Genomic DNA, 72,089 nt, shown 5'->3' with positions numbered 1-72,089 from the left:
CTACGGTTCTGGAAATCTTGATTTATCACAGTCTCATGTCGCTCAAGTTACAGAACACGGTAGGAAATGTTATGTCATAAGGCTGTATGCAAAATTTCAAGTCTACGGCTAATTTTACTCTCCAAATGTCCTCTGGACAGACGGACAGAAAATAGGTTTTACATCCCTCCGGCAGACAAAAGAGAAATTATGGTAACCTACTGAGTAATAGGCTTCAAACTGACGCTCAACCAAATTGCATGGATGGGCATGCACCATCATCGAACTCATTCTATGCTGTATAGAAATTCGTGTAAAATGTAGTCTACTGACGAAATATTTCTCAAAATACCTTACGGATAGTTTAGCTATATGACTGTGTTACTATGTCACACGTTAAAATACCATACAATTGCAATAAGTTTGCGTACAAATTCATATGGTCTGCGATTTTATCGATACCACGGATACCCACACGACCAATGTACAAATGTTTGCTAACGTTCAGCCAAATCATATGGTGCGACATGTACCGTAATTGACCTCAATGTTGTCTATATCCTATAGAAATGAAGCTTCGTGTAAATTTCTAAGTCTATAGTTTGCTGCGTGTCTCTTTTTTAGTGTTGTTGACGCCCCATGTAGTTGTGCGCCATTTTGTTACGAGTCCCACGTTGCTGTACCATTTTGCTCCGGATGGCGTTGGTCGCCATCTTGCTCAAAATCTGCCCAAAGCTAGCTGCGTCCCCTTGGTACTGCTTGAAACTCTGCCACCTTCCAGATAAACAGTTTGCTGTCCCAATCCTCTCCCAATCACTATTCAAAATGTGCTCCCTCTCATTGGTTATGTAAATCACTTCGTGTTGGCTAACTCATACTATTCCAAGTTAATACCAAATTACTATCAAATTTGAATGTCTGTGGTGTTGTCACCAACAACAAGTCTATATCTATCTCAGGTTTTTAAATAGGTTGAGTAGTGGTTAAAAAATTCAATATCACTCCATTAAAGTTCCTATCACACTTCTTTATAAATGGGATACTCAAATAAAAGTCAAACCAAATGACCTTGACGTTAATTTATTCCATATTACACTGTCCATACATATATAATTCCACTCACCTTGCTTTGATAACTTAAGAATCTAACATAATATCCCATCCTTCATTAAAATTTCAATACACCATAATACAGTTTCCTATTAATTTCATCACTACTGTCCCAAGAGGATCCACATGAACACAACCTCCTTGCTTCAAGTCTAGAAAGAGAAGAAGGAATCTCCGTATAAAACTACACATACCGATTCAAAACAATACTCATCCCCTCTCCCGTTCAAATCAGCGTCTTCATGATTAAATATAATTTGATTCTTTTCTTATAATTGTCGAAATTTATCACGTTCACTATAATTAATCAATTTAAGTCTTTCTATTTTCTTTTTATTATTTTTTCAAAGCTTTTTATTTAAATTTTTAGCAACATGTGCTTTATGACGTCATCAATATACAAGTCATTTATCCCACAATTGGCTTTTCTGCGTAATTCTATCTAGTACTTTTGTAAAACACAAATTTTGGTTATGTTTACTTCATTTTAATTAATTAAATCTTTTCCCGTATAAAGTTTAATATATTTCTTCGTTATTAATTAAATAAATCTCAATTCCGACAACATGTGATTCACTGACGTCACAGTCTGCCGATTCACTGACGTCACAGTCTGCCAATTCCCCGCGAATATTCAAATGTCGTAATTTGACCTGTTACAAGTTCGAGATATTGTGCAGAAGAAAGACAGACAAATACAGTGATAGGCATAGCTAAACCGGCAAATAAAACTAAAGAACAGACTTGACTCCAGGAATCTAGAATCCCTGTCCGCCTGAAGAGGTAAAAAAAGTCGGTGACGAAGAAGCTCGAAACGAACTATGCATCGTTTCAACATTAGAGACAACTAGACTACAAAATCAAATGTAATCTAGATGAAGAGGTAATCTCATTGTCTCATTACGTGCACAAGTCTGTGACAGAGTCAGATTTCAGAAGGTGTAACTAAGCGGAAGATGAACTGGAGCTTAACTGAACATTCGTATTGAATCAACCCTTCTCACACTACGTTATATGTAAATAATAACAATGCAAAGGAATTATTAAATTGCATCATCAATGTAGTAATAAATTTTTTTTTAAATATTAGGATACTTTAAATATTTTTATAACAAACAATTAAATTTATTGGCGTCACAAACTTCACTGTCTTTATTTATTAAAGTGTCTAGCTGCCTTACATGTTTTTAAATAGTTTCTTATCTAGTTTTGAGATTATTTAAATTTGGATCCTACAGAAGTGGAACAGTGGTCTCTTTCATCCACTATACTTGATCCCTGACATAAAGGTCATAATGGGATGGGTTGGGCGACAAAGTAAGGCTAAGAAGGTATTTCTTTAAACAACTGTTATAGCAGAACAGTGACAAATCAAGGATCAGAGTTGGGGAAGTCAATGTAACCCATAATTCATGAAGGGAAGGGGGCAGACGCAGGGTTGATCGATCCCGTCATATTAGAACATTACATATTACAAATACAGGACTTCAGAAAGTGCCAACCAGAACTTCGAGATCTGATTAAACCGTAAGTTCCCTCTACCATTAAATGCCCTCTTCATCATCTACGTACATGACAGAAAAGTCCCTATCAACCAAAATAGCCGGATGGTGGCTGTTGCATTTTAAATCCCTCTCTACACCCAGTGCCTAACACTGTTGCAAGTTTTCGTCTACGAAAGAACAATGATCCGTCTCAACATTAGAGAACAACTGGTAGTCAACTGCGATATAGCAACACCGCATCAAATGTCATCGGACTATTTTGGACTACTCTAGCATATTTACTTTCCATAATCTTATACACGAGGGAATTTCTTTTGTGAATCCCTCTGAATTGTTTCCTAGCTGCAAACAATTCATGTTTTAAACAAAATAAAGGTACAATAATAAGACAAACACGTGAATATATCCCTAGAAGAGACAAAGCTAAACTTCCACAGCGGCAAGCTCTTTTGCAGACTATTGTTCAATAATTCACCAAAAATACATTTTTTTTACTTTAACCTAGTCATGTCTCATACTGATTTCTTCAGAAAGAAGTGAAGTTTTAGAATTATTACAAAATAATATAATTTCTTAAAACCTGAATTATTATGGACTAATTATGTAGAAAACCAAAAAGATTTAGATTTACCGAACTAAAATTTTATCTTTCGCACTTTGTACAAAATAATAAACACATAATCACAGAAGATTAATTATATAAAAAAGTTATAAAAATGGTTATCTACAATGACCAAGGGAAAAGTTTTGAAAATTATAAAAAAAAGTAAAATTAGGCTATAAAATTCCTAAATAGCAAAAACAGTTATTTTGTTGAAACTGGTAAAAACGAACCTAATGCTGAATAAACTTTACATATTACACGTTACTTTGAAGAGAAAGAGTTGTTCAACAGATCTACCATCAGTTTATTATTGTTTGTGATCAAACTTGAAAATGAAATTTGTTTCCAGGAAAAAGTGAATAAAGAAACTAACACAAGATTGTAAAAACAATGCAAAATTTATTACAAACCGAAAAGAAAATATATACATGTACATGTTTTGACAGAAAAACTTTGACAGAACGTACAAAGTTTTAGTTCGCCAATGAAGCCAATACATTGGCTATATGAAAAATAGGCCGTATTCATTGCGGCGGCGAGTGATCGTAAATTTTTGTCAAAAGTTTATAATTGTTTTTAATGTTATAATTGATATAAACCTAAAGTATTATATATCAAAATGTCCGGCATATATTTCCGCGTTTATTAATTTATAGTGTTACGTTATGATAAATTCCGAAATATCTATTATACAAAACCTTTGTTCAAAAGACACAAAACGAGTCTTTTGCCACGTCTAGGGTTAAAATTGATGCTTAAATATAATTATAACACGTCTGTGATATGGATAAACATGTTTATAAAACGAGTAAAAGGATTCTGTCCGAATACTAAATTAGGACTAGGGCATATCCTGATTAAGCTTCCAAGTACTGCTACTCGAACATTGTTCCAGTCGTCGATGGTAGAAATGTATTACTACTCTACACTTGGCACTTTCTCAGACTATATGAAGGAGCCCGGATCAACCAGGGGATGATTGTATCAGATAGCATTACGTTAATGTTGAGTTTGGCTCCAGTTCTCCAGTGGAATCTGACGCTTTCACAGACCTGACTCCTGGAACATGGAGTCATGTTTGTCTCATGAGATCCAAATTATGTCGCTGAGCTTCTTCGTCTTTTTGGATCTCTTTATACGAACGTGGCGCCAGACTCCAGGAGTAAGTCCGTGACAGCGTCAGATTCTTGAACTGGAAAACTAAACTCGACATTCACATTGAATCTACCTTTCCCAACATAACGCGATTAACAATATAAATGCCAAACTCACGAACTACCATACTGACTGACGCTTTCTCTGTTATCCAATAATTGTATAACGGCCTGATCTGCGCGTACAACCGGCACTGGCCATCGCTACAATTGCGTGAGTCAGGAGGCCCGCGTGCCTTGGTCATTCTGTCGTGTCTCCTTTCCCCGCCCACGACGCCTCTTCCTTGCCGATATACGACATGGTCCGTGGATTTTCGGGGAACGGACGCTTTGGCGTGAAGGAATTTCCAATCACAGAAAGGAACACGGCACTGCCGTGTAATCATTCAGTCAAAACCCCCATCCGGCCAACAAAAGTATTGTCAAATGTTAATATCAAGTAGAAACCGGTTTCCAGGTCATTTTTGTAATTTTTAAACGATGTGCATTACAACATACCAACTCTCTGCTATGACGTTGCATATGGATGATTCGCATCGATTGAAAATTAAGTTGCCTGAAATGTTCCTTCCAAGTTTAATTTTTTTACTGCTCAACGACCAATCACGCTATCTATACACGACGATTAATTTCTAAATAAACTGTAATGCCTTCAACTTACCAGATAATGTGTTTTTTTAACAATGCTGAAGTACTTATTGCCCAATTTCAATTCCTGAGATCACCACAATCTGGAATGCTGACCTTTTACCAGCTAAGACCTTTCTTAACAAGTCTCATTTATTGCTGCTCAACGACCAATCACGCTATACATGTAGATCACTTTCTGAATAAACTGCAATGCCTTCAACTTACCAGATAAGGTGTTTTTTTTAACAATGCTGAAGTACTTATTGCCCAACCTCAATAAAAGTAGATAAAATTCCTGAGATCACCACAATCTGGAATGCTGACCTTTTACCAGCTAAGACTTTTCTTATCGTCTCATTTTATTATTGCTCAACCAATAATCTCGTTATAAGCGTACTGTAGATCAATTCCTAAAATCGCTAAAATTTGGAATACCCTCCTTTTACCAGCTACTCGTATATAAGGTATTGTAAGATGTGACTGATCAAATCTCTTTTTTTACAGCCCAAAGACCCATCTACTATAAACGTACGTAAATCACAAAGATCTTTAAATCTGGTATGCCTTTCTTTAAGCGTTTGAGGCGTTTCTTAACAAGTCTCAAGTGCTTATTGCCCAATACAAAACAGTTCCTGTGATAATCTAGAGAGGATTTAAGAACTGGGACGTCTGTCTCAAGACTCACCACAAATAGACGACCTAGAAAGGTCAAGCGCGGCGAACCTTAAAGACGTCTGTGTGATGGCAAGAAGCCAAACATCTGCGCCTTGCCAGCGCTTACAACCCCTACAACCGTCGCACTACCCCGACCCTCGCCATTCAATATTTACCCTACTCTCCAACGGTCTTTCACTCTATTCACGGAATTCGCCTTCATTCGTGTTTCTGTCAGCGAACGCTGGCCGCTTTCCGTTATAACGTCTTACCTTTTACGTTTTGTTCTACCCCACACTTTTAGGTTTACACTCAGCGTCATTTGAAAAAAATTCATAATTAACACCTTAACATTACAATCTGATAATAAAAAAAGAAAAATGTTAATATTAAACTATAATGCACGTGTGAGAGCATTTGGGTTAGCGAGGATCCAATACTTCAGCGACCATAGCTAACCAGCCAGAGCATAGCTGAATTTTAAGTCGGGTGTAGAGGGATAATTAAAAAGACCTATTCATTACATCTATTGAAGCTCAATTTTAAGAGATGTTTACAAATTGTACATAATCCAATAAGCGTTCCGAAAGATAATTTCAAAACTCGATAAAGGTGTAAAGAAACACGACACAAAATTATTGTAACAAAACATTATCCTAATGTAACGCAGGCTAAAATATGTATCTTCATAAGAAATATCGTTATCAAATTTAATAGAATAAAACAGACAATACAGTTCTTCTAGGTCTTGATTTTAAATCAATATGTAGCATATATAGAAGTAATACTTAGAGTGAAGAGCATTCAACACTTAAAAGCACATATGTATTCAAGCACATACCGCACACAAATCCAAATGTGGTGTACTTTGAATTTTAAATTCAAATCACTTATGTTATTTTATACTACTATGGCTCATATTGATGTAGATCAGTGCAGTAAAAACACACCCTTAAGTCTTGATCTGGTGAAAAATCAATCTTGGGTCACTGACTTACCTTGTCTTCACCATGTGTGGTGTAATAGGCTTCATCGGAGTTGTGTGCAAAATTTTCATATAATAAGTCGGTTTACAAATTTATTTATTCTGTGATTTTCACGTTGACATCATGTTACATGTATGACCAATTTGGAAATGTTCACAAATACTCAGCTTAATCCCATGGATTGACATGCACCATCATGGAAGTCTATGTTGCTTAGTTGAGTTCGCTCTCGGATGTCATGTGGACGGACAGTCAGACAGATAGACAGACAAATGAAGTATTTCCATTCCCTCGAATGATAGTCTTAACACTACTCTCTCAGCCAATTACACTACTCACTCACTAAATTAAAAACTAACACTGTTGTGATCGATCTAACTAGCAACTAAATATTCTGTTTGTTAAAATATTGCCTAATCAATTAAATTCTTGAAATATTTCAGCTTTGCTATGGCCCAATATAGAAAAGATTCTGCCAATAGTATGCATTCACCTATACAGATGAGTTAAAATCAGTGGAGCTATATGATGACCTGATGGACCTTAACCAACCAATAACCAATATAACAACAGTGGTCAATACGGTTTCCTTATTACAGGTTACCAACTTTTCGACAATTTGACGCTATCTTCTTTGTTGATTATTTTCTTTCTTGATTATTTCTTAGGTTCATTAAAGCAAGGGTCTTATGAACCTTTGGTCATAGCAGGGCATATACTGCAATATTTACTTTATTGTTGTTGAATTCTACTGAACGTTTTGTTTTAAAACTATACACCACTATAGCTGATTTTTCTATATCCTGAGATTTTTTGTGAGTAATGTGTTCACTTACTTGTGTATTTATCAAATGCTTTCTTTGCTTTAAGTTGTTATTGACGATAAACGATTTAATTAGAAAAAAAATGTCTAACATTTTCTATCATTATGTATTACAAAAAGAGAACACAGCATTTCAAGGATTGAGAACTACCCTCATCTTCAGGTATTCAAAAACGCTAATATATAAAAACACACATAAAAAAACTTAAAAACTAAAAAAGATTATCAATAAAATTCATGGAAGCTGATTTTCCCTCAGTCTGCCACCTACCCTTGTGTGTGTGACAAGTTTTCTTTAGTGTTCTTGGGGCTCTGTTCAGTGACAACAGTTGGATTCACTCTCACTGGTCTGGACTTTATGCTTGATGAACCAGTAAGATATTACTTGAATGTTTAGTAGCCTAAGTGGCAGTTTGTTGTTGCGCTTTTTTGTTTTAAAGTTCTTTATCGATGTTTATACATCAAGGTTTATTTTAATATCTGAAGAAGAGGGTAGATTTCAATCCTTGGAACTTATTAAATGTGTTCTATTAAATGCTGTTTCCCCAATGTAGACTGAGCTGCAATTATATGGAATTTTGTAGACTCCAAGCGCCCACAGTGGCATCGTCTCCTTTATTGGTCTCATACAGCTCTTTGAACTGGCTTAAATACAGTTTGTATATTGTATCTTCTTATTATACTCTCTTGTTTATTGGCCGTTCCCTGGATATAAGAAAGATAGGTAATTATTGAACTTCATTTCGACTTTGATATAAAGATAGAACATTCGAACATTAATCTATCTCTCCCCTACATTCCAGTTAACTTTGTCTGATAAGTAGATATCTCTGTTTAATTGGCTACTTCTAACTACTGGGCTGGATGATAATGAGATTAGGCATTGAGATATTTATTGGTATGTGTTTGTTTCCTATAAACTGAATGTGCTACAGGCTAATCTCATGTGTTCCCATTTAATTTCCAAGCTGTCACTATGTCCAAAGATGGCAAAAGTTTATTTGTTTTTCAACTTTTATCGTAAACTTTCTGTTAAGATGTATGGCATTTATATGATTTAGGAATCCATCCAAGTTGTCTTTACCACACGGCCAAACCACCCTTAGATCATTTACATAACAAACCTGTAACTTCTGATTCTTCTGCGCTCTTCCAGAGCGAATCTCTTAAGATTTCAGTATTAAAGTTTGCTGCATTAGGTGACAAAGGAGATCACTTTGCTGCCTATGGACCTATCAGTTTTAATGAGAAATTACTGGCTATTGGAGGCATATTTCTCCAAATCTGATGTTTCCTGAAATTTATAATTTATAATAGAATGAACCATACATGTTTACAAGTTTATTTTTACAAAAAGATTTAAACCAATTTTTATTTAACATTCAAATGCAATAGAAATCTAATGAAAACTCTGGTTGGTGAAAAAAGTAAGACCAGAATGTTTATTCTGTAAAGATAGAAAATATGCGCTATTTGTTTATGATTACTATCGATACTGTAATTCTATTTTTACTGTCCAAAATTTTTTTTCAATTTACATATAATATTAAAGTGCAACTTAATCCACGCATAAATTTTCCTTACTCACTTAAAAGCTTAAAATAATTGCTTTGTCTGGAGTTTTACCAGTGTTGTGGATTGCCAGTTTGGCTTATTGGTGAATGTAAACTACTCTTAGCAGATGGTAAAGTAACCCAGAACTTAGGTATATTTGTTTACTTACTTCAAAACTGCACTGCATTTACATTTAAGTTAATCCACTTGATTCTAAAAGCTTTCATAATCAAAAATGATTTTTGCATAACATGCTACCCTGACATTGAACTGTGTTGCTTGGAGCAGGGCAAACAACATACCTAGATAAGAGAGCCTATAAATAAATAAAATCTCTAAAAATAGATTAATTAGCACACAAACTTTGATCATATAAAGATGTCCTCAACCCTTATACTGCCAATGGAAACCTATCTTTAAGACATAGTGTCAATATTATTAAACGAAAAAACATAACATAATTGGCATTGAAATTAGGTGTCCTTTTGTTGTTACATTATATTTCTTTACAATAATTTTGTTATATAGTATTTTAAAGATGCAGTCAGACAAACACTGAGGCAACCTTCTGCAAAATTGCAAACTTTTATGTATACAATTTATGAGACCCATGCAATGTTTGATGTTGCACTTATCAAAACATTTATAATAGAGCTATAATATATTAATAGTAGGTTTAAAGATTTCGTAATAAAATATGCATACACTGGCTTTGGCAATCTAGCTTATCGATGAAACCAAAGTTTGACGATGTGCTACACTAAGCCAACATTACAACAAATTAAATTATAGGCAAACCGTTTACAAAAAGATCCTGGGTGATTTGAGTTCACGCAGGGTGGGGGGGTAAATACCCCTCCGACGCTGTGATGCTGCCCTCTCCCAGTATCCCCACCACTGCTTGGCATTCGCTCTATCAGGTCAATCTTATAATTCCGGCTCAGTCGGTCTTGTTCACTGCTGAGATTCGTTCAGTTGAACCGGTCAGTACAGAGTTACTGAGCCTTCCCGCTAGAGCGTGTTATACAGGTCATCGCGTTGACCGAACAAAATGAACGAATAAACAACTGAATGTAAAACCAAGTAAACGAAAGGATCCGTTTATAAAAAAAAGTGTTCGCATAGAGGAAGAAACAGCACATCGTACAGGTGAATGGATAGATAAATAACACAATAAATGTATTGTTTCAGGAATTTAGTAAATGTAAATATATTTATTAAAACTGATTAAAAAAATTTAATTGTAAATATACCAGATACATTACTAAATATTTTAAATATTAATATTTATAATCAATGGACTTGGTTGATTGATATGCCTTTGATTTATCATAAGCAAGGTTATTCCATTACAAATATAAAATAAATTAGGCCTACTAAAAATTAAACAGACACATTGCTTGCTTGAAATAAAAATATTTTTATAAATAACAAGATATTTTATATCCAACTGATTAACTCCCTACCACTTTTCATAATACCCAGACTCCCTACTCCCCCCCTTGAGTTATACGATTACGGTTTTACTCTTAATCGGTTAGCAGTAAACGAAAGGAACGACTGAACAATTTTGGGAACCTAGTGTAACTTAACGCATAAAATCTATAGTTTTAGTTAGTTCCGTATGATGTTAAGCTATTTTTCATGGATAAAGGGTTTTAAAAAGAATTTGAAAAAAATCAAATCTATTCAGTTGGCAGGATAAAGTGAACGAAATGTTCAAGGTGAACGGGTCTTTTTAAACACTCTGAACCAGATCACTCGTTCACTTGGCTGATCCGTTCGAATTGAACGGGTGAAGATCGAACGACACATCTCTATTGGCCACTGCCACTGCGCGGCTAACCTCACAAAAAAATTCAAACTCCCTGGATATGTCTATGACTAATCTTAGTATATAATAATATAATCTGTTTAATTAATATTTTACTCTGAGACTGTGACACTTGTATATGCCTACACACAAAAATATAATATAGTTATAGAGCAAGTAAAGTAGTTGCAGAGTAAGTAAACAATACTGTGCGAACGATACACAATCCACACAGCTGATAAACAGATACAAGGGGCTGGTTCCACTCCCCACCCCAACCCCCTGCCGGAAAGGGGCCCCTCCTGCGCGGTACTGCTCAGAAATTGCTTCTGCGCAGGTTTCTTTGCGAGCGGTTTATCTATAGTCTAGTATCAGATGTAGAAAGCATGTAGCACGACTTTCTTAAATCTACTAATTATTATTATCGGATTACGAGAACCGAACTTAATATTTCTTAACCTCTGAAAATCAGTACAATAAGTGGCATGAGTTGTGGTACTTAGCCGAATGGGAGCGGAATAAGCTTAAGGAGGAGATGAGGAACATAAGTGATCACAAAATTCATTGGCTCGATTCCCAGTTGTTTCTGCAGAATAGGAAATTTTCTATCGCACATTGTCAATGGTCATTACTGTAAAGATGAAAAAAAACCTTAACTATTTAAAATTGGTATAGTAATAATTTATTGGCTGATCCTGGTATCGGGGTTTTAATTCTTATTCGGGGTGTACTCTTTACTAAAAACTACTAATACTTCCTTATTTTAATTTCAAACAAAAGCTTACAAGTTAAAGGTTATTTTTTAGCGATGTTTGGTAAAATAGTTAATGTTTACATTAATCCAAATGACTATACCAAAATTATTTCAAATCATTTAAGAAAAATGTATATGCCTCAGCTAATAAACAAATCTCATGTTTTAGCCTCCATGGCCTAATATTTTTTAATTTGGAAAGCAGGCTAAAACGGTGGATTTAAGAAAATTTTATTCCGAAGCTGAGTCTTAACTCAGTGCTCATGGTTAATACTGCAACGTTGAAGTTACAAAGCACCAACAGACTCCAGAAAATACAACACGATTAGATTAGTTGGCTGAAGAAGAAAAACATTCCTTTGAATAAATCTTTGTTGAAACATTAGCAGCTTTACAACATCTTCTCACACAAGCCCAGATTTAAATGGTATGTTTTGGATAAGATTTTACGAAGAGAAGGACTCGGTGTGTTGCAACTCCCTCATTACCATTCAAATCTGAGCTCAACTGTAATTATTTGGATGGGTGTAAAAATTCAATAGCGAGTCACAATAATAGGCCTACATTCATTAGACAAAAAATAAAAAGTACTTATATTTTAGGGAAAATGTCACTTAACCTATTGGGAAAGAGGATTCTACAATGAAGTACAGACAGTAGTAGAAAGAGCTAAAATTGAGTATAGAACCCAGGAGTCACCACTCGAATTAAGTTTGGAAACAGTGATGATAAACCTTAATGATAGCATGGATGATTCCTCAGCAAATGAATTTCATGACAACTCAGCAGAATGCCATAGATCGAAGAACAGGACTGACAACAGGGGAATACATCAGGTAAATATAATGTATAACAGTAATATTTACATTTGTGCAAATGTAAACATCTGCAACACACTTTGTTACTCAGTGTTAAATGTTTTGTTGCTGAATCGGGGCAATGCAACATTTTTTTTGTATAATAACCTAATTTTTCTTAAATTATACAAGGATAATAATTTTTAAACCGATTGATCAAGCCTCCATGTGTATCGTTTACAGTAAATATGATTACAAGAAAAGAAACCTGTTTCTTAAACCTCAAAGTAGAGTCTTAAGGGTTTGAAAAAAGTTAGAACACAACAACTCTACAAACTTTATTTGCAAATTATTATTTTTAAGGCTAGCATATGAGGTGCCCCTAAATGATTGATTTCTTTACTCAATAGTTAGCTTATTGAATCTTTAGGATATAATGAATAATTAGAGTATGAATATTTATTACTTATACTAGACTTAAATTAGTTTTAAGTTATAAACTGATTATCACACCACAGAATTTGCTCATATCCTGTTCCCAACCGCACAGCATTTGACCAGAGGCATGTCTTGAGACTACCAACTCCTAGATTGCTTTGATTTAGTGTTACTTTTCAAAATTTATCTTGGTCTAGGAATTTCTTTATATTAATTTACAGACTCCAGTCATCAATTACTTTATATCAACATATAGGTTTGGTTTATATTTTAAATCAGATGTCTGTTAAAATACGTTATCAGTTTGACAACATACTCCCAAATTCTTATTTATCTCACTATCGATAACATGAAACATTACATAAATCGACAATTCAATAAATAGCCTACATAAAAATTGTAAACAAAGCTTACCTAGTGTCAGTACAGTTTTATTGATCAAATGTTGGCCGCGAAGGGTAAGAACACACTACCCCGGCAGGAAACTTCTCAACCCAAAACGTAAACACGAAATATACAATAAAATAAAGTATTAAGTTTTATTAGAACACTTCACTGCTAGTCACTAAAAACACTTGCTTTAATATTCAAACATAAATTGTTAATACAATATTAGTCCTCAAACTCAAATTTGTAACGGAACAAAAATTATGAACGAACACGGACAGCTGCTTTAATACTCCAGCATGCAGCAAACAGCAGCACTAACTGCCTAAACGCCAAACGGCGCGGCGGCGGCTGGATACAAGTATTTCATTGGTGGATTAAAAACATATGGTGGGGTTAGTCAGTTACCCATGATACAATAGCCAACAAATAACGCACTATAAAAAGTATAAATTGCTTCTCAGACTAAAGATATTATAACAAACATTCAAATGTATATTATTACAATAAGCTAGTGAGAATTTTAATTTGATCAATGTGTAATAACACTAATAATTCAAAAATATAACACAGTGTGTTATATTTTACCATTCTTATTTCGTTTGAAGTCTGTAGCCATTTTATTTGTTGGATCTAATTCATGAGGAAACAGAAGAGGGTATACCATTGGGTTTCAATGAAGACACGTAACTGATAAAAGTAGGGTCCACCTCAACGTTGGTAAACTACTAACATGTACGTGACGGATATTTTGGTGGCTTCCCCTCAGTGGAATTCAAAACTGCAGTGCTAAGCTTATTGATCAGTTTCTTATCGAAATAACTGGTCACTTCTTGTGTATTTAGTGTAATACATCAGAAAGATACCGTTTAATTGTACAGAATATCCTTAACTTGACACAATACGGTCCACTTAATGTAATCTCTTTTTGTGTACCAGAGCCAAACACCATTCGATTTGCTCTATATTTTTTATGAAATTGTAACCATACAAAATTAGTTATTTTTAGTTCGTAATTTATTTGTGGTTCAAGAATATAAGTTATTAGTTCATTATGACAACGTGGATTAAAATGTCTATTTGCGATTACCTCTGCAAATGATGCGCCTCAGTGCATGCAAGAGTTGTTAAAAAAGATCTAAATATTCAAAAGACAACACAGCCTTTTGAAATCGGATAATCATTGTTTAAACTATCGTGTAGATTTGTTGAGAATTTTAATTATTGAATACACTTCGTTATAGTCACTATTCTCTCTTAACTACTCTCCCACGTCTTGTGATTCTGTCCTGCCTGATCAGTAAAATTAAAATTACAAAAAGAATAATTTTGGAATGTCATTTACATCATGTCCCAAAAATTAAACTGCTTTCTTTTAATAATCAATGTTCAATATAAATTATTAATATGATTTGATTAAGTTCTTTCAACTATCTCAATGGCTCATCATGAATAACTCACTAATAGTTATCCATCAACTTATAATTTAGACACCAAAAGCTGCAAGGACTTTTTCTACTATTTATTTAATAAAACAATTATTTGCCGTTGTTGGTTTAGCTTCTCTTCAACAGTAGAACAAATCATGCAACGTTAGTTACATGGAATATCGTACTGTACATTACATTAACGTCTCACAAATACGTTCTGGAGCACTAGGCACAGATTGGTCCTTTTATTGAAAGGTGTGTGGTAGCATTGTGATAAGCGCCTATAATTTAAATTGACAAAAACACTCACTATTCAATTTATTCTGTAACAGAACCACTTAATTTAAGTTTTGTTCCGTTTTATAAGAATATGTTCAATAGAGAATCTGAGTTCATTAGGTTAGCTGACCAGTTCAAACTTTGATTGCACTGTATAATACTGTATCCATTATTGTACAATCAAAGGTTCCTGTTTATAACTAAACATAGCCATTTTCACCTTTCACTTAATAATGAGTTATGAACTAATATTTTGGGATAACTCACCTAATGTTCACTGTATTTTAGTTTACATATTAAATCTTTTGAACTTTAACCAAATTATACGATAAGGTTCATTGTAGGTTCTTTTAAATATGTCACATTTGGTTTGGTTTTAACTGACTTCAAAAAGGAGGGGGTTGTGCAAATCAACCTATTTATACACCTTTTTTTTTAAATATTTTTTGGCCATAGATATTTCTGGAACTACCAAACTAATTACCTATATGATAAATCTCTTTTTAATAAAAGAGGGCTGTTCCACTGTGCCATTCTAATTTTAAAGAATTGGACTTGTATATGGACAAGGAAAAAATTTTGGAGGTTTTACATTTAAAACAGTATAGAAAAGTTAATTCCAGAGTCTCAGTGTTCCTTATAAATACAACTTACCTTGTAAATACTAGGAAACATAACTTTTCGGGATGACATATCTGTTAGAGGCTATATAATGTTCTGAGGCAACAAGAGTGCAGATATTGGAATTTTAAAAATAACCATGTTACCTCAAACATGATGCAAGATGTCAATAGGACCCGATTTACATACGAGTTGCAGATGACGATCCTCTAATATTTCTTTGTGATATAACATGAAGCGTCAAGACACAATTAGTAGCAGGTATGTAGTTTATTTCTAATGACTCACTTATCTCACATATACTAGGGAATAATTTGTTCTCCATGTTATGGTGTTTTAAGAGTGAAATCCTGTGGATGAAATTTACTCTACACCTGCGAGATGGCATACTAGGATTTTCCCAAACCATTGAAATCATGCCATACAGCAGCAAAACAGAATAGGTTCCTGAGATATACCAGGTGTCTCAAAATCCCCCTTAACTTATTATATTTGGATAGGGATGGCCCGATGAAACTGAAACAGTTTTGACAGTGAAACTGTTGCGCCATGATGGAAGTTGCAACAGATAACGAACATCTATATGGCAGCAGGCTGATTGTCCTGTTCTAGCTCTTCACAACAGCTTATTCGAAACAGAAAGCCATTGAATCAGGATTAATTAATATATGTGTAGTTCCACTGTCGATTACAGTTCTCATATTGTTTCGTACTTTAGTTTATTTTTAAATTTACTGTAGTTTAATTAGTTCATTAAAATATGATTTGTGTGTGTATACCGTACATAATTATTATTCTATTATCTTGAAGTTGTTTACATTTATTTCAACCTACATTTCAATCAGTAAATATATGTAACACCAAAATAAAAGTGCTAACATTAGTATATAAAATATAAATAAATTAAAAATATAAAATTTTGTAAATGTATTTGATTACACAAAAATTGTGAACTAAAACATATAAAATTTTGTAAATGTATTTTATTTAACAAAAATGGTGAACTGAATCATATTAGTTAAGGCAGAGATAAGTTACCTAATTCTGTTGCATCAAAAGAGATGCAACAGACACAGTACGGGACTTTGAAAACAGCATTGTTGCATCTAGTATTCTATACTCCAGTAGTCTTAACTGTTGCAACACATTAGTTAAATTAAACTGATGCGAGGCGTAAACTGTTTCGGGAAAACAACAGTTAAGGCCATCACTATGTTTGAACAAACATAAATATCCATGGTGGAATCATTAAAGACTAAAAATCGTGGTTTTTGATATGTCTGAGAGTAACACTACATGGGAGTAGGTTTAAGGGGGCCGGTACGGCTAGTTGCAATCATTTTGCAATGCGTTATAAAATATTTTACTGTGAATTCAAATGAAGTCCAAATATAATGAAACTTTGCAGTTATGCTTAACACAGGTCTTAGTTATTCTTAATAATATTTTGGAAGAATAAAAAGTTTTTTTAAGTTGTTATAAATTTATAAATAAAGTTATAGTTTGTAAAAAAACATATTTCCGTTTCCCTAATATTTTCTAGAATTCTTCTTTAAAGTGAAATATGCAATTATATTCTTGTTCCTGGATGCTTATATTACAATATGAACTATTTTCATAAATTTCTTATGATAAATACTTTTTACTCACCCTTATGATTGTAGTTCACATTGCAGCTAATGTGTCCTAAGTAACTTGCAAAAATTTTTTAGCTGTAGCACAAATAGTTTTTGAGTTATGAAGGAAACAGTAATGTAAAACACAGGTTTCGGAAAATCGGTGTCAAAGTTTTTTTAACACTAATATTTACATTAAAATTCACCACCAGCATATCTAACACCTTCTCTTTCCTTGTCTTTTTCAATTCTTAGCTTCCTTCTTGCTCTTCTTACTTGCAGTGTTCCCAATTTTGCCTTTTTCTCCGAGTATCCCACTCTCAAGATGTCAAAATTTTCCATTGCGCTTTCAAAATATTTTCCAAAACTATTTTTAAGACCTCTAGGACCTTATATTTGGCTGTATTTCCTTCATTAAATGCCAGTGCAGCTTCATAGGCAGATATTTCAACAATTTTTTCCCAGCAAATCCTCTTTTAGGGCATATGTTCCATAATACGCTGTTATATCTTTCATTCGCGTTTTACCTTTTAGACATCTCCTTAGTAACTGGGATTTGGACAAGTCATCAAATATAGGATTTATAAAATCCATTATTGCTACTGGAATTGTATTTCTGTGCTTATGTACACCATGATTCCAGGCCGTTTGGACAAAAATGGTGCAGCGCATTTTCATTGGTACTGGCCTTATGATTCCAGATAGCCCAAATAGCTTTCCTCATTCCTGTTAAATCATTTGAATGACTTCTAATACTATTCCCATAGTACACACACAACTGATTAATAACCTGACTTGTAAGGCGATTTTCCCTCCAATTTTTTTTCCGTCACTTAGAATTGTAGATTTATTTTTTTTCTTTTAATTTTTTCAATCGACTGTACATCCTTTTTTGGACGTGACCAACGCACTTTTCTTTTACAATGGTCACATCAGGTCCATATGGTTTACTATCACATATTGCTGGATGTACACTACAACCAAGAATGGATTGATGCACCAAAAATGTAGGTTTAAGCCACAGGAAATGTGCGAACATATTTTCACTACTTTTATTGTAACTTCGTTATAAAATGAGATATTGTAATAAAAACTTTACAGAATTGTTCACAAAGTACTAGGGAAAAAGAAAATAATATTAGTAAAAAATTAATTTTTTCGACATTTTTACTGTACTTGCCCCCTTAAATTTATAAATGTACACCCCCATCAAGTGACATCTCATTTTAAAGGCATTTAACAAATCAATAACACACTCCTAAAGGTCTCCATCTCAATAATTCAATTTTTTTAGACAGTTTGTTAACAAAGTATTGATTGTATTAACTAAATTAATGACTTCATAAACTGCCATTTTGTAGACGGAGATTTTTGGTAAAGGTCCTTGTAAAAGAAGAACAATATTGCAACTTCTCATAGGATCTTCATTTGCAATTCATGTAATTGTATTCTCATTGACGTATCATTCAGGGTTGCAAAATAAATAAAATTGTAATTGCCACCTTCAATCTTGCTAGGGAATGTTCCTGTTTATGTAACTATTCCAGATAATGCTTCGTTTGGGTAGGCTCTTATAACCACCTATGAAGAATATTACCAGATGAGTGGTGTTCTATCATGCACTACGATTTAACAATTTTACTCTTCCTAATTTTTTGGGCTGGCATCACAGGTGAACTATTAGTGGAATATACTACTTAGAGCAGTACGACAGTGCAGAGTGTGGAGATTTTTATTTCTCTCTAAATGGCCATTACAAATCTCATACACAATGGGGGGAAGATTTCTTTGTGTGTTTGGGTTTTAGATTATGGTGAATTAGAGAGCCTGTTTGATATGGCATGGAATAACAAAACGGAATACATAGAGGTTCTTTCTTTTGATTGAATATGTAAACCACAGAAAATTAACAAGTCTCAAACAAAAATCTATCTACTAATTGTCACTAAACATCAGTTCTAGTCCTTCAACAACTTCATCTAAATTCCTATTTACAGAACAAGATACAAAAACATTGGACATAAAAAAATACATTTTAATTAAAAATAAACTAAATTTGGAAACCTGTTAAATGTTGGTAATACAATCAAGGACCAAGTAAAATATAATTTTTTATCTGATGAAAAAATATTTAAAGACAGTAACCATACAATTATTTTCAAATTTTAACTAGACTAAAAATTATTAACAGGAAAATATTTGATGTAATTTGAATGTAGAACGTTGTGTTGTAACAAATTAATAGAATAAAATTTATTTAGGACATTTTAAATAAATTTATTTATGTATTAACTACTGCCATTGATTATTCTTATAAATTATGATTTTCACACTTTGTGGATATACTATTCCTAATTTACATAAATGATTTATGCAATGCAAACTTTAATGGACATGTTAACTCTTTTGCTAATGACACAACTCAGAGTTACACTATGGATACTTGGGAGTAAATTGAATCAAAAATGCATTTGGATCTGCAATATATTCAGTAGTGGTCAAATAAAATTGGGTATTAAGTGCTGGAAAGACCAAATATATAAGTTTCCGTTTAATGAGTATTTCAAATTATAAAAAAAAGTCTAGTACAAATGCATAGATTGTATATCTGTAAAGATGGAAGAGTGGTGTGCAGAGGTTTCTGAAGAGAAGTCCTTTGAATATCTCAAAGAAGAATTTCAATAAAGAATTTACATGGAAAGCCCATCTTGTAAAACTTAAGCAAAAACCCCAAAATATACTTAGAATATTAATTTCTCAAGTAAAATGTGCAATAATGAGGTTTTGAGAACACTTTATTATTCTTTAGATCACAGTACATTGAATTAGAGTTTGGTGTGTTGAGGTGGGAATCAGATAACAAACTTAAAGTCGATAATTAAAATTCAAAAACAGTTGGCTAGAGTAATCAAGAAAAAAAAACAGAATGGAGTCATCATTTCCCATATTTTTTTAACTAAGTTCTTCCAGTTAGATATATGTACATACATAAAGTAATAGAAACATTTTACTTAGGAGCAAAAGTTGAAGATTTACTGTGTATAAGTACAGATTGGGAAATACATACGATGTTATTGCTCCCAGACCACATAATACATATAATATAAAGACATAAAATTACTTATCAACACATATTTTTAATAAAATACCTAATTTCTTAAAAAATGCAAGACAATTATGTATTTTTTGAAAAAATTAAAGGATTGATTGTTTCCATTGGAAAGTACAGATGAAGTGCTTTTACATATAGATGTTTAGGTATGAACCAATTGTGTCATTATGTAGGTGTGAGCTTTGTGTAAATATGATTGGTAATATACAGAAGCATAATTATCTTTAAGTGAATGTATACGTTGTTTATTATTGTTAAATCCTTTTATTATAATATAAATATTTATTCTGCAGGCTTTCATTGTAATTTTTAATAATATTATAAATAAAAAAGTGCCTTTGTTTGTTTGTTTTATTTTCATGTTTAAACTTCTCAACCGATTGTACAATAATTTTACATGGACATTCTTATGATTTCTGGGTTGAATATAGACCTATTCTTATATTGAAAATCTTTCCGAGCGTTGCCCAACTGGTCGTTAAAGTAGCGAAAAATATCACCTTGGTCTCTAACATTGTATAATCTTAATTGAATGAGCCTGTCAAATGTAATCAATTGTTCTGTTTAAAACATTGCTTATTATTTTTTATATGTTTAGATTTACAGTGAATAAATTGTCTAAAGAGTACATTTTTATTATGAATTAAGAATTTAGGTTTCAGCAATTAGGTAAGTACTAATCTACCTTATAAAATGTCCTAAAACATAAGAAGGTCAGAATTTTACTCTAAAGCAGCCAAAAAGATCTATCTTAGATGACATTTTGCTGAACAGTTCTTTTGAACTATTGTGCTAATTCCAGCTCTAAATTTTCTACAATATTAAAAAACTTTTACTATTAATTTAAAAACTGATATAAAACCTATCTTAATTCCCTTTTGATAGAAGTAGGCTCTGATCTGTGATATATATTTTCTTGATTGGAAAACAAAACAATACCAACTATGGATACAATACCCAATATCAACATACTAAGATCAAATTATATTACAGTGGCCATAGTTATAAACTTTTGACGTTTTCTTGATCTAGGTAACATAACTAACTCGAACCATAAATGCTCATATAGGTGTAAAACCTAAGAAATAGCAACAAAGCCATGAGTAACTGCTAGTTTCTAATATTTAATTGAGAATGTCTTATGTTCAACTTTTTAATTAAGTTGTAATTATTTTTTAGTATAGTTTGGAAATTAATTAATTATTTTTCATATAAAAACCTTTGTATCACTGTATTTGTCACTATTAAAGAGAGCATGGAGAGGTAGACTTCTACCTTACCCAGCTTCTCACTGGACACGGTTGTTTCGGCTTCTACCTTAACAGAATGGGGAAGATCCCGAGTCCGGAATGCCAGTACGGGGATTCGGATTCGGACGATGCCCTCCACACCTTCAAATGTAGAAGGTGGGAAACGGAGAGAAGGGAGCTGGAGGCAACTATCGGGCGTGTTTCGCTGGAGACTCTTATAGAAGAGATGTTGTCCAGTCCCGAATCGTGGAGCGCTGTCGCTGCATTCTGCAAGAGGGTGCTAAGGCAAAAAAGAAGAGAGTAGCTATAAAGCACCATAATAGCTCATGCCGGTGGATTTTAGAATGAAGCAATGCCCATTGGGCGAACGATGGTACCCTCTTGAAGTAGTTGCAGAGATGCGTTCCTGAGAGGGTTTCCAATGCCTGGACCGGTAGGTTTTTAGTGGGTGTGAGTCCCACACACCAGGGCGAACATCTGTCCCTGATGGTGCATAATGCATTTTCCTATCGTAAAAAAAAAATGAGATATTTCAAATATCCTCTAAACAAGCAGTGTCTTGGAGGAATCCTCTTTCCTTTTCCTTAAATTATCTTCTCTTATCTAGAAATAGGTAAATAGGTCAACCTGTCATTAATTAAGCGATATGTTGTGTTTATTTTTATGATCACAAGTTAGATTTATGTTTCTTCTTACATGAACTTGACATTGTGAGTTATAATTTGAGGAAAATTAATTATTATTATTCTGAGTTTTAAAATAAAGAAAAATTCTTTCGACTTCTTTATTTCTGTACTGAACACCCTGTATGTATGACTGGACAAATTGAGGTATATCTCGGTCCCATATAGCTCAACAGCAGTGTCTTATTTTACACAATAATTTTTTTCTGTTCAGATATTTTTTATGTTTTGACAATATAATCCTTTGTTAGTTTCTGTGTGTATTTTAAAGTGTAGTGTAAGTTTTTAAAATTGCCTTCTATGTGTTATTTTAATTTCTTAACTCGTTATCTGTTTTTATTTTATTTTTACGCATACATTTTTACATAATGGTTTTTTTATTGTAATGGTTATTACTGTTTATACAAAAACAAGAATAAAACAATATTACAATAAATAAAAATATGAAAACAGTTGAATTTATGATACATATTTCCTGTATTCTTATAATACAAAGGTTATTGTGTCTTTTTCAGCACATTAAATGTGATTTAACAGTATAAAAAATATATACAGTATATTAAACCCGCCACGTAAAATAAAAAAAGTCAAATCCATCAAGGGAGAACAGGCCATAGTATTTTAAAGTTTTAAATGTAAGCCTAGGTCAAGTTATGCCTCATATTAAAGGTCTTTATTAGTAGTGCCAACTCGACTTCAAAAGAAAGACACTTTATGAATAAGACGTTTCAAGTCACATGCTCAAAGTTTGTAATTGCATTATGTTATTCTGATTAATCATGTCTTACTAATACAGAGTCAAACTATAATAGACAGTACAATAATCTACATTTATTTGCAATGGCTGCAAACAGGGATAGTAAATTAAATTTCTGTACTGTATTAAATAATAAGTGATTGGAAAAGCAGGTGGTCAAGTGGTCTAAGGTTGAGTCGTTGAGTCTGAGTGCTAGCACGGGTTCAAATCTTGCCTGTGACCATAACACTTTTTGTCAGTATTGTTGACATTGTACTGTATTGACTCTCCTTCATTCTGTTTACTGCCCCATTATGAATATTTCAATCACATCTGATCAGGATGTAACAGGCCTGATTGAATTGAATGAGAAATCATTTATACGACAGATCAGAACTCAATAAATTATTCAGATCTGATACTAATTGATCATAGAATCAGGACTGACCAGAACTGCTAAATTAGGTGTTTTAACAGAATCTCCATTAAAAATAAAAATAATGTTCAAGTTTACCATTACCAGTTATGAATTATATTAGTATAAAAAGTATTAAAAATTGTATTATTTACAACAATATATGCAACATGAGATAACTTTGTTTTGAATAATACAAATGGATAACAAAAAAAAAAAAATAATAATAAGGTCCAATGGATGGACCTTATAAAATAAATAAAATACAATGCGTTTTTTTCTGAATTGCATTGTGTCACACACTGCAATAATAAATTTTCTATTTACCGTAAATGTGTTTACAATATTACAGTTGTCTGTATTCATGTATATAGTATGCTGGGATAATTTTATGACAACTTTTAAATAAATAAAAAAACATATCTGAAAATACATTTCTTTCTTTGGCTTGTTAGATCACATGTTTTTACATAGCGTTATTACCAGTTTATCGTAACTATTACGTTTATCTTCTCAAATTATCACAAAGACTGGGAACTCCTGGAACTCGGCAATAATCCACCAACAAACTCCATAAGCATTTCTGAAACAAAACGAAAATTCTCAAAAGAGACAATTACATATTTATTATTACTGTACCTACAACAATAAGACATTTTATTATAAATAGTAAAAATTCAGAATAACAATTTACACATACCAAAAAAATGACCAAAAGACTAACTTTTAATATCAATAACTACACTCTATTAAACTAACAATAGTTTCAGTTTATGCAATCACATAGAAAATGTTACACTGAATACTCTTAATTGTTAACAATAATATATATTGCTCCAATAGAAACAGTGCTAATAATGTTTGCCACAAAATACAATTAATAACAGGCCCCACAATGCAGTAGCAAAGTGAAATTGCGTTTTTTGTACAGACACAAAGAAAGGCATAGAGAATATGACACATCAATACAACGCATCTGAAATGAAATACTTAATTGCCAATAATTATCTCACAACCATGTTCTGAGAGCAACATAAACATTTATAATTGCCACAATCTCAAACTTTTAAAACGTAGTTCTGGATAGCCCCCGTAATTACATAGTATAATATTAACAATTACCTCAGGTACTCCATTCGCTCCTTAACGTCTTGTGAAATGTTTTCATTTTTTATCAGTATCAGATAAACGAGCCTGTTGATTGTTGACCTCTGCCTATTTACTTTCAGCCTCATCAACTGAATCAAACTGTGTTTTCCTTTTACATTTAGGCATTTTGAAAGCAAGATATTGGGATAGTTGTGTTTTTAACTTTTCTTGTGGACGGAATGTAACAAGCTCCATAGGATTACCCTGTATTTTGTAACTTTTGTCAGATTCATAACTTTGCAACTGAAGAACAAGATTTGACAAAACACAATTCATATGTGACAGCACATGTTCTTCTACTTTTTTCTGTTTGGCAGATGCAACAAAATTGTTGATTACAGACATGTTGGTTTCCAATCTTGAAACAATGGAGTTAAATCTGTCGGATGCATTGTTTTCTTCAGTTGGTTGTAGGAGATGTTCATTACACTGATCCAAATCTTCATTTAATTTATGTATTCTGAAGATTGGTTTTCCCCTGGTTAAAAGAGGGTGTAACTTGGGGTTAGCACTATCTTTATTTAATCTAAGGGACATATAGAGTCTTCTAGCTTTCTCCCTTATTTTTTGTTTTGTGAGCACATTCCCTCTTCTAGTCTTGACATTTTCTCTGTTTCTACAATCATATGTTGGAGTTATTTTTTTAAATACTTCAATTGGAGACACTTCTTCTGCTATTTCTTCGTTTGTAGAAGTTGACGTACTTTCAGGAAGTGGATTGTAGTTCAAATGTTTTGGACCGTATTGGTGACTGTGCGTCGGAAAGTATTGCAGAACGAAGGTCTTATTTTTGTCTTCCCACACCTTCATTTTGGCAATACAAAAGTGGCCTGCTTTAATTCGCCCTCTTCTCGCACATTTATTTGTTTTCCTTACGGAATGATCTTTGGCAGACCCATCGTGTTGGCAGTAATAGTACAGATTCGAAATTTTATCATGGTTAGACATACCATTTTTCTGAGTGAAATAAGAGCATGTACTTTCCTCCTCTGAATCTTTCCACTGAAGGAACTCCTCAAAAGTTTGAAATGTTTTTATGATCGGTTCTTTTACAGAAATATCTGGATGACTGTGCCTTATATGATTAATCAGAGCTGATTTGTGGTAAAATTCAAAATTACATTCTTCAATCAGACAGGGAGTTTTGCTCTTCTTACCAGTCCCATTTTCTTTGGAGAAGCATTTTTTAACGTGCACTCTGAGATTATCTTCTCTGATGCAGCCAATTTTACAATTAGGACAGTAAAACATATTGGGCTCTCTTAGATGATTGCTTGAACAATTTTTTTCATGTCTCAAACAATTGCTTTTAGATGTGAACAAATAACTGCAAAATTGACACATGTAACTTCTTGACATTGTTGTTGGTTCTTCTAGAGCATGGGCTGAGGAAATTTTTCTGGAATGCATTTCACAACATCTGAAAGAAATATTTATAAAAATCAGATAAATTATGCGAACATTTTAAAATTATAGTAAAAGTTTAATTTATCTTGTGAATTAAGAAAATTATAAAAGAAATTAAAAAAAGAAAAAGAAAAGGTTAGCTAATAACATTACTAAGCTAGCAGAAATCTCTGTTTAGTAAATTTCCAAATCAGGGTAAAATAAGGCATTTAGGAAAAGGGTAGGCCTACTTATGCTTATACAACCACACATAATTTTGTTAATTAAAGAATCGTATAGAATATTGAACAAAAAACAAATTTTTGTTGTTATTGAATTGTTGTGTTGGTTTGTCTTATCGTAACAAGCAGAGCTCACTCGGGTGACTCGTGGGTCAGCAATCAGTTTTGCAGCTGTTTTCCAGAGCCCTATCAAGTACTGCAAGTTTATTAACCTACAAAACCAATATCTTAACTGCTGAATTGATAACTTTAACCTATGCTACTCAGGGTTATTATATTGGTCTTGCTAAAAAAAAACCCCAGCCTAACTACTAGACTGATGACTGTCATACATGTAATCCAAGCTACCCTAACCGAGGACATAGGTACAGTACATCTGGGTATGGTTAGCCTTCATCTAAAGTGGTTAGCTATAGGGTAGTCCAGTTGGCTCTCCGTTAGGGTTAAAGGTTATTTAAGTTTTTTTTTCTAATTTCTGAGAACGAATATATTTGTGTACTTATGCATTACACCTATCAAACATTTAGGATACTAATTATTCTTTATTAAATACAACACAATAACACTGTTGCAAAGTCGGCTGCCACACAGACAGTCGAAAGGATATGTTATGCTTTCACTTTGCACCAATTGATCTATGCCCATTGAGATAACAAAAACCGACACAACAATAAAAAAGTGTTTATTTTTGTTCAAATATGTTTCTTTAATTTGACTACTAAAAATATATGAGTAAAAGGTGGTATAGGTAAAATCCATAAATACCACAAAAAGGTTAGGAAAATCAATTTTCACAAAATACATTGTTGTGGGTACACTGAAATTATGCCCCATTAGATGTAGAAAACTAATATTTATTTATTTACATTCCCACGGTATTGGGGGGGGGGGGGGGTGGGGGGGGGGGGGGGTGGGGGGGGGGGGGGGTGGGGGGGGGGGGGGGTGGGGGGGGGGGGGGGTGGGGGGGGGGGGGGGTGGATTCTTCTCTGTGATTTTTGAAAAAGATATCTGAATTTTCTATTCTGCCATTAAAAGATATTTGAAATAAAATCATAAAATCCCCTCGTACCCTAAAAGAGTATTTATTTTTTTTATTTTAGTACAATTGAGTGTTTCACATAAACAATCTTTCCAATAGCAATTTTTTAAAAAATAATGATACCTTCATTACTGTTCAAAAAATACTTCTTTTTTGCAGAATTTGAAGAGGTTTGGAGTTTTCAAAGGATGCATTTTCGAGCACATCTTCACAAAAGGAATAAGTAGTCAAACTCTTAGAATACTCCCAGAATTTCTATGGCGTCAGTTATGGATTACCCTGTACGTTCTGTGTTTATAAAATGTGAATTCGATTGTGCCAGTCTCTTTTAGGGGTGTATTAACTGAGTGTATCGCGGCCGGTGGCGCAGAAGCGAGCGGAGCAGCTGTGTGGCGTGCCGCAGGAGTCGGGCTTGGTATCGACTCTGTTTCATATTTATAGAACAAGAAGGATGGTGGCACTAAGTTGGGTAATTACTCGCCCAACTGGTCGTTCCGGCACGAACCTCCGCTCGGTGCACATTAGCGTCAACGCCGGCTCGAACCCGGGTCGTGACGCTTTCGGCAGCTGCAGTCTCATCGGTGGTGGTGGGCGTCAGCTGATAACCACGTTCGCACTCAGTTACGTCAAAAATAGATTTTGGTGCGTGTTCTGTAGCGTTGAAATCTTTACCGTCACTCTTCGTGAAGGACCATGGACTGACTGTTTTTGTCCATTTTATGTGAAATTTTAATGAATTTTTTATTACGTTTAGGATGTGCAATTATGAGTCTATAATGAATTAATAAACCGGCACAACGTACCGAAAGCCTTATTGTGTCACATGTTAAAATTTTCATTAGATTACCTATGCTCAGATTGTTCATGAGTTTGTCTATTCTCTAATATTCTAGTTGTCAACGTGGTGGTTGCCACAATACCAACGTAAAAGTGATAAAAAAATTAAATTAAATTATAATTATTTATTAGTATTATTTTAATTATTATTTTATTATTTATTTTAATTTAATTATTTTTTATTTTACAATGAATTTTTTAGTGATCTATTTAATATAATCAATAATATTGTGACTACTTAGTCAGTTTATAACTTTGGACAGTAAAATTGTTTTATAATTTCGTTAAAAGTAAGAGTGACTTGTAAAAGATGTGGAAAGGATTACTAATAAATACATAAAAAGTGCTGTATTTGACTTACACAATCAATTGGCACTTAACGCATGTGTTACTGTGTCACGTGTTTAAAATTTCATACGATTATCTATGCTCAAATTGTTCATGAGATTTTTTTATTCTGTAGCATTCTAGTTGTCATCACGGTTGTCATAATATCAACGTAAAAGTGATAAAAATTTTGATCTAGTATTATAAACAATAATATTGTGACTACTTAGTCAGTTTGTAACTTTCAACAGTAAAATTGTTTTATATTTCCTTTAAAACTAAAAGTGACTTGGAAAATATACGGAAAGGATTACTAATAAATGCCTAAAAAGTGCAGTACTTGACTTACCAATTGGCACTTAAACAGTGTTGTGATGGTAGGGTCTAATTAGAGATTAATTATTTGCGTATTGTTATCGACTTCAGTATTTGCGTGATTATAATGCACATCTGGTACTTAATTTCAGTGAGGCCTTAAAACGCAGCAGTTATTAAAATATTACTTAAGGTTACGTATGGAACGCTTCATGTAATTACTTGTTTCACGTGTGTGTCCACGTATTTTACACAACCTATTGAAATACTGCAAGGACGTAGCCGTGCGAGGGGGTCCAAGGGGTCCGGGCCCCTCTCAATTTTTTAAATTTGTCAATTATCTCTTTAGTAATCGATTATTATTATAAGTCATTTAGTATTATTACTGACATGTACTGCTGAAAGGTCGTTCTCAACAAAGAAACGGGTCAAGAACTTTTTAAGGAACAAAAAGGGGCCTTACTCTCTGTCCACTATGGGAAAAAATCAGTTGTCTTGACCCCTCCTCCCAAATGTTTCCTGGCTACTTTCTTGAAATACTGTTGACCTTTCATCGCGTATGGGACGTAAACATAAATTGCATACAAACGTGACGAAATAGACCCAATCATCCGTCGAAGCCCAGCCTTTCTTGGTGTGGAAGCACAACACCGTTACCGCAGACTGATTATTTATTGCTGTGGAAATTTCCATCATTGCGGAAGTCATTTCACGAGATACGTATCTGTAGAGATGTGATATCCATTAATGGGTCGAAGGCCTTCGCGCGATATTGCAGCGCGTTTAACATAAGTGTGAACAATTTGTGCAGTTGTCGGTGGCCTCGACTTGTGTGTGCATCGACCCTCGCGTCCTCCCACCGACTCCTGGGGACAGGAGTGGGTCGTGTCGAGCAGGATCTCGCTTCCTTCCTTCAAGGTCATCACGCTTGTTGCCCACTAGACTCCTTGTACACCGTGTGTTCGCCACAAGTGCATTTCCGGCCGGACTGGTCTGATTGGTTCTACCGCGGAGGAGTTGCATTACAGTTAGCTTTAACTAAAGCAGATCCGTTATAGGGTTACCTTTGGAGACCGTCCCACTGAAACCAGACAGTTAACCTTTGATGCTCAAAAAGTTGTATCACGGTTTTTTTTCAAAATTCTTGATGCGAGAATGTTTCTTTCAACATTGTTCTATATTCCAGCCGAGAGGTAAAGTTCGAACCGCCCTAGAGTAGTGCGATTACAGTTTCAAATCATCTTTACACTAGTAATCAGGTGGCTTTGCAGAAACATGTTGATGTCGATGAATTCGCGGTACTTACTTTGGTTTAATCCGAAGGCCACTTTTGTTGGAAATGTTTTTTTTACCGGAGACCTATAAAACTACATTATTAGAAAGAACAGACTTTATTTGACTTACTGTCAAATGAATGAGGTCGGGAAAGTGCCGATCGGAAATGCCGCAGACCATCAGTACAAGAATTGGCGGCGCCTTCCGCTTTACTGGCTAAAAAAAAGAAAAAAAAACATCCTTCGAGGTAGTACCAAAATTCAAGCTCAGATCATGTGAGCGCTCGTAAAGGTTATTTTAACTTTGGTTCTAAACCTACTTCAATGGCGTAATAACAAGGAGTAGATAGGGACAGAGTGACCGCATTCTTTCCGGCATCGCTTCCTTGTGCAGAAATACAGAACCGATGGTCGTAATGGCATATAATTTTCACATTGAGTCAAATAAAGTCTTGTTATTTCTAATAATGTACTTTTTTAGGCACTCGGTAAGAAAAACTGTTGAAAAGTTTTGGCCTACGGATAATACCAAAGTACCGAATTTTCTACTTACTGATGGCTTTGATTGTATCAGTTATACAGGAGATGGACGTGGTGTGCTGAAGTCTTGGGCATTACTTCAGTAAGTCCTGAGGGCTTACGCTTGGTAAGCGCCACGTAACTTTGATTGTTACCCTTCAAATATTTGCCACCTGATCTCTCACTGCACTGATAGCGCCGTGTATCAATTTATAACATTGAATGAGCTATCTCTTATGTAACAGATATAATCACCGTCGATGTACAGTTGAATACAGTATCACAGCAAGCCGTCCTAAGTGTGGCTACATCTTCGAATCACTCGGTGCAGTGTTTACGGTACTATTTTTATTCTATGCATTTCTTAAACCGACAGACTTCTAATAAAGGACAGTGTACTTAGAATGAGTGTGTTCATCCTGTGTAGTTTTATTACATTCTGTGTTCACAATCGGTGAAACGGGTAACACATTTTTATATCCCAGTGATCAGGCCTTAATGCTTTTAACGTGTGTTCCGAACCACTCAGATGCTGGATTGCCACGAGATTACCTTAAACTCAATGTATGTACAGCAAAATATTCTTAAGAATTATTCTGAGAAAATGCCGAATGGTGCCACCAGGACGAATTGTTTTGAAAAAGTTCCGCTAAAATATAAGTTTATTTTCTAGGTTTTACAATTATATTGTTGGTAATTTGCCTGAAAAAACAAATATTTACAAAAATAAATTAATAACAGAAAGTCTACATGTACCAAAATTTTAATTTTATATTTCACGCAAAATATTTAGGTTGAAAAAGTGTATACCAAACTTCCCGACATAAAAAATTGTAAAGTTTTATACGAATTCACAAAAAGGGTTAAGCTGTGGTTAACTGAATTTGAATGTATTGATTCATATTTAATATACACGATTAATTCAATTGCAATTCAGAAATTTGTGTGATATCTCTTTAATTGTATTTGATTGTTAACAGTCGTTTAGATTAGCTACTATATTCAGTTGTACTTATTTTATAATTTTAAGAAAAAAGCGGGTTTTAAGTGTATGTTAAATTATATATTATTATTTAGCGCTTAAAAGTTAAATTAATTAAAAAAAAGGATTCTCTCTAAGGCCCTAGTATTTCCGAAAAGAAACGTTTGGTGCAATGAAAACCCTATACGAATGTTGATGAATTTAGTTTCATTTAACCTTTTCCCTTAGTGCATCGTCTCAAATCTCACACCATCACAGAATCCACTCCTTGAATTTGCAGTCCATGTCGTCTGAAGAGATCTGAAAAGTAGTTGATGAAGACATTAAACACGAACTGTTTGCATCGTTTCGACATCTGAGTCCGCTAGACTATGAAAGATCTTAAGATCTGTAAGATTTATGTATTGAAATGTTGACTTGAATAAAGAGTTTTGAACTTGAACTTGAAAGAGCTTTGTTTGGTATACCTGCAGCCACCCAGTAATAAACTAGGCGAGGAGGTGTTCACATTGTCTCATCAGGTGCACAATTAATTAAGTGCACTACGATGTTTTGGACACGATCCCAAAGCACGGCGAAGTAATAGAATTTGTACACAAACACAGCTAGATGGGAGAAAGGGTTTATTCAGTGTAAATCATTAATTTAATTCAATATTTCCTGAAATGTAACACTGTTACAGACTCACATCATCTACGTCTCTCTGAAGAGATTGAAAAAGGTCCAGTAGTCTGGTAGCAGTGCTACGGTGCTAGAAGCGGAAGATAGGAGCTAAACTCATAATTCGAGAAATATGTGATTGTCTCATCAGGTGCACAATTAATTGAGTGCACTACGATGTTTTGGACACGATCCCAAAGCACGGCGAAGTAATAGAATTTGTACACGAACACAGCTAGATGGGTGAAGAAGGTTCAGTGTAAATAATTAATTTAATTCAATATTTCCTGAAATGTAACACTGTTACAGACTCACTCCTGGAATCTGGAATCTACGTCTCTCTGAAGAGATGAGAAAGGTCCAGTAGTCTGTAGCAGTGCTAGACGGTGCTATAAGCGGAAGATAGGAGCTAAACTCATAATTCGTATTGTGTCCACATATGTGTGATTTTTTTTATTGTTAAGTTTTGCTCCGGTTCACTTTCAATCTGACGCTGTCCATAGACTACTTGACTCCTGGAATCTGGAATCTACGTCCCTCTGAAGAGATGAGAAAGGTCCAGTAGTCTGTAGCAGTGCTAGACGGTGCTATAAGCGGAAGATAGGAGCTAAACTCATAATTCGTATTGTGTCCACATATGTGTGATTTTTTTTATTGTTAAGTTTTGCTCCGGTTCACTTTCAATCTGACGCTGTCCATAGACTACTTGACTCCTGGAATCTGGAATCTACGTCCCTCTGAAGAGATGAGAAAGGTCCAGTAGTCTGTAGCAGTGCTAGACGGTGCTATAAGCGGAAGATAGGAGCTAAACTCATAATTCGTATTGTGTCCACATATGTGTGATTTTTTTTATTGTTAAGTTTTGCTCCGGTTCACTTTCAATCTGACGCTGTCCATAGACTACTTGACTCCTGGAATCTGGAATCTACGTCCCTCTGAAGAGATGAGAAAGGTCCAGTAGTCTGTAGCAGTGCTAGACGGTGCTATAAGCGGAAGATAGGAGCTAAACTCATAATTCGTATTGTGTCCACATATGTGTGATTTTTTTTATTGTTAAGTTTTGCTCCGGTTCACTTTCAATCTGACGCTGTCCATAGACTACTTGACTCCTGGAATCTGGAATCTACGTCCCTCTGAAGAGATGAGAAAGGTCCAGTAGTCTGTAGCAGTGCTAGACGGTACTATAAGCGGAAGATAAGAGCTAAACTCATAATTCGTATTGTGTCCACATATGTGTGATTTTTTTTATTGTTAAGTTTTTGCTCCGGTTCACTTTCAATCTGACGCTGTCCATAGAATACTTGACTCGTGGAATCTGGAATCTACGTCCCCTCTGAAGAGATGAGAAAGGTCCAGTAGTCTGTAGCAGTGCTAGACGGTGCTATAAGCGGAAGATAGGAGCTAAACTCATAATTCGTATTGTGTCCACATATGTGTGATTTTTTTTTATTGTTAAGTTTTGCTCCGGTTCACTTTCAATCTGACGCTTGTCCATAGTATACTTGACTCCTGGAATCTGGAATCTACGTCCCTCTGAAGAGATGAGAAAGGTCCAGTAGTCTGTAGCAGTGCTAGACGGTGCTATAAGCGGAAGATAGGAGCTAAACTCATAATTCGTATTGTGTCCACATATGTGTGATTTTTTTTTATTGTTAAGTTTTGCTCCGGTTCACTTTCAATCTGACGCTGTCCATAGACTACTTGACTCCTGGAATCTGGAATCTACGTCCCTCTGAAGAGATGAGAAAGGTCCAGTAGTCTGTAGCAGTGCTAGACGGTGCTATAAGCGGAAGATAGGAGCTAAACTCATAATTCGTATTGTGTCCACATATGTGTGATTTTTTTTTTATTGTTAAGTTTTGCTCCGGTTCACTTTCAATCTGACGCTGTCCATAGACTACTTGACTCCTGGGATCTGGAGTTATGTTCGTCTGAAGAGTTTCGGCGATGACGAAACTCAAAATGAACTCTTTACATAGTTTCGACATTAGGGACACACAGGCTACAAAATACAATGTAATCTTCGTGAAAAATCCAAGTGCTGCACTGATAGGATGGGGAACTGGAGCTAACTCGAAATTCGAAATTGAATCAGCCCTTCCCACTAGAGCTACACTATGTATGATTTTGTAATGTAATAAATAACATTAAGCTAGTTAGATAGGAATGAATAAAACTGGCATTGAATCCGCCACCAATGGGTTATGGGTGAGCTTGAAATAGCGCCTGATCAACGAGGGTTTGTGCTCCTCTAGGGGCCACGTTTCTCTGGACAGAATATAGTGTCTGTGTTGGCCAGGACCAGGGTGACCAGGTCCAAAAAGGAGAACATTAAAGGAAAAAGGAGGATAGCATCACACATTCTTGTAAACTATGTGAAAAAACATTTATTTATTAATTATTATTAAAACAACGCATGTTAAAATTGGTATTTGAGCGTATTATAATGCAAATTAAAAGAATAAACGCTAAAATTTGATTTGGTTGACAATAAATTGAACAGTGGAATAGAATCATACTATTTATGTGTATATTGATGTATACAAGTATTGTTTGAGGCTGTAATTTTTGTATGTGGTATCGGATTTAATTACTCTAAAAATAGTTAGAAATTGTACCTTAAAATAGGAACTGATTTTAACACACAAAAATATTAGTATGATATTTAATAAATAAATACATTATTTTGAAATAATTTTAATTTATGAAAATAGTTTCCATTGAGTCATTGCATCATTAGTAAGCTAATAAACTAACGTAATACATATTAACGCATTGTAATATAGTTAACCTATCATAATGCGTAAATAGAAAAGGAGTAGCGGGTGACGCTAAAGTGGGTCAGTGACACCTTAGAGGACTCAACACGCAACAAAATCTATCAGTTCACAGGCCTCGGCATTACGTGTCCGCTGGAGGTGACTTTTCATGGACTTTCTTCGGGACTTCGAAAGTCGGTAGAACTTTTTAACGAAATGCTACTAGTTTCAAACATTTAAGCGTTCGCATAAGAGACCGGAAATTTTACACTATTTTCAAAAGCCGGAGGACATGTCCTCCTAAAATCGGACGTCTGGTCTCCCTGGCAAGGACTTCTAAGCAGTGTGAGAACCACCAGGGATGAACCGTTAACACAGTCGCTTCAAACCTTTCAAAAATGACCAGTAGTTAGGTGATCGAAACAATAGAAGTGACCGTTAAAATTTCGCAATGTGAACTGTTGAGATAAGCAGAAACAGTTCTGTGGAGATTTGAAGATCGGCTCTATGCACTTGACATCTTTTCCGAGTCGTGGTCCGAAAAAACTAGGAAGAGAAACTCGACTTCCTGTTCAGCGGGACACTCGTTTTACCGTTACCATTAAACACGTGTTACAAAGCACTTTATCTTCTTAGAAATCAATAAATCGTCCCGGGACTGGGTGCCAGGACGTGGGCGGTTTCCTAGGCACCTAGAGCCGGTCTGGTGGGTTCGCTCTCGCGGGGAGGAGGTGAAACTATTGTAACTGGGAGGTCCACAACATTACCATTACTCATTTGAACTGTTTACACAGCTGGTTTCTTATTTAGTTTACATCAGCGTTGGTTATAAGAAAATGTATTTCTCTATAGAAGGGCTCTATAATAGTGTATCCAGCAGTTATCTTTTGATATGTTGTGGACGATTCGCATTTAATAATTGGAATCAATAGACAAATTCTTGATTTACAAATCATCAAGAAATGCAATGGCGTCATATTACACGGTTAGTTACTTGTTATTGAGAGTATTACTCTTCTCTTTTCCGGTTCAGGAACTCATCCATGGTGTAGAATTGACAGTTAGACAGCTTCCCTCTAAGATAACTCTTAAACTATTCTTTAGCATGTCCTTTAACTCCAAGTTTTTCAAGTTTGTAGAGGATCTAGTCATGCCTTAGGCAGTCAAAAGCTTTGCTGAAATCGAGCATAATGCCAGTGACCATGTTTTTTCCTTCCAAGTTATCAATAATGAATTCTGAAAGTTTGAAAATGGCCGATGTTGTAGACCTTCCTTTAATAAAACCATGTTGGTTATCTGTTAGAAGGTTCACAGTGGTCCATTAGTCTTTTCAAAACTACTTTTCTCAATGACTTTGGAGCAGGGTGGGATCAGAGAAATGGGCCTATAGTTAGTAGTAGCCCCTGTGTGGCTTCCACTTTTAAGCTTTGGATATACCTTACTACGTTCGAGGGCTGTTGGAAAGTGTCCTTGAGCAAGGGATAAATTTGTTATTTTGACTAGAGGCCGAGTCAATGCTTAACTGCAGTGTTTCAACATTTTTGCTAAGATTTCATCAAACCCTGCTGATTTTTTAGGTTCAAGACTTTTAATTATGGCCTCAATTTCATGTTCATTGAGGCAACAGTGGGAGGCAACTGGGTTAAATACTGATTTATGATTTGTGGTTGGACTGCAGTCCGCTTTTTTGTTCTTGGCTGGCTATTTAGAGTGTGATCAGCTATGTTTGTAAAGAACTCATTGAGGTGATCGTGGGGAACTATTTGTTGACATTCAGTAACTTATCGCCAAGTCGATGTAAGGAAATATCCGGTTTGTGTGGACCTTCTGTCCACTCTCAGTGGTGGAGTCGTCCTGTCAACAACTTGACCGCAGGACGGCCTTGCGCAATGGGAAACTGAAACCTAACCTCACTTTTTGGGCGATCGGACTGTGTCGTGTAGCTATGCAACGCGATAAGGTTTAGCATTTCGTAGCAAATGCTGCTTTCGTTTCTTTTTGGTCGAGCGTCAGCGAAGCCTTATCAGAAGTTGGAGAAATGTCGTTTCTGCCTGTCTGTCCGTCTATCTGTCTTCCTGTCCGCACGATATCTCGACAACTAACTGACCTACAGACTTAAAATTTTGCACGAAGCTTGATTTCTACATACAGGCGACACTGAGTTCGATTATGGTGCGTGTCACTAAATTGGTTATTCTAATGGTGACTAGAAAATCGCGGAATAAATAGTTGTAAACTAGCTGAGTACATCATAGTATGAAATTGTAACGGTCGACTTACTATTACACGTAACTTATTCACACAGCAAAAGAAAAACATAATAGAGTCAAAAGTAAATGTTAAAAGTCGGTAACAAAATTTGTAGTACTTTCTCTATCTCACCGGAACATTTATATTTTAAACACTACTATGAACCTTAACTCAATAAACAAAAATGTGATTGTAATACTTTAAAAAATACATGAGAAAAAAAACATTTATTTTCTGTATGATTGTCTGTCTGTCTGGCCGCGGGACATCTCGAGAATGGGATGATGTATAGATTTTGCATGCAACGTTGTAAGACGTACATTGTTGTATTTTAGACCGTTATACAATTTTTAAGGTCTACTGTAGATACGTGAGGTCGTATTTGTGAATTTTTAGATAAAGTATTTTCCCATCAAGATAGTAACTTTATGAAATTTCATTCATGAACAGGCGTCTACGTTTATTCATGGTAACGGTTTACTATGAATAAACCGGCAAGCGTTTCCGGTTTATGCCGAGCTTATGTTTTAGACTTGTTCGTTGTCAGCACGGGAAACGTTAAACAACTATCTCGATGTACCGTGGAAAGCCCAGATGCCCTGTACAAGTGATGGTGGGGGGGGGGGGCAATAATAGAACGTGGACGTGGACGGGTACGTGGGCTCAGCAGAACGTAAGAAGAGGAGAGGACCGTTGAGGCGAGCGGACCTGCGACAATTGGCTCAAGTGGATAACGACCGGTTAACAGGGCGGTGGCACTACCTGGTTACTGGTTACTGCCCCACTGTCCGATATAGGAGAGTGTAACAATAACTCAAGGACGGGTCACACCATAACAGACGAATTGGTGTTACCGTCATCCACGAGCCGAGAAAAGGTGGAAAAATGTCACCAATTCATGGCATCCCACTGATGCTCTGTGACTGGGAGGAGTAGCTGACTCAATTGCTTTTGTTATGGAAATAAATTAACACTGAAGTAGCAATCGTGACCGTACAATTCTAAGAACACTGAGTAGAAGGAACAAAAATAGTGCAGAGGGTAATTTTTAAAAGGTCATATACTGCATTCATTTGCCTTGCACTGCAAAAAGAGATACTGAAATAGAATGAACCGTAAATAAAATAGCCTTTCTTATCCTGTATATTCAGGAACTTCTTCAAGTTTTCTTTTCATAAATCTCTTTTCCCCATCAGTCAGTCATGTTGACTGAAACGTCTTTTAAAAACAACTTTAAAAAATACCTAATAAGACAAGCATTCTACTCCATTAACGAACTGGTGAGCGGTGCTCCAGCCTAGTGGACGATATAGATAAGATTGTTTGTAGTTTAAGTTGTACTATTTTATATTTTAAACTGTTTTTAACTGTTATTTAAATGTGTGATGTTGTATTCTTCTGTCTAGTATTAATCGGTTCTATAATATCTGACCATGTTCTATGCATGTCTCATGTCAATGAACAATAGAGAATTTGATTCAATTGATTTGATTTGATTTGATGTGTTTCATTCGTTCTGTAAGTTTTGTCAGCAAAACTTGTATTTCAAATTTGAAGATGATGGTTTTGTAACGTATTGATACAATAGTTGGAAGTATGGATGCATTTGTGTGGAAACAATTTATGTCTAATCCTCAGTTTAGGGATGATGGTTAATGATTATTTTGTAATGTACTGATACAATAGTTGGAAGTATGGATGCATTTGTGGAAACCGTGGAAACAATTTTATGTCTAATCCTCAGTTTAGGGATGATGGTTAATGATTATTTTGTAATGTACTGATACAATAGTTGGAAGTATGGATGCATTTGTGGAAACCGTGGAAACAATTTATGTCTAATCCTCAGTTTAGGGATGATGGTTAATGATTATTTTGTAATGTACTGATACAATAGTTGGAAGTATGGATGCATTTGTGGAAACCGTGGAAACAATTTATGTCTAATCCTCAGTTTAGGGATGATGGTTAATGATTATTTTGTAACGTACTGATACAATAGTTGGAAGTATAGATGCATTTGTGGAAACCGTGGAAACAATTTATGTCTAATCCTCAGTTTAGGGATGATGGTTAATGATTATTTTGTAACGTACTGATACAATAGTTGGAAGTATAGATGCATTTGTGGAAACCGTGGAAACAATTTATGTCTAATCCTCAGTTTAGGGATGACGGTTAATGATTATTTTGTAACGTACTGATACAATAGTTGGAAGTATAGATGCATTTGTGGAAACCGTGGAAACAATTTATGTCTAATCCTCAGTTTAGGGATGATGGTTAATGATTATTTTGTAACGTACTGATACAATAGTTGGAAGTATAGATGCATTTGTGGAAACCGTGGAAACAATTTATGTCTAATCCTCAGTTTAGGGATGATGGTTAATGATTATTTTGTAACGTACTGATACAATAGTTGGAAGTATAGATGCATTTGTGGAAACCGTGGAAACAATTTATGTCTAATCCTCAGTTTAGGGATGACGGTTAATGATTATTTTGTAACGTACTGATACAATAGTTGGAAGTATAGATGCATTTGTGGAAACAGTGGAAACAATTTATGTCTAATCCTCAGTTTAGGGATGATGGTTAATGATTATTTTGTAACGTACTGATACAATAGTTGGAAGTATAGATGCATTTGTGGAAACAGTGGAAACAATTTATGTCTAATCCTCAGTTTAGGGATGATGGTTAATGATTATTTTGTAACGTACTGATACAATAGTTGGAAGTATAGATGCATTTGTGGAAACAGTGGAAACAATTTATGTCTAATCCTCAGTTTAGGGATGACGGTTAATGATTATTTTGTAACGTACTGATACAATAGTTGGAAGTATGGATGCATTTGTGGAAACAGTGGAAACAATTTATGTCTAATTCTCATTTTGGATTGTTCAAAAAAATTTAGATGGCACAATACAAATTGCTGTTTTTAGAAATAAAGAAGAGATGGACACACTATACAAATAAATTTAGTTTGTAATAAAAAGTTTTCTCAAAGATTGATAATACTGTAATTTTATTTCTGTGACATATATGTTATTTCTAAAATCATTGATAGTAAAAAGATTTCATATATATATTCTCTGATGAGTCAATGTACAAAATTAGTTAGATATCAGACGATGAACATTTCTCTAGTTATATAAACTAAAATTCGGTAGCATTGTAAGATTTGCTCATTTGACACTGTTATATGGTTCAAAAATAAATCATTACAATTGGAGAATTGCAATCAATTCTTTTTGCCAGGAGTCAAAAAGTCCTAAGAGATGTGCAATGAAAGCTAATTAGCATATAAATCAATTAATTAGAAAGAGAATTTTAATTATTTTAAATTATAGTTTGTATTGTTATATAAAAATATTTGAAAAATAATCCAGCCTCTTCAGATGTAATATTTTTGTGAAGTTTTAATGTATAAAATGTTGCCAGAACAAATAAAAAGCTGTATTTAAATCTGTGGTGTAAATGCCGCATGGGTTGAAGAGCATTTGAGACTTGAAGCAGAGAGAGCTTTGTCAGCTAAAAGAGATGGTTCCCGATTATAAGCAGCCTTATTGATTTTATGCTTTGTCAGAATAAAATTAACATGAAGAACCACTTATTTCAATTGCGTAACCAGGGGGGGGATGATTAGGGGGATTTGGGGACACTCTAAGGGCCTTACAAAATTAAAACATATACTTCAGTAGTCCATCTTGTTTAAAATACAGTAGTTAAATCTTTTACTTTGATTTAGGCCTATATAATTTGTTCAAATTTGGATTTATTCACATCTTCCGAATGGCATGCTGTGTGGCACGCTCTCCAATCGGAATAATCCACCTCCCCAAAACCAAGTCCTAGTGACTTTGTTTTAACTTTGTAATGTAAGACAATTAGATGAAAAAATGTGATATAAGTTTAATTTGTCGTCATTAGCATCTGTGGAAAAATCAAACAATTAATTTCTTAGAATTTACTTAAGTTATTTTTTTAATAGGGTATACGGTACTTCTTGAAAAATGTTTTATTGGGTGTGTTGTTGTTTTTGCCAATTTCTATTTTTATTCCTGAGAACGTACTGTAATTCCCAAAAAATATTTCATACCGAAGTGACAAACAGAATTCATACAAAAGATGTAGCCTGTAACTGGATTACATCAAAGCTTAGGTGTGGGTGTAAATTAAGTTACAACAATGCTTAGTGTGACGCGTTAAATCTATTATTGTATGGCTCATAACATTTTTTGTCTTTGTTAGTCTTAAAAGTGGGCTTCATTTGATATGACCTTTTGTTGTTGGCTTTTTATAGTTGTGCAATTACTGTCCATTGTTGTTGGTCTAGTGAAATAATTTAACCGCTAGCTGGAATGAACCAACATTTTCTGATCGAGTTCTCCACAGTGAAAACAATTTCAAAGTCTAACACCTTCACTACGTTACGAGTCAAGCGCCAACTTAAACACAGCGGGGATAGGAGTAAGCTGAAATTGCGTGCACTGCAGTCGGATGTGTCAAACAATTTAACGTTCATTATTTTGTTGCACATTTCACTCAACAGCCACTTGAAAAGCTGTAGTTAAAAAAAAAGCAACTTACCATCTGCTTTTGGGAGTTAATATAAGTAGAGTGGAGTATATCCATACTGTCTTGGTATAAAATTTTTGATAATCAACATTTGTGAAAACGGGTTTAGGTTTGAATGAATGTAAATATTTCTCTAAATGTTGAGCAATAGGTGTTCAATCGAGTTTTTTTAATGCCATAGCCACAGTCTTTTAAGGTATCCTCCTTCCTTGAAGGCAGGAAAATAGAAAAAGGAATGATGGAAATTTAAAGTTGTCATTTTGGGCCATTTTGTGACCAGACTGAGTGAAAAATGCCTTAAGAAAAATGATATGATATTAATCATAACTCGTATATGATTTTTATCACTTAAGAAAATACCGAATTTTAAGTATAAATTTAGAAATTACTTGTTTTTATATCAAAATGATGTAATTCCATTTATGTATATTTCATGTTCATACATTGGATATGTATACAATAATTCATTTCCATATCTTCTGTTGTTTTCCATGGGCTTGATTTCAATGGCCCAAATGACTAATAAAAATACAAATATTTGCAATTTTGTGCAGAATGATAGTTACAAAAAGTTTTCTTATCTTAGAGAAGTTTTTTTTAAGTTCAGTGAGTATGAATTTAAAGTAAAATTCACCAAATTATAATTCTATTTCACTTTATTTTTGTTCAATAAAAGCAATTCCCAATCTAAAACCATTTAATTCTTTCAATTGGGCTGCAGTTGTAGAATTTTTTGAGCTGCCTTATTTTGAAGGTACAATTTATACGCATCCAAGTTTCTGAATAGTTTTCCAATGTTATGTTTGGTTATGTAACAATACAGTTTCATGTGTAACATCCTCACTATTAAAAAAAGTAGAGGTGGGTGCTAAAGCAGGACAAAGGATCACATATTGGTTTGACAAGGCAGATGCAGGCAGAGGTTCAATAACATTCATTGTGCCAATGGTGTTGAAGATGCTGTACTTGGCCAGTGTTCAATCTTTATAGTTGTTGTGTAGTGGGCGATGATCTATTTCGAAGCTGTAGAAAAAGTTTTTGTGTGTACTTAAGTGTGTTAATGCCCGAGCACTGTAAACTCTAGACTATGTTACTTTCTATAAATAGAATTCAGATAATTGTGGGCCAATCTTAAAGTCTGGGATTTTCTAGCCTGTGCTTTCGGTTGTGGGGGATTGACTTGTCTCAAAGATGAAAACATTAAATTTTGTTTATCGTAAGTAATAGGTTCTAGACAAACTCATAATCGCAACAGTATAAGTAATTTTCGAAACTTCTGTAATCCATCTAAAGTTACCTCCATGAGTGAATTTAAATACAAAAACAAAAACAATTCAAAATGTTGAATGTTATCATCTGCTTAATACAATTTATTGCTTTCTTGACATAAGTTGGGGTTAGTTTTAGTTTAGGAAAATCAAATGTATACCTAGTAGTTTTATTGTATAAAAAAATGTATCAATGAAAATAGTTAGTTGTAACTTTTGGAGAAGGTTTCAGATTGTTCTATGCTTTTGTGAATTCAAAAACATTTTTACCTTAGGAAGTTTGTATAGAAAAGGATGAGATTCAATTAAACTGTTTATAGCAAAGATATGGTTGGCACTTATACCAAGTGTCATCGTTTCATTTAAAATTGTTACCATTCCACCAAATCAGTAGTGGAACACAAATTAATATACATACATCCTTAATTCATTCACAAATTTTTCTACATAAAGCGCCATAGTCAATCTCCATATCGACAGTTTAATTCTTAGGGTAAAAGGGAAAAAATAGAATGGTAAGTCAAAGTTAAAAGTAGGTGACAACATTGATTTAGGTGTAAGTCGTGATTTAGGTGACAAGTTTGATTTCAGCGCAGTTTTGCGTTATAGCACCCTTACATAAAGCACCCTCCCTAGATCACGGGAACTTTTGTAATTTTAAAACTGATGAGAAACCGAACTCAGTGAATAAAAACGTGCATGAATAATGTGACAAGACATCCCGAGATATATATTTCATTCATAAAAAATTGATGGCCAAACACAGAAAAGGAAACAGAAACAGGTAAAATTATATAACCTCTGCCTCTTTGAAGTCGGTTACAAATATAAATTTTTGTTTCAGATATTTTGAGAAAAATTTCATCTGCAGACTTAAATTTTGGGTGAAACTTCATTTCTACATAGACAAGAGTTTGTTTTATGATGGTGCATGTCAAACTATAGAAATTTGGCTGAACGTAATTTTTGTGTACATTTTTTTTGTATGTATGTCTGTATATCTGCTTACAGAACATCTCTGAATGAAATGATTTATAGATCTGAAATTTTTCATGCAACCTCAGCGATGCATGTTATGTGACATAAAAATAAGTAGTGTATTGACAGAAATAATGCAGTGTTGCCATTACTCATGGTGCTCTATATTTCCGTTGAATTAGTTTTTACTTTTTTTATCAGCATTCATAGCTTCGGGTCTCTAAGTCCGTAAGATTTGATATATGAAAAATATTTAGGCTTGTTGTAGCTTGCTTCAAAACTGCTATGAGATATTTTCCATTCCGTTCTTCTTTGATAGAAACCTACTGTAGGTTTGTTCTTGAAGACCATACTGAAATACATCACATATAGTCATGAATTATAAATAATTTTTAAAAAATCAGATTTGCATTATTGAATTTTACACCAGTTTTAATTATACGTGATTCTGCTCCCTCCGTAGTTCCATAGTTTGAGCAAAACTTTGTTCCGTTTACTAATCAAATCAGAATTACATGTTTACACTTTAACATGCATTGCTTTCATCAATACAGAAATGTATCAAAGCAAATTTACAGAAAAAATAATCATCTAACACATATCAGTGAAATATTTGATTTACATCCTCAATATTATTGTATATAAGATTAACACTTGTGTGCCTTAATCCTACAAATACAACCAATTCGTCAAAATTAATATGCAAACAATAATTTTTCCAAAGCAATTAATACATTCAATTTTATTTAACATGTACATTACTTATATCGACATTATAAGACACTTCTGAATCAACCATATTTTTAAAAGGATTTCCTTCCAGACCTTTACTATCCTTGGGAAGTCTATAATAATATTTTATGCCTATTATCAAAGGACTTTATGATGTCAATTCTAATCTTCTTCTAACACTAATAAAATTGCCTTTATTTTGTGTATCATAATTATGAATATCAGCATAAAAAGTATTATTACCACTAATAAATTTTAGCAAAATTTAAAAAGTAAAGTCAAGAGATGAATAGCTTCAAGTCATTTCATATGTAGAGAAACATACGAGTACACAGTGACTTTAACTGCTTTAAAGTAATGCGTATTGGTCAGCGCGGCAGACGATCAGTTGTATGTTGACAGGTCTTGAAAGGCTAATGATCTAGGTGGGAGGAGCTGTCGTTCACCTGAGAACATGTGTAACTGACACCTCTCATGTCCTTGTCTTGTCCAAAGTCCAAGCAGTTGGGAGTGGTTCCTACTGATACTGTCTATTATGTAAACACCGTGGTCGATTCAACATGTGCTAGTGATGTGGTGTGTGGTTAGTTGGAGAGGACAAGAATCAGTTTTTCTCAGCTGTCACTTGAAATGAAGTTTATAGCATCGTGATTTATATTAGGTTTCATCGTTGACTTCACTCTGTAGCATTTGATTTTTGGTATTGTTAAAATGGCAGGAGTTTGTTAACAATAAACAGTGTTAACGCTTTAATAGTAATGAAAACTACATATTTTTGTATGAAAAGGACATTCTTATACATTTTTAGATCTTGGTGGGGAAGTTAAAAGCAGAGTAAGGTGTAGAGTCAGTCTGTACAGTAAGAGATAGAAAGAAGTGATGACATGCCTTTCAGTCAAGATAGGATTTCAGCCAGAGCTGTCTGTAAGGTATGGGCTCAAACATATGATGCATCAGTCTGTGTCACACAGGCAGTCATAAATTTCTAAAGTATGTATTTCTGATTTTGTAGATTGAAGTAAAGGTTTACCTTACCAATAACAATTTCTTGCAACAATGTATGATTTCACCCCCTCAGACCATCTTCAGCTGCATTTGCTGTTGTCATACTGTTTATTCTCACACTATTTGTGTACTTAATAAATGTTTTGCTTTCAGGAATGAACGGGTCCAGATGAGATGGAGCATGCGGAAGTCACCGGGAGCAGCAATGTGGGAGTCAAGGAGGCCGAGATGGGAGGACCGGAGGGTAGTGACAGTGGGGTGGAAGTGAACGGGAGTGCAATGGGTGGGATGGGAGGTGACGTGACACCGGCAGCCTCCTGTGACTCTAGTCTAGTCAGCTGCTGCTACTCCTCGGAGGACCTAGTCAGCAACACCCTCCAATTGTTGGATGACCTCTCGTTGTCTGCTGGGGACGGCACGAGCGAGGGTGGAAGTGAGAGCTCTTCTGTCGCAGGGTACCACCAGCCGAGGTTGTCTTCCTCAGGAGGAGTGCGAAAAAAGTGTCCCTTAACGCGAACACCTTCCACTAACCGTCCTTCACCGTCCCCCAACCTTTCCTCCAGATCGAAAACTCCTCTGAGCTGTAGAGAAAGAGTCCCCTCGGGTAAAACCACTTCTTCCAAAACAACACCTAAGTCACTTCATTCGTCTAGAGCAATAACCACCCCCAGTACAACCCCTAGAAGTCATAGAGATACGTCTGATAGTTCCACTAGTCGAAAAACTGTTGCCAGAGTTCCTTCTGCGAGTAGAACAAAAACCACAAATGGTTCATCACCTACCGATGACGGTAGGTGGCCGTCCACTGTGAACAAAATAGCACAAAAGTGTCGTCCATTAGTTAACGATAAGAAAAACACCCCGATGAACTCTTCGGTCACTTCTGTAGAAAGTAAAGCGACTGCCTTAGAAAAGTATGCGACGTTACCCAGACGCAGGAGGAAATCCGCAGATAACCTTACTCTGAGTGAACCGCTTTCTAGTAGGGAACCTAGTCTTAACCGTACAGCGAGTTTGCGCAAGAAACAGAACCCAATGGTGTCTTCGGCAAATGCGGCAATGCTGCAGCCTTTGACGTCTCCCAGCCCCAAGACCATGCCTCCTTACCCCAGGAAGTCAAGAATGACCAAGACCAGGATCTACCACGAGGTCAGCATCCAGACATCACTCACTGGTGCAGACTTGGAAAATGGTTTAGGCAGTCCGTTACTGAAGGATGTACACTCCAGAGTGGAAACTCGCAATTGCGGAGTTCAGGTAAAAATAAATTATTATGTAAATATTTACCTTAGTCAGTTTAGTGTAAAATTTTGGGTATTTTTTGTTTAATTAAAGTATTGCATATTTCTGCTGTTACCTACCTACACAATTTTAATATTTTTTACATTTTTTATTTAGAATTCAGTGCTGTAATTAAAAAATAGTGAACATATTGAAATTTGTATCGTGATGTTATGGCAAAATTTAATACACTCCAGTATGTTTTAAAAAAATTCTATGGAAAATTAATAATAAATAGGCTCAATTTATTAAGCAATCCACTGAGACAATTTAGGAATTTTATATTTTGAAAAGAGTTCTTTTTCAATGACAAGAGTTCCTTTCACAAACGTGGTGACTGTGGGCCTAGCAGCTCTCCATAATTTTTCCATAAGGGACCCTGATCGCAGTTGTTGGGCTAGAGAGAAAACTTGTGATCCTGTGTCAGGTGGAGACAGGTTTGAAAAGGATAGAGCAGCTGGTGGAGGAGGGTGACAGGCAGACTTGTAACCAGTTGGTGGTGATGGTCGTATGTGTATTGCAGGTGGAGAGAGGTATGAGGAGGATAGAGCAGCTGGAGACCCAGCTGAAGGAGTGCAAACTGCAGTTGTCAAGGCTGGCGGAGGAGCGAGAAGAGATCAGCAAGACTTGTGATCAAATGAGAACTCAGCAGCTGACTAGAGACGCAGAGACCATCAGGCTTAAGACTCTTATCATTGGGAAACGTAAGATTAGTCATTTTCTGTACTCAGCATATAATATTTGTTCTCATATTTTCTTTTGAAAAATAACAAGAAACTCCAATTTTCCAGTGAAATTTTTGTAAACATTTGATAAATTATTTAACTCTTGCAGCGTCAGAACAGCTGTCAAGGATAGTTATATCAAAACTTTTACTATAAAACGTGCCATTAAAAGAAATATTTTGGATAGTGAGTTCTGAAGTAGTAATTATATTTAATTATGGTACCTTGCAGTAACTTATGCAGAAGACAAATATGTATATGCATGACCATCAAAAATTTATATTAGGCTTACTATAGAGAAATCTATGACAGATTTAACCTCCAAAATGTTATATAGAACAGGTGAATTTTCTACTAAATTGAATTTTAAAAAAATCTAGAGTTGAGTGTGAGCAGTATGACAATATATGGTATTTAGGCGAACAGGCTGAATGCGTCTGTCCGGTCTCACTCAATGTAATGAAGGTATTAAGTTAGTCTCTAACATATCTGTTTTCAACTTTGGTAAGACTGATTGTTAAATCCCTGAGGGAATTATACAAATTTGAGTGACTGTAATAGCTCCAGTGTTTAAAACTAAAGAGGATTATAGAAATAAAATATTGCCAAGAAACAAAATTTCATTTTCCTACCAAGTTTATTTTGCCAATTAAATTTCCATTTACAAAAATTGGAGTTATTCGTTATGTTGTATCCAAGACAGCACAAGATCTAGACCGTCATCTCAAAATTACCTTGTATTTACTACCCAGTAATGATTAGTTTTGCCGGTGACTGTATCAGAAGATTTGTTCTGTTGTGCAGATGACCCCGATGATGTGGTGGGCCAGCTGGAGCAGCAAGTGCTGAGTACCAACTCTCTCATCTCTCAGCAACAGGAAGAGATTGGCAAGCTACACAGCATCTGCCACACTCTGCAGAGGGTTGGTATTACTAGTTCTGACAGAAAATTATGATTCCTTACTTGTCTTAATATGCATGATTTCTATTGTAGAATACTTCCAATAGTGGTGAGTTTTATCACTCTTATACTCAAAATTTATTCAAAGAAATCAATATATAATTTGTAAATATGTTTATGTACTTTGTGACGAGATTCAAAACTTAATGTTTGAACCAATGTATTATCTTCATGTCTAGCTGAATGTGTTCGTTTATAGACTCCTGGTCAATGTTAAAGTAACTGGTGCTGACTGTACCTATCATATAAGCCTTTCCAGCCACAAGAAAATGTCAAGAATTTTAAAGTGACTAGTGCTTAATTTGATGTTAGAAATGATTTCCAACTAAGACGGAAACAATATTGTTTAATCAGAAAATATTTTTATTGTGAAAGAATGTAAATATGTTGATTTACATAAAAACATCCATTAAATTTGTAAAGTGAAAAAGTATTTACATATTTTTTAAAGTTGTAAAGCGTAGAGAAAATTTACAACCATTAAGATTTTAATAGACTTTCAAAAATTCCTGTATAATGTTAAAGCAAAATGGGTTTTCATTACATTACATGTTTCCAATATTGTAAAAATTCATAGCTTATTGATACACTTTCATCATATCTATTTTGAAAGCGTGATTGAGTGGTTTAGTTACTGCGTCAGTTCAACCTACGTCTGTTTTAAGACTGTCTCACAATGGACACATTGAAGTTCCTAATTATTCAAGCAGTCCATCATTGTCTGAAGTACAATAGGCTGTGACTGACATCGATTATCTTGCACATTCTGCAGCAGCCGTTAACACTGCTAATGGATGGATGCCAAGATGACTGACATTTCGCACATTCCTACCCTCTCCGTCTTGACATTTGAAAATGCAACGCTAATTTAGTTTGGACTTTGGATCCGCATTGAGCGATACTCTTTTGCTGCGTTTCAAAATAGCTTCTGTAGAGTAGTAATGCCCCTGTTTCTCATTGGAATTTTTATCAATACTTTGTGATAGTTGTGGTAATTTTAAGGTAGTCAATATAAATGTGAATTTTAATGGCATGATCAAAAAGTGTTACTTTGGATATTTATGAACATTTTATTTATTTTTTGAACTTTTATTTACTTTTGAACTTATATTTTTATTTTGAAAGCCATATAAATAATTTTAGTTTTTTTGCACATGTTGCTCATATGAATCACACAGAGTGTCAAATATATATATATATATAATTTGTAGAATCTAGATTAAAATTTATTGTTTCACTAACTGTCCTACAATAAAGGTTTTTAGTTTATGGTTAAATTGCCCCTGAAGTAATAAAAATCTACTTTTATACTGTATGGAGCTCATGAGGAGTATAGGAGGAATGTATCCTCCGCCTGTCAGGCTTCCTGTGAATCAGTTTTCATAACATTTTCAAAACGTTGTGCATGCTAGACTATTGTTTTAGACTTCAAAAAGTTTTAAATTTATTGCGATGTATTGATATCACCAATCACATGGGTGGTCAGATACAATTTTTAAAACAGTTTAAATTTTTGCAAATTTCCAAACCATGTCATCTGTGTCTTTGTGTATGTATAGTCAGATTTTAATTTTTTTCAACGTATAAGAAATATCAGCTTAACTTAATCTCTTAGTACATTAATTCTGTAAAGTTTTATTTATTTGTTATTAAATGTCACTTTCCTGAACTGCATCAAATGTCAAGTTTGATTTTGTCATCATATTGATGATTTATAAGTCGATCACTCCATGTACCAGTACAGTACTTGATTTTGTTGTGAATTATTGATAAAGTAAGGTCTGATTTCTTATAAATAATTCCATCAGTCTTTTTCGAAAGAAACTTTTTAAAATCCTCACATCTTTTTTATATTCCTACATAGTTTTCATTTTTATTCAAACTTTTGTCATAGCATTGTACAAGCTATTGTATGTTGAAATCATGAAAGTCCTGAAAGTATGCCCTTTTGCTGGCCTGTGAGGACAGACAGCTAGTCTGTAACGCCAATTTGATGTCCATCATCTGTGGTGTAAGAGTTTGTCAACGAGAAACGTCTTTAGTACAGCTGAACATCACTCGGCACCAAGTCTAAACTGTAATGTGGGTGGTCAATGTGTTGCTACTCAAAAGATCTGATTAGTTTCTGTGAATGGTAGAATTGGATCTCATTTTGTAATGCTAATGCTGAATTGGTGATGTTGTACCCATTCCACGTCCGTCATGTCTGGCAGTTCATTGGAATAGAAATGTTGTGGTGTTCGGTAAATTCAGATGTATAGACAAACAAAGAAAGAGGCTGAATTAAGTTCACACACAACTTTCTAAAGCAATAATTAGCTGAAAATCAACCTAATTTAATCCTTAATCATTTTTATACTGTTGTATTATACTACAGTGTAGTTTGAATGTAATGAAAGGCTAAGAAAGACTGCCATCATCTTCTCAATTGACAATTAATAGTGCTTTGCCTGTGATCGCGAGCCATAGACATAGATAAGTTGTTAGTTGTTTAAGTGTGAAGTTGTGATTTTAAGCGACTGTCTGCAGGAGTTGGAGAAAAGCTACTCAGCGCAGAAAATGATGCTGAAGCAGCAGGAGGAGATGGAGGCCGAGTCAGCAGAACTGCAGGAGTTCCTGCAGGCAGAGAAGGCGGCCCTGGCTGATACCTTGCGGGACCTGGAGAATGAGGTGAGAACCTGCAGTGATGTAGATTTATCTGTCAGTTCAATCATATTGAGATGTCAGGCTTGCGAAAATTGGAATCAATAGAATCATTGAACATATTATTGAATTCAATAACGTTCTCTGATTTGACGCAAATCAACACGTGGTCGGAATCAGCTGGCAGATATAAATTAGTCTGAGAAAGAAGAAACAGAGGAAGTAATTTAGGGACTATTTGAAATTAAAGTCCCCGTCTTTCCGTAAACATTTTTTATAAAAACTAAAACTCAGTAATTTTGTATTAGTAATATAGCCTCCAAAAGGGTATAGTAATAAAATTAATGAGAATGATACACCATTTTCATTAGTTTTAATGACTTCCTTCCAGTACCTGTTCAACATCTCGTGCAGAAAAAGGGTTTAGGCCATTGTAACCAAAGCTGTACTGTGTTTATAATTTTAAACCCTTTGAGTGCCAACGTCTGATTTTACCGGATGACAAAAAGTTTGGCCGAAAAGTGCTAACGTCCGATTTTACCGGAACGACAAAAGTTGGCCGGAAAGTGCCGACGTCCAATTTTACCGGACGTTCGGGAAAAAGTTACTAAAAATTGTAACCTTTAATATTTTTAAATAATATTATATTGATATGTTTGTGAAGAATCGTTCTTTTCAAAATAAATTGTTATAGTACACTTCCGATCAAACTTTAAATTATGAAACTCACATATAAACATTTTTGGTTGCCATAGCTACCAGAAACAATGTGACAATAGTTTCTTAAAAGTTGTATAACTTACTCATTATTGAAGATAATAATATAAATTTTTCAAGATTTACAGACAATTGCATACACTTTCCAGTGATTTGGACTAAGAAAAGGATATGAATTTTTTTTGGTCATAGTAATTTGGTTGAAAAATGAAATTAAAAAATATTTTTGAATTGTTTTTAGGTAAGTCCATTTTTGGTATTCCTAAATTTAGTGTTATGGTAACTTTGTTATTTTATGTTAATTAAACAGATTTTTCAGAGAAAAATATAAAAAGAATCATGTTGATAGCTTATTAAATAATCAAACTGTGAATTTTTTACTAAAACCTTGCAAAATGCCTGAAAAAGGGCTGGCACTTTTAGCTACACCCACTAGAAAAATAGCTGGCACTTTTCAGTATACCCACTCAAAAAATACTTGGCACTCAAAGGGTTAAAATTTACTCTGGCATCAAATATATATCAGTAATTGGTGTTCTATTATACAATAGTTTTAAATTTTTTAGTAACTATAGTTTTCTTCATCACTATAAGTATCTTGCAATTCTAAGTATAAAAAGTACTTCTACAATAACACTGTGTAGGTGGAATACATAAATAAACTGAATTTGTAACCTCATGATTTGGTGATAATGACATTCAGTCATATCCGAGAAAAATGATAAACTTTGTACAGCTTAAGCTAAAGAATAACCAGATGTAAATGACGTGTTCTTAGTAAATTACTTCAAACGTTGCTTTTACTCTCTTGTTCCTAACATCAGAACTAATTTATCAGACATTAACATTTTCTTGATAGCAGATGATGTATTTCTAATTTATCCTGCATCCTGTAATTTTTATTGCGATTTTCAGAAAGAACTATTTGATCACATAGGTAGGTTTTTTGATGAGCAATGTAATAAACACAAGAACAAAATCGTATTGGGAAGGGTTGAAAAAGTTATTTTGTAATTTTCGAACAGCTGTGAAATATAAAGTGTAAATGTCACACTCATGTTGATAGTTGGCTGAAGCGAGACTGAACGTGGCAGCCAAGGAGGCGGAGTTACAGAGGCAGCAGGAGGAGTGCTCCCACCTGGTCCGCATCAGCGAGCAGAGGAGGTAAGCTCTACAGCAGCGATATCTCGCGGTACGGATGTAATCTGCACCAAGAACATTGCGTTTTTTAGTAAATTAAAGTAGGATAGAATGAGGTAAATCGGTTGTGAATTTAGTTTTTTTTTTTTTATAATGCTAATACTTTTGCCATTTTCCTCATTATAAAAATGTCTACAATAGAAGAGTTCATTACTAAACAGTGCTCAGATAGTGTAAAAAAATATTAAACAGTTCTACAAATACAAAAAATATAAATAAAAATGACTTCCAGTTTACCCCATGTGGGATGATTTGGAGGTATGGCTCTGAATCCAATAGTTTATAATGTTAAAAACGTAGGATAAATTGATGCTGAAATACCAAATAAAACCGTTACAGAAAATATGATTTAATGAAATAAAAAACAATTATTATCCTTTAAAACTTCACTCAAAAGTAATAATCACTGATTTTGTTTATTTTTATTTACTGTTGGCCTTCACATCAAAGAATTCAATAAAATAATTAAAATTCTTACAAGGCGTTAACTATTAGACGGATAGTGAAAAACATCCATATTTTTGTAACTTTTTCTTATTTATTTTGATTAACTTTTAAAAATTTCACAAAAAATAGCATTTTTTGGTTTGAAAATTAAGATTAAATAATGTTTAAACGTTTTTGTTGTTAAAATATTCCTTTAATATTTCGGTTTTTTACCATTATCAAACAGGATTTTAGGATTGCTTCGTCTATGTTTAATATTTCAGCGTTTAGAACCTTAGTGAATATATGTATATATACATATATGAAGAAGAGACAGTAGTATCTTATGTGGTTGGAGTAATTGTGGTAATCAGTTCCTTGATGATTCTCTGTCCTCAGACAAGAGCAGCTGTCGCTGGAGGCACGGCTGGCAGGGATGGAGCTGCGGAGCCGAGAGTCACTACTACAGCAAGGAGCAGCTGTGTCTGGAGCCTCGGTTGCTCTGTCCAGGCTAGGCACTCGGCTTGACAACCTGGTGGAGGCGCTGGTCTCTACTTACAACATCTCGGAACATGACCTTGAGGTATGACACAGTTGGGTAACTAAAAAATTACATACTATTTAAAAATCCTTTGATGCAAAAGAAAAGTCCTCTAAAAATGTTTACCACCACCATGTCCATCTCTATGGCGATTCTTTGACTCACTTTGCGGTGGAGAAAATTCCTAATCAAATATTTTATTGTATCCTTAAAATTATAATGAATTACTGATTCTCACCGATAGCCTATAAAGGATGAACAATATAAATAATTTTATAGCAACATACTATTTATTCTGTGCTTAATAAAGTAAGGAAATGCTGTATAACATTTATCTAGCCTAATATAACTAGAACTATTAAATTCTATGAATTGTCAAATCCAGATCCTTCAATATATGAGAATTATATTTGTTAGTTCCCCAATTTGTTAGAACGATATTAAAATCACAAGCCAACCAAACTGTTGTAAATTATCACCACTTTTGTATATAAATTACTGTGTTGTTGATGGTGCTGGTAGGTAGCATGATCCTGTATACACAGTCAACCTTGGTCACATTGGTTATCTTCATAGATCGCTATGCACTCGAATACTCACCTTACTTGAAGTGAACTTTGAAAATTTTGAGGTTAAAAACAGAAATTAGGAGATTCTTGTTTATCATTTTGTATCGCCTACTGAATCGTTAAAAATGTTTGGAAATATCAAACCAGTTTTTCTTATGCCTTCTCCTGTAATGAGTCATTAAAAGTCATAAAAACTAAACATTAATACTTAATGTGCGGTGTACAGATATCTCCCTATTGTCATATTTTAGTTTCATGTGTACATCACAAGACACGAGTGTGCCAAGAATGTGTAGGAATACATACATGTATTGATTTATGGCTGTCGGGAAGCAAGCTAGAATGTGCGTTGTGCCAAAACTAAATCAATAACCACTGCTTATTCTCTTATTGTCATTTCGTCTGACGATGCGTGTCTGTCATGCGGATGTATATATCTACGTGAAGGGTGCAGCTGACAGTACCGTACCAATAGAGTTCTTCAAAAAATATCTGCATATTTATCATTTTTCCTTCCAAGAAACAGAAAATAAATTAAACTTTAGCAAAACAAAATCTTTGTTTAAGTCTCAGTGATTATAACCAGAACAAATATTCTGCATTTTTTTAAATTCCAAGGTGATGTGGTGCTTTATTGAAGAAAAATAAACAATAGAATGTGAAACTAAGTTTAAATAGATACGGACACATCATGATTGAAAGTTACAAATAAAAAAAATGCAAAAAAAATCTCACTATACATGGTGACATGTAATATGTAGCCTAGCAACTATAAAGATTTGGCCAAAATCAAAACTTTTAATCCTAGAACTGGAAATTGACACTATAATGTCGGTCTGACACGCACGTGTTTTGACAATTCGTTTAGTTCATAAATCAACACTACCACAACCACTGTATATACACCATTTCAAACAGAAAGAATTGCTTATTTCAATGCTGAATTTTTTGCTGTTTTGGCAACAGTGATGTCATAAAATTTGCTTGAAAATATCCTCTTAAGGCTAAACTTTGGTATATTTTTGAAACATTTAGTGTAAAAAAACTTTTTTTTTCTAATTTTTGAAAATTATCATACCCATAGTAACAAATCTAGGTATGTGCCACCACTTTTCAAAATAAAAAAAAATTTTTAAAGTGGTTATTAAATCATTTATTGTTTTGTAGTGTATATGATTCTCTAAATGTTTGTATATTTTAGAAATATTTAGTTTAATAATTTTATTTTTTTGTAAATAATTTTACTCATAGTAACAAATTTTAGTGTACTATTTGTGCATTGTACAATATAAATTTATTTTTGATCAATAAAACCTGGATACCATCATAATTATCTGAAATTATATAAAATGAAGAATAAATTGGTTATCTAAGATTATAATATTTATTATATTATCACATTCTACTAGGTGTAATCCCACCCTGTAAACAAAGAAATTCTTTTTATTGTAGTCAATTTTTATGGTTTATGGCATAATGTTTTTATATCAAATCAAATCAAATCAAATCAAATCAAAGCATTTATTGTCAGGATACAAAGAATGTATATAACAACGTCAATATGATACATTAAACTAGCTTGTGAGATTTTGCACTACAAGAAAAAAACTCATCGACACTGTAAATAGCAGATTTTAACAACCAACATTTTATGGTATTTTTGAAATTAGTCCTGCTCATGATCTTTACTTGCATGGGTAGAGCATTGAAAAGCTTGATACCCTGGTATAGAAAGCTGCATTGAGTACTAGTATAGTTACATCTAGGAGTTATTAAGTTATTTCTATTGCGTGTAAAATGATTATGTACATCTCTTTGGTTGCTAAAGTCTAAATAAATTATCTTTAACATACAACAATACATTTAAAACATAGATGGAACGGCAGGGTCAAAATATTAAAATTTACAAAAAGAGGTTTACAATGTTCTCTACTATGTACATTGCCAATTATCCTAATTGCCTTCTTCTGAAGTACAAACAGCTTATTTGCTAAATGAGAATGGCCCCACAAAGCAACTCCATAGGTCAAAAAACTATTTATATATGCATAATATACACACAGCATGTGATCAATAGAAATTACTCCATTTAGAGCCCTAATCAAAAAGATGCCCCTTGCAGTCTGAGCAGCCACATAATCAATGTGAGTTTGCCACTTTAGGTTTGACTGCAAATAGACACCTAAAAACTTAAGACTCAAGTCATCATTATCACTTGACCTACAAGACAAGGTGAGTTGTAAATCCTGGATTTTATTTTCATTTAGACATAATTTGTTGGCTGCACACCAGTCGTTTACAATTGAAGTTTTAATTCTAAGCATCTCCCTACAATCATCAACTGATTCTGTACAGACTTTGAGGCCCAGGTCATCAGCAAACATGTAGGTGCTTACACTGCTGTCATTAAGATTAGAGGGCAGGTCATTTACATAAATAATAAATAAAGTAGGCCCCAAAATTGAACCTATACTATAATTATCTCCACATTTTCCTGAAAAAAATAATGTATTACATATATAAGGTTTATAATAAAAATGTATCTTTTACAAACTTTTTAAAGTACAGGTACTAAACACTCAGAAATGGCCTGCCGTTTGAGAAAAAAATTTATTACCAGTTCCAGGGTTAAACTTTCCCATCTAGGGAGGGTCACTTACCTGCCTATTCTAGTGAGTTATCTTTCAGAAACAAATTTTAGTAATACTTGGTATCTTATTTGTACCATACATATAGCCTTGTATGATCAAGTGTTGACTGTAGAATACCATTTATTAATTTGTTTACAAAAATATATGTTATAACACCACACACATCCTCAAGAAATTAAATTAGCTAAATGCAATCAGTTTTTAGTTATCTAGTTTTATTTTCTCTATTGTCCTGAGTTTTTCTGTTTTTTTTTTCTGCTGTGAAGGGATGTTTTGGGTAAGTTTGTCCTCTTAAGTTTGCCTGTCAACATGTTGCTTCTGTTGTAATTGTCTCTCTTGCTGTAAGTTTTGTCGCTGTCATCTGTCGACTCTCCATCTGAGGTTCTGCTGGTATCTCTTCTTCTGCAACACTGTCCTTTCAGTTGGCTTTTAAAGTAGTTTTGCAAAGGAAATGTAGTATATAATGAGATGTGCTTGGGAGTACAGACATGATAACTTAAAATACTGAAAGGTCTATTGTAATGTGAATATTAACCGTGCTATGAGTTGTGATCGCGACATATTAGAGCGCTACCAAAGCTTATAAGTGAGTGAGTGAGTGCTGCTAGTGTGAAATTGTAAGTGAGCTGTCTGCATACCCAAGTCGTTGAGTCAGGATGGCTGTGGTCTAAAGTGTGACTCTTAAACACAGGAGTTAGTCTAGGAGTTGCGAGTTTGATTCCCGCACCTGATGTTAGACATTTTTTCGGTGTGGTATATATTTATGAGAGTCATTTGTCCCACCTTAACATAATTTGGTTGGCTTGGGTGGAAGTTGACGGGATCAGTCAATATATTCTTATTTAAGTATACCAGATTAAAAACACTTATTTTGCATTTTTTGATAGCTCTGAAGAATTTGGTCTCAATTCAATTTGTGTTAGAGATTTTAAAAAGTTCTGTTTTTGCTGAAGCTAAATATATTATGTATATCTTGGAGAAAGAAATAACAAACAAATTTTCTTAAGAAAGCTCTACCGGGTTTACACGTAGACGCTCCTTATATGTGGACGCACCATATGGTTATACCCACATTATGCGCCTTGCATTGTAAGATGAAACTTTGATGAGAGAATACCACTGGTTTTTGATAGATTTTTCACGTGACACAATCCAATTTGCCTACCAATGATCATAAATCAATACATTTATGTATTCCTACACATTTACAGCATTTTCGCGGATTATAATGTACACAATTAAGCAAAATTAGACAATACGGATATTCTTGTTTGTCGCTTTTACCACAATTCGTATGGTATGGACATATGCTTTTTATATTATGCTTTTTAAGGCATTTATTATTACATTATAACCATAATAAAAACTTTAAACAGGGTGTCCAGCAGCCTTGAAAATCGGGAAGAGCGGGAATTATGCTTGAATTTTTACCTGCCTTGAAAAGGGCGGGAATTATGCTTGAATTTTGTAGAAAATCGGGAGTTTTTGATTTTTTTTTTATACCGCTGCCGTTTCTAATGCAAGACGCCCACTGTGACCGTCCCGGCCTTTTTTGTCAAAATACACGCAATCAAATGGACACCAGCCCACTGCGGGCGGCCCGGCCTTTTTGTGAAGTCTAAATACACGCAATGAAATGGACACCCGCACACTGCGGGCGGCCCGGCCCGACCTTTTTTGTGAAGTCGAAATACACGCAATCAAATGGACACCCGCCCAACTGCGGGCGGCCCGGCCCCGACCTTTTTGTGAAGTCGAAATACACGCAATCAAATGGACACCCCGCCCAACTGCGGGCGGCCCCGGCCCGGCCATTTTGAGAAGTCGGAATACACGCAATCAAATGGACACCCGCACACTGCGGGCGGCCCCGGCCCGGCCTTTTTGTGAAGTCGAAATACACGCAATCAATGGACACCCGCCCACTGCGGCTGGCCCCGGCACAGCCCGGAAAGACTCGGCCCACACGGCACCCGAAGAGCCAACCGAGGCTGAATAGGCCGGGCCAGTCGCAGTTGGTGGGTGTCCATTTGATTGCGTGTATTTCGACATCACAAAAAGGCCGGGCCGGCCGCAGTGGGCGGTGCTAGGCTGGAGTGAACCCGGCCCGGCCTTTTTGGGAAGCCGAAATACACGCAATCAAATGGACACCCACCAACTGCGACCGGCCCGGCACAGCCCGGAAAGACTCGGCCCACACGGCAACCCGAAGAGCCAACCGAGGCTGGATAGGCCGGGCCGGCCGCAGTGGGCGGTGGCTAGGCTGGAGTGAACCCGGCCCGGCCTTTTTGTGAAGTCGAAATACACGCAATCAAATGGACACCCCGCCCAACTGCAGGCGGCCCGGCCCGACCTTTTTGTGAACTCGAAATACACGCAATCAAATGGGACACCCGCCCAACTGCGGGCGGCCCGGCCCGGCCTTTTATTATGTGAAGTCGGAATACACGCCAATCAAATGGACACCCGCACACTGCGGGCGGCCCGGCCGGCCTTTTTGTGAAGTCGAAATACACGCAATCAAATGGACACCCGCCCATTGCGGCCGGCCCCGGCACAGCCCGGAAAGACTCGGCCCACACGGCACCCGAAGAGCCAACCGAGGCTGGATAGGCCGGGCCAGTCGCAGTTGGTGGGTGTCCATTTGATTGCGTGTACTTCGACATCACAAAAAGGCCGGGCCGGCCCGCAGTGGGCGGTGCTAGGCTGGAGTGAACCCGGCCCGGCCTTTTTGTGAAGTCGAAATACACGCAATCAAATGGACACCCGCCCATTGCGGCCGGCCCGGCACAGCCCGGAAAGACTCGGCCCACACGGCACCCGAAGAGCCAACCGAGGCTGGATAGGCCGGGCCAGTCGCAGTTGGTGGGTGTCCATTTGATTGCGTGTACTTCGACATCACAAAAAGGCCGGGCCGGCCCGCAGTGGGCGGTGCTAGGCTGGAGTGAACCCGGCCCGGCCTTTTTGTGAAGTCGAAATACACGCAATCAAATGGACACCCACCAAACTGCGACCGGCCCGGCACAGCCCGGAAAGACTCGGCCCACACGGCACCCGAAGAGCCAACCGAGGCTGGATAGGCCGGGCCGGCCGCAGTGGGCGGTGCCTAGGCTGGAGTGAACCCGGCTCGGGCCTTTTTGTGAAGTCGAAATACACGCAATCAAATGGACACCCACCAACTGCGACCGCGGCCCGGTCCAGCCCAGGCCCGGACCGGTCGCAGTGGCGGGTTTTTCATTTGATCGTATGCATTTTGACAGAGTATAAAAGTCCGGGCTGGGCTGGACCGGGCCGGTCGCAGTGGACGCCGTGCTCAACACAAATGAAGATATTGAAGCAACAGTTTCATTATGTTCACATCGATGTGAAATTGACAGGATACAAAGGAAATTTGGAAAGTAACTCGCTCTCGTTGCAGTCGCAAAAAATGGCGTTGTAGTAGGTTTGACGAGAGATGGCATTTATATATGCTTGATGTTTAAAGTAATTTGAAGAGTGGCTAAATAACCTACACGCGACTATATATTGTATTTATAATATTCGCATGTTGAAGAGGTTACCAATTCTTTGAAACATAGTGATGAATATTAAATGTTTCAATTTAAGGTAATCGAAAAAAAAAACGTGATCATGTGATCAATTATGGTGTACAATTGGATGCCTATAGGATTTATTTTAAATTTATTTGAGATATATAATTAATATACAACACTTTTTTAGTAATCTAGGTGTTTATTTACCCTTGCTATACTATTAATGGTTTGTTTTCATTTAACTTATTGTCAATAGCCTTATTTGTTTAAATTAATTTGTGCAATGAGTAAAGGTGCAATACATCGTTAGTAATTCAATTGTTAAAAAAGTTTTATAATTTCACACATGTTTTCTAAAGAGAGTAACACTTTTTCTGTGACAAATTTATTTTTTAACACAAAATAAATTGTAAAAAAGGGTTCAACATTTTAATAACCCATGTTTTGGACTTTTTGAGTTTAATCCTTTTTTACAAAATGAATATTAATATATTTTTATTTATTTTAACAGTTATTTTCTTTTTATGAAACTTAATTCACCTAAAACTAACCTAACCCTCAACTGGTTTAGAATAGTATTGGGTTTGATGTTGAAAGTGTAAGTAAAACTTCTTTAACTTAAAAGTAAAACTGTTTCTTTACTATCCTGTGTTTTTTGAGGGTTTGTTTTCAGATTTCAAATAAAAAAAATCGAAATCATTTACCTATTTGGATATTAAAATGTATTTGTAACAAACTGTTACAATATAAACATTAAATTAGGCTTTGGGTACTTTATCATAATTTTGTATAGGCCTACAACGTTTTTTTACTATTTTTTGTAATAGTAAACATTACACTGAAATTCATTTTAAACTAAATTAAATGCCACATTAAGCATAGTATTGTTTAAATAATTAAATTAACATATTTTATAGGTACGATTACAGTTCAAAGTTTTTTGAACACAAGGAAGTTCAATTATAAGTTATAGGTTCTGAAAAAACCTCATTTAATGTAAATTTTTCAACAACGAAATTATAAAATGTTGTTAATAATGTATAAGGACATTAGTAATTTAAACAGAGGCCTTAAATATTTGAGAAATCTTTATTGTTACATGGAAAGTAAACACTATTTCGTGACTTGATTTTGGCTTGTAAAATTGTTTAGTTACCGATAAAGAGCCAAAAGTAAACCGCGACTATAGCCTTGAATTTTATAATTTTGAGCCTTGAAAACCTTGAAATGTGCTTGAATTTTAGATTTGGTCATTACTGGACACCCTGTTTTAAAGAGTTAAAAAAATTATTCAAACCATACCTAGCGTTTTGAAAAATTACTAGTAGTTAGAGAGTTGAAGAACTTCCAGAAGATTACAGCAAGGTGAAAGAGAAAGTGTAAAAGTTGTAATTAGGGTAGGAATGAAATAAGAGTTCTTTCACCATCTTTGTTATTATAATTTTTTGGACGTTGGAAATTGATTATATTGTTTCTCTGACTTTAAAAATTAATATTAAACTTAATGTAACTGTTCTGAAGATAATCCAATGAATTTAAAAAGTTGTTAACTCAAAAATTCTGTAATTTCTATAGAACCTGTTTCCTTCCACTCCTCCATGTTGTATTGTATGTCCTCAACACATTAAATGACTTCATGACTGTACTTTATCCTTTTCTTCCCTTTTCCGCTTCTTCTCCACTGTTCACAAACTTTGTTTCTTGAATTACTTCTGTGTAATAATGCTTAGTCTTCTTAATTCTTACTGTTTCCTAGTATCTTAGTTGGCACAGTGTACAGTGTAAATATCTATATACTGATTTTTAATTAAAAACACAGATATTTAGAATTTACTAATACTCTGTAGTCTATTATTATGCATGGTTGGGGTGTGCCAAGAATCTACAAAGTCATGTTGAAGATGGCAAAGTAGTGTTAGTAATACCAGTTATATGATGAGTACTCATTTGATGTGTGGACCTACTCAAAAACGATTTACCACACAAGGCCACTGCTGTAAAATATCCAAATAATGATAGCTGAACGATGAGATCAGTGATGACTGTCAAAGACCATCTTTAGGCTAAATATCCAGGGTGTGGGCATCCCTTTTCCTAGAGATAGGGGCAGAGCCTCCCTTCCTAGATCCTACGACAATCGTCGTAGGCCTATGATTGGATTCTTAGAAACCTCTCGTCTCAATGGTAGCGCAATGGTGTTCATCGGATTAGGCCGCAGATTAATTAATTTCACATTTAGTGGTTTACCGGTGATGAGCCAATATCCTGTACACTGGTTTCAGTTTAGAATATCAGGCATACCAACTGATTTTTTCAAATAAATATAATATCCCAGAGTTTTAAAGCCATTCAAGTAAAGTTTAAAGTTTACTCTTCTAGGGGTATACTCTGAAGTACCATTATTTTACCTCAACAGCTGATGAGATACAAAAATCATCCAAATTCCCATACGGTTCTTTTAAGTCTGGACATTACAAAACACTACTTAGGAATTTCTCCAGTGATCAAATACCCACTACCATCTACAATAGAATTTTTGCCAAAATAATTACAACTATTGATAACACAGCTATGGCTTACCCTATGGCTAATCAGAAATTTGTATCAAGAAGAGAACAGGTGACAGAGACTAGTGGCTATATTCTGGACACAGTGTACAACAGTAGTGTACAATTCCTGCTCCTCAAGTTATGTAGCTTTAGTGCAGATGTAGCCCAATGATCTGTAGTAAAACCGGTGGGAAGGCCTACCTTAAATTGAATGTGGTTAATGCCACAATGTAGGTAATGTGGTTAATGTGGCTTGTACTGTGGTTAATGGGATTGGTTTATTCTCAAATAACTGTACCAGACCAAAAACTATTGTTTCACACTTTTCAGTATTAATAAGAATTTTGATTTTTTGTTATTTTTACAATATCTTCATAACAGTATTATTAACAGTCTTATTATGACCTTTCAAAATTACTGGTCATAGCATTTGGAATTAAAGCAGTAAATTGATCAATGATCACAATTAGCTATTATCCAAGGCAGAGTGTACATTTGGTTGTGCCTTGATCATCCACTCTTTACTCAATAATCATGCTAAATAAATTAGTAATTATTTGTTGACGTACACGTTTGTGTGGATTTGCGAATTGTGCTGTGTTGGTGAGTCTTTCTTGCGATTGCAATAGTTTGTGTCACTTTGAATCTAATAAGAATTGACCTTTGTTGTTAGTTGTTTCTAGTTCTTGCTATATACACCTAAGAACCACTAGACAAATGTAATATAATGTTTTTATAATTTGGTTTAAAAATTCAGAAGTATTGATTTTAATGTAGAATAAAAATATTAAGGAAATCGAGAATAGTCAATTCTTCAATACCCCTGAAAATAAATTGATTCTGAAAACTGAGAATCCGAATTATTCCACCCCTTTATTAGGCCTTATTCCTTCCTTTTTTTCAGATACTTAATTTTGCATACAAAAACTAGGCTCAGCTAGGCTAGATATTTTTTCCCAGTGGCGTAGCTAGGACTTGATTTTGGGGGGAAGGGATGTGTCTGATTGAAGAGCACACCACAAGGGGATATGGAATAAATCTAAATTGAAATAAATTAGATAGGCCTAATTCAGAGTACAACATTTATCTGGCGTATTTCAAAAAAGATAGATTGCTTTTATAAGTACGTGTTTAAAAATCGTTAGGATTTTGGGGTGGGGTGTTTCTGTCCCCCTCATCCATGGTGTTAGTTATGTCACAGGGGTGTAGACATACTAATGTAGTTGAGTTTCCTTTCATTCTGATCCTTCCCTCTACAGAGTTACAACAGGCTGACTTGAAGGAATGTCCCACGTTTTAACTGTGTAGAAACGCCATCTGAAACTCAAGTTTATTTTTACTATTTCTTAAATTCCAGAACTGCTCAGTGTTATTGTGGTACGCTTTCCGATGCCTTTGACTTTTCCCCAAGATAATCTTTCAGTTCATTCACCCTTAGTGTAAAAATATCGCTTAAAGCCAATCAAAGCTTCTTCATGACCACTGAGAACATCTTTAATTACCAGAAGGTCCATTGTGCGCTATTTTTCATTGCAACCCTCGGGTAAGGGTTTACTGTGTGTATACCCAGCAGGGATCACTTCTGGCTGGTTTATACCTTCCAGTTGAACCCACCACTGGGCACAGCAAAAACCGATGTGCCACTTCAATCTGGGCAACCTTATGGATGTCCAGGAGTGGCACATCACTAACCGCAAATGTCGAGATTCTGGGGTTCATGGGCAATTCGATAGGTCTAGTCTACTGTGGGAGATGACTGTTGGAGTTGGTGGGGTTTGTTCCCTAACCTCAGAGGTTCTTGCTAACCTCACCTAGAGTATGCCACCCCCTGCCTATTTTGACTGGAGAGGCTGGTTCAGAGCTGGCCTCCCCCTTTTTCCCAGGGGGACATGACTTTGAGATGTAGTGCCCTAATTCTTCCTCATGGATCTCGATAGGAGGCGGCCCCTACTCCCTAACCTTACCCATCCTGAATATCCTGTCACTCTGGAAGCAGCGCAAAGGTTCTTATAGGACTAAGTGCAATTTATAAGCTTCTTGTCCTAAGAGAACAAAAAAAAAAACACCCAGCAGAGTTCATTTTTGGTTGGTTTATACCTTCCAGTTGAACCGTCACTGCGCACAGCAAAAACTGATGTGTCACTTAACCGCAAATGTCGGATTCTGGGGTGCAAGGATAATTCGATAGGTCTAGTCTACTGCAGGAGATGACTGTTGGAGTTGGTGGGGTTTGTTTCTAAGTGTCAAAGGTTCTCCTCAACATAAGGGTGTGCCACCTCCTGCCTGATGTGGCTGGAGAGGCTGGCTTCCCCATCTTCCGGGGCGACATGACTTTGAGATTAGTGCCCTAAATTCTTCCTCATGTATCTCGGTTGAGGCCCTACCTCCAACCTTACCCATTCAGAATATCCGGTCACTCCGGAAGTAGCGCAAAGTTCCTTATAGGAATACGTACAATTTTTAACCTTCTTGTCCACAGCAACAAAAAAATGGTTGTTGTGAAAACTCTATGTCTCAATTTCTGCAGATGTGAAAACATCTTGGATTTAGTAATCAAGCAACCATTGTAATGAATTGTTTTTGTATCAAAATGTTGCTTTTGCGAATAACATTAACAAGTTGGATGAAATGTAAGTAAGTATATTGCTTGTTTGATGTGTGGCCGTCGTCTCTCACCTTATACCGCCGTACATACAATAAGTAGTGATAAAGTTTGCTTGGCTTGTGACAGTAGTAATATTGCTCAGTGTGTTGCTTTCTGTCAAGTGCAGCGTCTGTGTTTCTCAAGTGAAACTTGTGTTATTGTGTGATGATTAATGAAGGTGCACTTGTGATTACTATATTCTGCTTAAATTATATATTACAGTGTTTACTACTCTCTTGCATACTGTAGTATCTATTCCTGTTCTTACTGGATCGTGTTTAATAATTGTTTTCCACTGGGAAAATTAGCTATTGTATTCAGATTCATATTAGCACCTACCCTTAGGAGGGTGAAATATGTACTGATCATAGCTTTCAGAACACGCTAGTTTCAAATCTGTTCATTTAGCAACTTTGCATTCCACTTTTTCCAATCAATTTTCTTTAAACCAGTGAAAATGTTTTATATTTAAATTAACTATGGTGTAAATTTGGTTGGAAAGTTTCGTTCTATGTTTGGTAGATAAACTGAAAAACACTAATATCGACTTTATGCCTTTCAAAGTACAGTAAAACGTCTTTTCCCGGATCTCTGGATTATCTGTATTGGTTTTAATTAGAGGAGAGTACCCAATTTTTTGTACATGAACTGTTTTAATTTTATTGAATTTCCCATGTAATTTGTTTTAACCATTAACACATGTTTGGCATTCATAATAATGCATATAGAACAATAACAAATTATCGGTGTTGTATTAGTCCTACAAGTGGTTGATAACTACAAATTTAGGAGATGTAAATGATTAGCTTAAGCCCGACAAAAGCATCGGAGGGATTACTGTTTTTTAATCTATGGACTAGTGATCTATCTGTACATTTTGGTCCTAGGAATGTTTTTATGTTCTAAAAGCGGATCACAGCGTACTTCAAATGGGTGGGATTGTAACTTGTTGCACATTTTGAAGCCTTTTAAACAGGACCGTAAATTCCTGAAGTGGATTGTCACTATGTTAGTACTAGATCACAGTGGGAGTGTTGCCATCATTGATAGTGACAGTGCAGGGCCTCTTCACACATTAGATCAATATGTTTAAGCGTGAATCTTTTTACAACAAGGAAAACTTATATCCAAATCTCTAACTGTAGAGTTGTACGGTTTATTTCCAAAAGCACCTGATTTATAAAATATTACTAAATATTAATGAAAACACTACTTTTCCAAATTGTTTATTTTTTGGACGAGGCCTTTCGAAACCAAAGGTTTAATCTTCAGGCAACTCCACAAATAAACAATTAGGAAAGGTAGTGTTTTCATTAACATTTAATAATATTTAAAGAATTTTCCAATTTGTCCAAGAGTCTTCACCTGATTTATTGTTTTCAAAGGTGAATTTGAGCTGTTGAGGAATAAAAGATGGATTAATGTAGTGCGAAGGAGTGTTTTTTAAAAACGTTATTCATCCCTCAGCAGATATTTTTTTTCAAAGAGTATTTTAGTCTCTCTAATTAATTGACCCTCCAAATGTTTTAATTTGACAACGCACGACTATTGTTATGATGTAGGATGTGATATTCCACAACGAGGCATATAGCCAGAGCAGTAGCAGTCCCAGCAGCAGCGCCGACACCAGTCCTGAGCATCAGCATCAGAGCGCAACAGCTGGCTTCATGTCTGCCGTGCTCAACGCTATCCGCACAGCCACATCATCTCGGCTCCCCAACACTGGTAAGTACCAAAGCAGATATTGTCCTTTAAACCCTCAAACCGGCGTAATGAATCTTCTGTTGTTTTACGGCGTGTCTCACCTGGCATCGATGGATATTCTGTTGATTAGCATCACCTGCTCTTATCATTGTTACAGTAGTCCAAATAGTCAAAAAACCATATGATAATGCTATTGGGACCGTAATGAATAGGCAACTACCTGATAAGTAGGAGTGCACACTGTTTCTATAGTAGCAGTGCCATCTTTTGTGTCTATGTTGGTTAACCTGTTCCTGTGACATTCAGTCTGTGCAAGTAATTTTGTGTCAAAAGTGTCATCGCTTTATATATTGTCACTATACATGATGAGACAAATGAATTGAATGTAATTTTTACTGTAATTTGTTGATGTCATAGTGACTTTGAAAACTATAGCATTTGAAAGTTAACATATATATTATAGTAAAACAACCCTGGTGACAAAAAAAAGGAATAAAATGTTCTGAACAATTTATTAAATATATTTTACTTTGTTTTTTAGAAATCGGAACCTCACGGTATTTTACTAATAAATTACATGTCTAATAATGGCCTTTAATGAAAAATAATTTTTTTGTATATTTTTCCACTTGCAGTTAGTCCTTATTTTTATTGGGCAGTATTATAGTTATTGCAATTTGTAATGATTTGAGTGTTTTTAAAATGGGGTATATTGATTGTGATGGTTAACTGAATAAATGTAACAAAATCTCATACTAGTCAGTATACTTACATTCAAAATTGTTACAACATGTACGTTAAGTGATTCACTAATACAGATTTAACTGCACAGAACCCTCATCAGACGCTGAACCCATGTTGTCTTCGGAACCGGAGCCCTTCTGCGTTCGGCCACCGAGACGTCACCACATCGTCTTCGCCACAGGACATGGAGAAGCGGTATTCCATCACGTCCTTGGGATCGCTGGAGGTGTCCACCGTCCAAACATAGCGAGTTTGAAAGTGAAGCCTGTGGTGGTCGGTTAGAGAACAGCGAGTCACTACACAACTTGTCGCTCGCTATTCTTCGCAGACAGCAGCTGGAAGCTGAGGAACCCATGGCCCTTCCCCCCGTGCCGGCCCACACTCTTGTTGATCAGGTTTGTACTTATGTACTTGTTTTTTCATCTCCTAAGACAAATATTATTTCTGTTCAACCACAAAGTTGTAAGTAATTTATTTACATAACAGAACATACAAGTTTTCTGTGAACGTTAACAAGTGGTTTACTAAGTAAAACATAAATTAAGCATAAAATAAATTATTAAAATAAAATCTTACGACAAATAAAAGGTACCATCATTTCGATTAGCGTGATTATCATATGTAAGATTACATTGTCTGGGGTTGATAAAAATGTTGTTTAATCAGCCCCAGGCAGTTATTCTAAAACTAATGCTACCAATTATTGTTCACTAGTTTGTTATTTCAATATTAAATTAGAATTATGAAAATTACATTACTTTAAAATTTAATTTGAAGATAGTAAATTTTTTATTTGATTTTTGTGTGACTGAGTGTCACAAACTTCAGAGTATCAGAGTATTTTTGTTTTACGTAAAATACACTGATTGTTGAACCTCTAAATAATTAATGCTTTTAGTGACTAGCAATATCTATTTTTATACTGTTTATGTAAAGTATTTCATTCTATTGCACAATAAATTATTTGTTTGTTTAAGTTTCTCATGTGGTATAAGTTAGCATTATTGTTTGTAGCTGTAAATATTTAATGTTATTCAAGGATGTTTAGTTTAGATGATCTTTCACATTTATGTAAGAGATCTAGAGTTCATTTTATATGTTTGGTATTGTATTTTTTCACACTTGGGTGTTCTATTAGAGTAAATTTTCTCTATGTTAGATTTTGATCAATGACCATGTTCCTTGTAGTGTGTAGTGTGGTTTGTCTGATGTAAAATTCTTTACTACTAAAACAGCTATGTTTGTACAAGGTAGGGTGTTAGTCCTTATGTATATTTATTTTCAAATCTGGCTACTCAATTTGTTTTCTAATTTATTTGATTCCTTGAAAGCCAATGGTAAGTCAGCATCCACAGGTTTGCATCTTTGTTAACTGTCAATTTTCAGGTTATAGAGGTTGATAACCTTGTTACTCCACCTTCTCAAGGTCATCCGCATAGTCCAACAAGCCAATGGTAATTCTGCGTCAGGTTTGCATCGTTATTACTTGCCTGCTCAAGGTCATCCCGCATAGTCCAAACAAGCCAATGGTAATTCTGCGTCAGGTTTGCATCCTTATTACTCGCCTGGCTCAAGGTCATCCGCATAGTCCAACAAGCCAATGGTAATATCTGCGTCACAGGTTTGCATCGTTATTAACTACTGGTATTGATTTTCAGGTTATAGAGGTTGATAACCTTGTTACTCGCCTGCTCAAGGTCATCCGCATAGTCCCAACAAGCCAATGATAATTCTGCACTTCAGGAAAGGTATTGGACTTACTTTATGTTTTGCATTTTGTATTTAATGAAATAGACGCATTTCAAATTCTTGTTCTACTATCTCTTGCCTTTTTCAGAGAATTATATCAAACAACTGACCACCTTGCTTTGAGTTTTGAACATATTTTATTATTGGATGCGTATCATTAAAATTTTAATTTGCTTGCATTTTGGCTATCCTGATCAGCTTATTAGAAAAGCTTCAAATCTTTAATAGAATAACAATTTATTTGGGGATTATTAGAAAATTTTCAAGTCTTTTTTGTTCAAACATTCTCTTTGTTTTGATATATTTGAAATTTGTATATGCAAGAACCATTCAAATGGAAAACAGCATTTTGATCCAATGACTGGTGTACTAAATGGAGTGGTAATGGTGTATTTTTGGGAGGGATGTAGGAAAGTATTACCTTAAAAACATTTTTCCCCCAACAATCCACAGCCACATCTGAAGTGAAGATTATATCAATGCTTATGCATCATGATAGTGAATATATTCAATTCCAAAATATAATCATGGTCTATTTTTCGTAAAAAAAGGTCTTTGCAAAAAGTAATTTTTATTTTAAATAAAATTAATCAGAATTGACTTTTTGTTACGTATTAAATTCTGTATATTAGTTTAAATATGCATGACACGAACTATTTGAAATTTAATAAACCTATAGTAGATTCAAGATTCTAATAAATAACAAGTTTTTTAAATTTACATTAAAAATATTGTTGAAATATCAAATTATTTCATGCAGAACACTTTTCACAAATTCAATGAAACTAATTTGCATGCAGCATCGTGCACCTAGTTACAAAACACAACTTAGGCAAGCATGAAAAAGACTGGAAATACTCCTTTAATTTACTCTTTGCCTACATTACCACCGCCTCCTCACTAAGTATGGGAAAGAAAATGCTGTTCATAAAGGAGACACCTCAGTTTATAACTTGTAAATTTGAAGAATTTATTTGTCCTGAAAATTTGATCAGTATTTTAACGTTGTGTACGTGCCAGAGAATTTTATGTTCGGCTCTTTTCGTCTTGGTTGTGGAAGGGTTCTCTGGTGAGTTGTTAGGTGGGGACATGAAACTAACCTCTGTTGTACAGGAAAAAGCTGTCGGAACTCGCTGACTGAGACGGAAGCCCAGATGATCAGCGGGGAGCAGCTGATTGCCAAATTGACCTGTGAAGTTCAGCAGCTCCGGGATCAACTGCAGATGGCTCATTCGGCGGCCGAGGTAATATTTCACTCCGTTCTTTACATTAGTACGTGAATAATAGTTTTTCATTACTAGGAGCAAAATTTATTGTTTTCGGTGCGTAATCGTGTTTTATGAATGAGGTGAAGAGCCGAGATTGGAAATATGATTAAGGGCCTACACAATTTTGCTCTGTTTGGTCGGTCAACTGCAGTTTTTTATCATACAGGAAACAAATTTAAAACTTGCACATTTTATGTAATTTTTTATTACATAATAACAACAATAATAGTACTTTCAAGTTTACATATAAAAAAACAGCTGTGTTTTTATGAATCTTCTACTGAAACAAAAACAAAATTTGGAGATTAGCAGACTGAAAAACTTGAATTGTGCACTAGCTGATTCTTCAGATCCTCTGTTATAAGGTAACGGAAAACAATCACTTTATCAATCAACCAATGAAAGTATTTAAAACAGCTATTAATTGTGGAGTATTATAAAAATGTATATGTAATACCGTAAACTGTTGCATCCTCCCTTTAGTCAACCACACAGTTTTTGAATCTATAATTTAATTAAATGTGGCAATCATTAAAAAAGTGTAA

General features: G+C 35.0%; 2 protein-coding genes across 2 annotated transcripts; one reads left to right on the top strand and one right to left on the bottom strand.

Moving 5' to 3' along the window:
- Positions 1-23,750: 23,750 nt before the first annotated feature.
- LOC124367790 lies at positions 23,751-25,908 on the bottom strand. The gene is made up of 2 exons (XM_046824903.1): positions 24,453-25,908; positions 23,751-23,913 (listed from the first exon to the last, which is right to left on the bottom strand). Exon 1 carries the CDS (start codon positions 25,887-25,889, stop codon positions 24,546-24,548), a length of 1,344 nt encoding a protein of 447 aa, XP_046680859.1. The 5' UTR covers positions 25,890-25,908; the 3' UTR covers positions 23,751-23,913; positions 24,453-24,545.
- Positions 25,909-29,266: 3,358 nt separating this feature from the next.
- LOC124368280 (golgin subfamily A member 5-like) lies at positions 29,267-70,276 on the top strand. The gene is made up of 11 exons (XM_046825554.1): positions 29,267-29,543; positions 45,793-46,896; positions 47,444-47,624; positions 48,450-48,568; positions 51,136-51,276; positions 53,033-53,130; positions 53,992-54,175; positions 67,642-67,804; positions 68,616-68,673; positions 68,754-68,922; positions 70,186-70,276. Exons 2-11 carry the CDS (start codon positions 45,814-45,816, stop codon positions 70,252-70,254), a joined length of 2,265 nt encoding a protein of 754 aa, XP_046681510.1. The 5' UTR covers positions 29,267-29,543; positions 45,793-45,813; the 3' UTR covers positions 70,255-70,276.
- The last annotated feature ends 1,813 nt before the right edge of the window (positions 70,277-72,089 follow it).

Source organism: Homalodisca vitripennis, chromosome 8 (genome assembly GCF_021130785.1).
Source record: "Homalodisca vitripennis isolate AUS2020 chromosome 8, UT_GWSS_2.1, whole genome shotgun sequence".
Lineage (NCBI taxonomy): Eukaryota > Metazoa > Arthropoda > Insecta > Hemiptera > Cicadellidae > Homalodisca > Homalodisca vitripennis.
Note: the sequence above shows the minus strand (reverse complement) of the source record. Positions and strands in the feature narration are given on the sequence as shown.

What these genes read in the sequence shown, in the direction of transcription:
- LOC124368280 (XM_046825554.1), top strand. Translation starts at nt 45,814, where the DNA reads ATGGAGCATGCGGAAGTCACCGGGAGCAGCAATGTGGGAGTCAAGGAG. An exon ending in CTCGCAATTGCGGAGTTCAG is followed by an intron (nt 46,897 to 47,443) that starts GTAAAAATAAAT and finishes TGTGTATTGCAG; the next exon opens with GTGGAGAGAGGTATGAGGAG. An exon ending in ATCTCGGCTCCCCAACACTG is followed by an intron (nt 67,805 to 68,615) that starts GTAAGTACCAAA and finishes TTAACTGCACAG; the next exon opens with AACCCTCATCAGACGCTGAA.
- LOC124367790 (XM_046824903.1), bottom strand. Translation starts at nt 25,889, where the DNA reads ATGCATTCCAGAAAAATTTCCTCAGCCCATGCTCTAGAAGAACCAACA.